We start from the raw sequence: 72,089 nt of genomic DNA on the forward strand, positions 1-72,089 counted from the left end.
TTGATCGATTTGTGGCCATTTGCTGCCCCAAGCTGAAGAGTAAATATTGCAGTGAGAAATCGGCGGCTGTGGTTCTGGGAACAGTGACGGTGCTGAGCTGTTTAAAGAACATCTTCTGGTATTTTATGTTATTAAATGGATATTGGCTGCTGAACGACCCCTGGTTTTGTGAGGTCACAATGGATGTTGTGGAATCTCCGGTCTGGACAACAATCGAGTTCCTCCACCACATTCTAACCCCGGCTGTCCCGTTCGTCCTGATTCTGCTGCTCAACGTTTTCACCGTCAGACACATTTTAATGAGCAGCAGAGCCCGCAGGAGACTCCGGGCTCACAGCAGTGGGGAGAATCCCAGAGACCCTGAGATGGAGAGTCGCAGGAAATCCATCATTTTACTGTTTGTTATCTCAGCCAATTTCATCCTCTTATGGTCGACATTAATGGTTTATTCTACATGGCGTCGGATGGATGATTTGGGCTATAAGTCGGTATGGTTAGATTACTATGTTCTGGAATTTGGTTTCATGTTGCAACTCACAAGTTGTTGTACAAACACTGCCATTTATGCTGTGACACAGACTCACTTCAGGCAGCAGCTAATAAATCTGCTGAAAGCTCCCCTTACTGCAATTCTTCAATTCATTAGACCCTGACAGGAAACTACAGCTACAAGACCCCTGACTCTTTCTAATGGACTTTCAAATATAAATAACGAGCAGCCTCACAGAGTCAGAGAGAGTGACAGATAAAGAGAGAGAGAGGGCAGTGAGAGCAAAACTGGGAGTGATAGAGAGACGGAGGTTGACAGAGAGAGGGAAGGGTACAAATACATGGAGCGTGACACAGTTTGAAAGAGTTTCTAACAGATACAGGGAGGAAACAGAGAGAGAGAAATAAAAAGGACAGAGACAGATAGGGACTCTCAGAGCGAGAAAAACAGAGATAGAGATTGGGGGAAATGGGGAGGGAGATGGACAGGGAATGAGAAAGGGAGACAGAGGGAGACAGATGGCAGAATGTAATGAGAGAGGGAGACTAAGACGGAAAGGGAGACAGAAAGAGAGGCAGAGAGAAACAGAGACAGAGACAGAGAGCGTCAGCGAATTTGAAACAGTGAGACTGAAGGAGTACAATGGACACAGCAAGAGCAAAAGACAGAGCGAGGTAGAGAGAGAGAGAAAGACAGAGAAAAAAGAAAAGGGCGACAGAGAAGGAGAGGGACAAGGAGAGTGAGACTGAGGGGGGAGGAGACACAGAGGAAGAGTGTAGAGAGCAGGTGAATGAGGGAGATGCAGAGAGACAGTAAGAGACACAGAGAAACATAGAACATAGAACAGTACAGCACAGAACAGGCCCTTCGGCCCACGATGTTGTGCCGAGCTTTATCTGAAACCAAGATCAAGCTATCCCACTCCCTATCATCCTGGTGTGCTCCATGTGCCTATCCAATAACCGCTTAAATGTTTCTAAAGTGTCTGACTCCACTATCACTGCAGGCAGTCCATTCCACACCCCAACCACTCTCTGCGTAAAGAACCTACCTCTGATATCCATCCTGTATCTCCCACCACGAACCCTATAGTTATGCCCCCTTGTAATAGCTCCATCCACCCGAGGAAATAGTCTTTGAACGTTCACTCTATCTATCCCCTTCATCATTTTATACACCTCTATTAAGTCTCCCCTCAGCCTCCTCCGCTCCAGAGAGAACAGCCCTAGCACCCTCAACCTTTCCTCACATGACCTACCCTCCAAACCAGGCAGCATCCTGGTAAATCTCCTCTGCACTCTTTCCAGCGCTTCCACATCCTTCTTATAGTGAGGTGACCAGAACTGCACACAAACAGGCAGAGATATATATATATATATATATATATATATATATATACACACAGAGAGAGAGAGAGAGAGATACAGAGAGGGATGCACAGAAAGACAGAAAGAGACAGAGAGAGAGACATACTTAATGACTTTAACGATAACCATCAGGTGGAGTTATTGGAATATGAGCTCCCTGATTGAGACAGTTAATGCTGTCCAATCCGGGAGCCCTGCAGACGTATATAATATGGTGTGTCTAGGTTACCGGAACTCAGGGTGTGTACACTCTGGGTGTGGATGTGATGGACTGGTGGTTTTATCACTACACTATTAATACAGAAACTCAGCTAAAGTTCTGTGCACCCGGGTTCGAATCCCGTCACAGCAGATGGTGGAATTTGAACAAATATATCTGGAATTCAGAATCAGCTGGTGACCATAAAACCAGTGTCGATTTTCGGAAAAACCCATCTGGTTCACCAATGTCCCAGGGAAGGAAATCTGTCGTCCTTATGTGGTCAGGACTAAATGTGACTCAAAGTGGTTGACACTTAATTGCCCTCTGAACATGGGCAACTAGGGATGGGCAATAAATGCTGGCCGGCCAGTGACACCCAAGTCCCAAGAGTGAACACAAATACTTTGTGCTGGGAAATTTTAAACAAACGGTAAACAGTTTCTCACAGCTGGATAAATACCCAATCCCTCTGATCGAGCACCTAAACTCAAAGCTGGCAGGAGGATTCTTGTTTCCATTTATGAACTTATTCACGTGCACTTATACTGACAGCTAGATGAGGTTTCCCAGCGATATTCAACAGTTCATACTCAGAGGAAGTTTAACATTTATAAAGTGTCAAATGTAGGCTTACATTAACACTGCAATGAAGTTAATGTGAAAATCGCCTAGTCGCCACTCACTGGTGCCTGTTCGGGTCACACTGAGGGAGAATTTAGCATGGACACTGCACCTACCCAGCACGTCTTTCAGACAGTGGGAGGAAACCAGAGAAACCAGAGTAAACCCACGCAGATACGGAGAGAATGTGCAGACTCCGCACAGACAATGACCCAAGCCAGGAATTGAACCCAGGTCTCTGGCGTTATGAGGCAGCAGCGCTAACCACTGTGACACCTCGTCTACGGTGATAGTTTGGGCAAAGAAATTCCAGAAGGACCTGCATGGCGGTGCAGCCCAGGAGGCCGAGTCGTTCAGGTCGGTGCCTTGAGTTGGCTGCGATTAACATACACTTGTCATATTCCCAATGGAAGAGACGGTAATCATGAACTTTCTCAAAACGCTCCCAGTGGCAGCCAATAAGATTCGGCTGTGGACGTAAGATTACCCATTCCTGAATGAATCGAAGCAGCGAGTGCTGATGGGGGAATCCACAAGGCCGTTACAGCCTGAATTACACCCATATTGGAATGGCAGAGAGCAGCTGACTGTGGAAGATGGCACACGCCTTTGGGGTTCAAGAGTGTCATCCTGAGCCAGGGTCACCATCCCATGGTGAACTTTACCATGGCCACCCAGGAGTGGCAAACTGAAGATCCTCCAAGTTGCCCTGTCTGGTGGCCAGGTATGGGGACGGATATTTGCCCATGGGTCAGTGTTGGCAATATCAACAAGGGCAGAAGTACCACCAATTACTACTCTTCACACGTGGGAATGGCCAGGACATCCGTAGACGTGGCTACACACGGAGAGTGCCGGTCCGTTCATGGGGTCTATGTTCCTGATAATGGTAGATGCTGATTCAAAATGGATGGCCGTACACAGGGTGAGTTACTCAAACACAAGGACAAGAGTGGAGAAACTTCACACCTCTTTCATGACACCAGGGATCCCGCAGGTGTTTGTTTCTGAAAATGGACCACCCTTCATCAGCCAGGAATTTGTGCATTCGATGAAGTTGGACAGAATCTGACACGTTAGGGCAGTGTCATATTACCCATCATCCAACGGCCTGGCAGAAAGAGCGGCCCAAACAGTAAAAGCTGGTTCAAAATACCATCCCTCAGTCTCTTTGGACACCAAACCATCCAGATTTCATCTTCAATTACAGAATGACACCCTCCAACCTCCCCCCGACCTCCCCTCTTCAACAACTGGAATAGCCCCAGCAGAGTTGTTGATGGGAAGTTCACTCCGCCCAATGTTAAGTCTGACCTTCTGAGGGTGGGAGCTAACACCCAGTGCCGTTCCCACCAGCCGGGAGAGGCACCTAAAGGCAGGTGATAGGTTATTAGTAAAGAATCATGGCAATGGATCCACGTGGTTATGAGGCACGGTCGAGTCTGGAACAGGGCCAGTTTCCTATCAAGTCCGCTTGGGAGATACCATCCTATGGGAATGCTTCAATCATCTACAAGCCATGAAGTCCCAGGCCGTGCAGGAAAAATCAATTCCCAGCAGACCGGGAACTTTGGAAAGAATTCCAGGCTCTCCGGCTCCTGTTCCCCATTTCCGCCAGTGGGAACCTCGGAGTCTGAAATGGACACAGTGGGTTTAGCCTCTCGATCACATTGTCACCCGATAAAGGGAACTCAGGCCACACGCTCATGGTGGAAGAGGCGAGCTCCGGTCTGCTGAACCCCACTCACTTCCGAGGCTGAGCAGCAGGAACCGGACCCAGCATTGAAACTCCAAAAAAGGCTTCCAAGGTGGTCAGCCCTCGGCAGTTACTCAGACCTCGAGGGGAGGGGGTGCAGTGACTTCAATCAGGTTCATGAGTTGGACACGGGCAAATATAAACTACCAAAACTGAGGCCTGTGAATTGTGCCCACTCAGGGAGCTCCACAGAGTGCAAGCTGCAGAGAGTGAAGCACTGAGAGCTGGGCTAAGTGTGGGAGTTTAGGGAAGTGGGTGGAGAGGTATTGCTGTGTCTTGTGTCCCTTACTGCCCGGTCCCTTCCGGCCAGGTCCAGGGCGGGGAGGTGTCCCCCAGACATTACTGTTCAGAAAGTGACGTGAGCAGATGTGTTTATTGAGACTTTCAGAAGGCTTTCGACAAGGTCTCACATCGCAGACTGCCATGTAAAGTGAAAGCACATGGGATTACAGGCAATGTTTTGAGACGGATAGAAAGCTGGTTCACTGATAGAAAGCAAAGAGTTGGCAATAAATGGGCCTTTTTCTGATTAGCAGTCAGTGTCTAGTGGGGTTCTGCAGGAATCTGTGCACGGACCCCAACTGCTCACATTATATATTAATTATTTTGAAAATGGAACTAGATGTATCATCTCCAAATTTGCAGATGATAAAAGGTGTGTGAGGGTGAGCTATGAGAAACATGCAGACATGCTTCAGTGTGATTTGAACAGGCTCAATGTGTGGGCATGTGCAAAGCAGTTGCAGTAAAATGTGGATAAATGTGAAGTTATCCAATTTAGCAGCAATAATAGGAAGACAGATTATTATGTGAATGGGTGTAAATTGAGAGAGGTGGATACTCAGCGAGGCCTTGGTGTCCGTATGCATCAGTAAGTGAAAGTCAGCGCGCATGTACAACCGGCAGTAAAGAAGACAACTGTAATGCTGCCCTTCATAGGGATAAGATTGGAGTACAGGAAGAGAGATGTGTCACTGCAGTTGTACAGGGCATTGCTGAGGCCACACTTCGAGTATTGTGTGCAGTTTTGGTGTCCTTATCTGAGGAAGGATATCCTCGCTATAGAGGGAGTACAGCGAATGTTTACCAGGCTGATTCCTGGGATGGCAAGTCTGTGATATGAAGAGAGACTAAGTCGGTTAGGGCTTTATTCATTGGAGTTCATTCGAGTGAAACATATAATATTGGACCATGTTTAGACAGGGTAGATTCAGAAAGAATGTTCCTGATGCTCAGGGAGTTGAGGACGAGGGTTCATGGTTTGAGGATAAGCATCAACCTTTTAGAACAGAGGTGAGGAGAAATTTCTCCACTCTGATGATCTATGGACTTCGCTACCACAGAAAGTAGCTGAGGCCAAAACCTTTCGTGATTTCAGGAAGAAATTATGTATCGCTCTTGGGGCTAAAGTGCTCACGGGATGTGGGAGCAAGGGATGGTCAGGATATTGAAGTTGATGATGATCCATAATCAAACTGAATGTCGGAGCTGGGTCGAAAGGCCGAATGGCCTGCTCCTGCTGTTCCTATATTTCAATGTTTCTATGATTGTGAAGCTGAGGTGAGTCTGTACACGGTGTGAATCTGAACATGATCCGAGTCCGAACCTTGTGTGAATCTGAACAGCGTCTCTGTCTGAACCTGGGTGGGTCTGAACCTGGTGCGGGGCCTCTCGACATGATTGCCAGTATTCCACTTGCCTTCCTAACTGCCGATTCAACCTGCAGGTTAACCTTTAGAGAATCTTGAACAAGGCCTCCCAAATTCCTTTGTGCATCTGATTTTCTAAGCATTTCCCCATTTAGAAAATAGTCTATGCCTCCATTCCTCCTTCCAAAGAGCATAACCTCACACTTTTCCTCATTGTATTCCATCTGCCCCCTCTTTATCCACTGTCCTAACCTGTCCAAGTCCTTCTGCAGCCCTCCTCCTCCCCCTCCCACTTCCGCAATACTACCTGCCCCTCTGCATATCATTGCATCATCACCAAACTTAGCAACAGTGCCTTCATTTCGTTTTTCCAAATTATTAATGTATGTTGTGAAAATCTGTGGTCCCAGCACCGACCCCTGAGGCACACCACTTGTCACCGGCTGCCATCCTGAAAGAAGATCCCTTCATCCCTACTCTCTGCATTCTGCCAGTCAGCCAATCCTCTATCCATGCCAGGATCTTACCCTCAACACCATTGGCACTTAACTTATATAACAGTCTCCTATGCTGCGCCTTATCAAAGAAAGATCACCACCAATGCCACCACAATTTCCTCAGCTATGTCTTTAAGAACCCTGGAGTGTACTCCATTCGGTCCAGGTGATTTATCCACCCACAGACCTTTCAGTTTCCCCAGAACCTTCTCCTGAGTGATGGCCACTACACCCACCTGTGTCCCCCGACTCTCCTGAAGCTCTGGCATCCCACTGGTGTCTTCAACCGTGAAGACTGATGCAAACTAATCAGTTCCTCTGCCATTTCTTTGTTTCCTATTATTCCTTCTCCAGCCTCATTTTTCAGTGATCCAATGGGTATTTTTGCCTCTCTCTTAACTTTTATATATTGGAAAACCTCCTCCTCTCCTCTTTTATAATACAAGTTTGCTTACACTTATATTTCATCTTCTCCCCTCTTATTGCCTTTTTTAAGTTGTCCTCTGCTCGCTTCCCAATCTTCTGCCTTCCCACTAATCCTTGCCACTAAGGATGCTTTCCCTTTTGTGTTTTTGCTGTCAGCCATGGATTCCTCGTCCTCCCTGTGGCATGTTTCCTCCTCCTTGGGATGAATTTCTGTTGTGCCTCCCAAATAACTCTCAAGAACTCCTGCCATTGCTGTTCCACTGTCTTCCCTGCTCGGCTCCCTTTCCAATCAACTCTGGCCAGCTCCTCCTTCATGTCCTTGTAGTTATCTTTATTTAATTCAAATACCTTTACATCTGATTCCAGGTTTTTCCTCTCAAACTGCAGGGTAAATTCTATCATATTGTGGTCACTCCTCCCTAAGGGTTCCTTCACCTTAAGTTCCCTAATCAAGTCTGCCTCATTACACATCGCCAAATCCAGAATTGCCTGTTCCGTAGTAGGCTCTGTCACAAGCTGCTCCAAAAACCATCTGTTAGACATTCCACAAATTCCTTTTCTTGGGATCCACGACCTACCTGATTTTCCCAGTCCACCTTAGAATCTTAGAAACCTACATATTGAAGTCCCCCATGATTATTGTAACGTTGCCTTTTCTATCTCCTGATGTATTTTCTGCCCCTCATTCTCTCACTATCCTCATCCCTACCCTCAGACTGTACTTTACCCTTTACCTCCGCCAATCAGACACGATGTTTACATTTGAAGGCCAGTTTCCAATGTTCAAAGTCTCTCTATTTTTCCCTTGCCTCCTTTTTCCCTTTTGCCTGTAATTCAGATTGATTCAATTATTTTGCTTGCTGTTCCTCCCTTTCCTTTTCTTTTCCCTGTAATTCAAATAGTTTTAATTATTTTTTATATTGAGTCAGTTTCATTTGTAACTGAATTTCCAACGATTCTGACTGAGCTTCTGACAATTCCAAATGTTGTGCTATTGCCACAATTATCTCTCCTTTCTGTACTCTGTCAGGCAATGTCAACTGGAATGTGTTTCCAATTCCAAAAGCTTTGCTTTAGTCACTATCTGTCAGGTAACTTGCGTGACTTCCTCCACCCGCAGAAACTTCTGAGCCTCTGAAAGAGACATTAATCCAAACCACACTCCCTATTTAAACTGGAATACAACACCTGAAAAGAAAACACAAATCTGCTCACCGCTCACTGTCTTTGAGTTCACTAATCCCAAATCAATCCAGAAATACAGGTTTCAATCCCGGAGCCCCCAGTTGTTCTCAGTCAGGTTGGATACTCCCAGGTGTTCCATGAAGCTCGAGTGACCTGTAACTCTTTAACTTGAATCTGGCTAGAAGGAGCACGAGAGGTTTCACTTCAGGTGTGAGTGAACTGACCCACGAAGAACTCTTATTCAAAGCAAAGTTTAATTGAGAATATTGTTGACATGTAGAGTAAGACAATTAGCAAGAACATTTAACAATTACAAACAAGAAACACAACAACCACGATAATGTCCAACTCTGAAGGAAATATCTCTGGTATGTTCCAACCAAAGCCAACATCCAATCCACAAAACCCTCCAAATCACCACAATACAGCAGAGGTTAATGCCGAATTATTACACGTGTCCAGCCTCCTGGGCTGAATGCTCAAAATCCCTTGAGAAACTCAGAAGAGGTTGCAGTCGAGTCTGTTTCACAAAACACAGCCTTTTCAAAAGAGAAGGACAGGGAGAGGGAGAGAGATTGCGTCTGAGCTTGCTGCTAAACTGCTTCCCAAAACTAAACTAAAATACCAAAAAAAACTACCACCTGACTGCCACAGCTTAGCTCCACCTCCATAGAAGCTGCACGATTGAAACAAAATTGCTGAAAGGTCCACTCACATGACAACATTAACACTCACGCTCTCAACTCAGCACTCCCCATTACCCCAACACTCTCTCTCTCTCACCAACACTATCCTGTCATGTCAACACACCCCCTCACCTCAACAGACTCCCGCTCACCTCAATACTCCCCTTCCCCTCTCTACACAATCTCTATCACAAAGACATTACACCCTTTCTCCTCAACACTAGCCGTCTCGCTTCTAAGTTCTCCCTCTCACATTTACATTGTCCCATAGAGGGTTAACATCAATTCCTCTCACCAGAACACGCGCTCTCAATTCAACACTCTCCCAATCAACAGAACTCTCCCCCTCTCACCTTAACATGTTCCCCCCTCACATCAATCCTCCCGCTCACCTCTACATTACCCCACGCACCACAACACTACCCATCTCATCTTGACGCTCCTCACCTCAAGATCCCCAAGATATGAATTTCCCGTCCCACACCGCATGGGAGTCGGAGCAGATGGGCACAGACCGTGTCAAGGTCCAATTACCTCTGGTGGGATTATCCGAATTTGGGGAGAGCGCGGGGCCAAATCCGACACTCTGTCTCACATCAACATTCTCCCTCTCTCATATCAGCTCCCTTCTCATCTCAGCACTCTGTCTCGCCTCAGCTCCCGCCATCTCATTTCAACTTTCCCCCTCACCTCAACAAACTCCCCCTCATCTCAATACACCGCCTCTCAACTCATCACTCTCCCCCTCACTTCCATAATAAACTTTCACTCCACACACAGCCCCCCACTCCACACAACTCAAACATCCGCCCGCTGTCCTTGCCCTGGGTGTGTTTGCTGGGGAAATTACAGATGGAGTTTTATCTTGTGTTTCCCCGATGCTACACCTGTCCCTGCAGATGCAGAAAGAACCTGATTCTTATTGGAACCAGGTATTTAGGAACAGCAGTGACCGCACTCTCCTTTCACAACCTGCACAGACACATTACTGAATTGCTCTGATTGTCAATACACATCCAGGTGCATGGCTAACCTCATCCCTACTGCCTTTACCTTCCAGGTGTATCACCGACTTCATTCTTATTACCAACTGACAAACAGATACATCACTGACCTCACTCTTATTGTCGCTACTGATTCCCTGCGACCCCCACGTTACAAAACGAAAAAAGGCAACACAGCAGCAGCGTCACACAAACTGTCTCAAAAACCTTCAGCTCCTTCAATCATTCTAATCCTGGGCTGATCTCAACAACATAAAGTTTGAATGCAGAATGTAAGTTTGTTCCTCCACGAATACACTTGGTTTAAATAATTGCGGAACAGAGCATCTATTTCAGGTCAAGCAGAGTGGCAGTGTGGGAGCATGGTGCTAAATATCAGAATTATCTGTATCAATATCTGACTGCCCAGAGACCGGAATTAAAATAAATATATTCACTGCATGTGAAACATGTATAAAATGATATGCATTAAAAAGTTACTGCTGGTGTTCAGTGACTGCAACTAATGTTATTCACCTTGAGATCTCTATAAATGTACCTCTTCTGTTCTGTACAGTCAGTTGGAGAAACGGATTTCGAAATGTTTTTCAATTAGATTGTATAAGATCTCCACATGCATTTTCACAAATTCCCTCAATAAATCCCCAGCTGAATTTAACAAGGCAGTCCCCACCAATTGAATTCTGGTTTTCACTCTGCGTGAGATGTCAGCACCTCCGGGAATGTCACCCCGCTTGGTTAACGCTGACACACAGACTCACTGTTACTGGGAGATATTGCAAAGTGTTCTTGTGTTGGATCGGGTCATCTCACTGTCCCAATACTGCAAACAATCACAATATGGAACGGGTTCTCACTTCTACACAGGACAATTATTCCCCATTTGGCATTGATTGCAATCAGTTGGTCAATCTGATTTACTTTACTGGGGCAGTTTTCACCTGGCCTTCATCAATCGAGGGATTGAGCTTAGGAGTCCGGGGACAATGATGCAGCTTTATAAGACCCTCGTCAGACCCCACTTGGAGTACTGTGCTCAGTTCTGGTTGCCTCATGACAGGAGGGACGTGGAAATTATTGAAAGGGTGCAGAGAAGATTTACAAGGATGTTGCCTGGATTGGTTGGCACGCCTTATGAGGATATGTTGAGAGAGCTCGGTCTTTTCTCCTTGGAGAGACGAAGGATGAGAGGTGACCTGATAGAGAGATATAAGATGTTGAGTGGTATAGATCGGGTGGACTCACAGAGGCTTTTTCCCAGGTCTGAAATGGCTGCTCCGAGTGGACACAGGTTTAAGGTGCTGGGGAGCAGGTACAGAGGAGATGTGAGGGGTAAGTTTTCCACTCAGAGGGTGGTGGGTGAGTGGAATCGGCTGTCGTCAGTGGTGGTGGAGGCAAACTCGATGGGGTCTTTTAAGAGACTTCTGGATGAGTACATGGGACTTAATAGGATTGAGGGTTCTAGGTAAGCCTATATATAAGCCTCGGTAGGGAGGGACATGACCGGCGCAACTTGTGGGCCGAAGGGCCTGTTTGTGCTGTAGTTTTCCTATGTTCTATACAACAGAAAATGTTTGCAATTAATTCATTCGAATTCCCAAATGTCTGAACTGTATTTAGGAAAGATCTGACGGAGTATTTCACAAACTATAACAACAAATTAACAGAAGACCGTTATTATAAAAGCACAAATGGAAAATATCAATATCAGTGAGGCTGCCCTGGGATTCCTTCATGGACAGTGATGGAAACGTGTTTGATTCAGAAGATACACGTCCCTTTTATCAGCCTGTTTGAATTGGCAGTGCAGCAAGACCATATACTTTACCCAGTGCTGTCCCTATCCTTGGAAATGTTCAATGGAAGCACAATTTACAGTAACCCAATGGCAAATACAGAAACATAGTTCAGAATGGGATTCGACACAGAGTAAACACCCTTTGCAGTGAACTATTCAATGGGACATTACAGAGTGAGCTTTGCTCTGTCTGCAATCCCGTGTGGAACTGTTCTGGGAGGGTTTCAGAGGGCAGTATCAAGAGGAGATGTATCTGTATTGAACTTTTCTTTACCCAAATCTGGGATAGATTCCCACGCAGACAGGGGAGAACGTGCACACTCCACACAGAGAGTGACCCGAGGCTGGAATCAAACCCGGGTCTTTGGCGCCATGAGGCAGCAGCGCCAACCCCAGTGTGTTACAGAACCTCACCCCCACCACAAAATTCCCCTCTCACCTCCACACTCCCACTGTCAACTCAACGCTCTCCCCCTCTCGCCTCGACGCTCTCCCCCTCTCGCCTCGACGCTCCCTCCCTCGCCTCGACGCTCTCCCCCTCTCGCCTCGACGCTCTCCCCCTCTCGCCTCAACGCTCTCCCCCCCCTCGCCTCAACGCTCTCCCCCCCTCGCCTCAACGCTCTCCCCCTCTCGCCTCAACGCTCTCCCCCTCTCGCCTCAACGCTCTCCCCCCCCTCGCCTCAACACTCTCCCCCTCTCGCCTCAACACTCTCCCCATCTCGCCTCAACACTCTCCCCCTCTCGCCTCAACACTCTAACCCTCTCGCCTCAACACTCTAACCCTCTCGCCTCAACACTCTCCCCCTCTCGCCTCAACACTCTCCCCCTCTCGCCTCAACACTCTCCCCCTCTCGCCTCAACACTCTCCCCCTCTCGCCTCAACACTCTCCCCCTCTCGCCTCAACACTCTCCCCCTCTCGCCTCAACACTCTCCCCCTCTCGCCTCAACACTCTCCCCCTCTCGCCTCAACACTCTCCCCCTCTCGCCTCAACACTCTCCACCTCTCGCCTCAACACTCTCCCCCTCTCGCCTCAACACTCTCCCCCTCTCGCCTCAACACTCTCCCCCTCTCGCCTCAACACTCTCCCCCTCTCGCCTCAACACTCTCCCCCTCTCGCCTCAACACTCTCCCCCTCTCGCCTCAACACTCTCCCCCTCTCGCCTCAACACTCTCCCCCTCTCGCCTCAACACTCTCCCCCTCTCGCCTCAACACTCTCCCCCTCTCGCCTCAACACTCTCCCCCTCTCGCCTCAACACTCTCCCCCTCTCGCCTCAACACTCTCCCCCTCTCGCCTCAACACTCTCCCCCTCTCGCCTCAACACTCTCCCCCTCTCGCCTCAACACTCTCCCCCTCTCGCCTCAACACTCTCCCCCTCTCGCCTCAACACTCTCCCCCTCTCGCCTCAACACTCTCCCCCTCTCGCCTCAACACTCTCCCCCTCTCGCCTCAACACTCTCCCCCTCTCGCCTCAACACTCTCCCCCTCTCGCCTCAACACTCTCCCCCTCTCGCCTCAACACTCTCCCCCTCTCGCCTCAACACTCTCCCCCTCTCGCCTCAACACTCTCCCCCTCTCGCCTCAACACTCTCCCCCTCTCGCCTCAACACTCTCCCCCTCTCGCCTCAACACTCTCCCCCTCTCGCCTCAACACTCTCCCCCTCTCGCCTCAACACTCTCCCCCTCTCGCCTCAACACTCTCCCCCTCTCACCTGTACACACTGTCTATCTCACCCTCTGCTATACCTGCACTGGGGATTCGTGGTTGGACAGTGTCGAGGGAGATAGTTTGTGTATCTGGGCCTGTGCTACATCTACAATGAGGGTATTTGATGGGAGTGTGTAGAGGCAGCTTATCCTTGTAAATGTCTGATGGGCGCAAGCTTACGGATATCGAGCCTGAAGGTTGCCTGACTAAGTTGAACCTTCACTTTAGCAGCCATGATAGAGCCTGGTCACACAGTTAAGATGGGGTGGGAGTGACACTGGACCTCTGTAGCTGACATTGGAGTGTTTGATGGGATGTTGCAGTTGATGTTTGCTCCGTGTTTAAGGGCTGTCACCGTTCCCTCCGCTCTCTGGCCGGCAGCGTGTGGGGACAGACTGACGTCGCACCTAATCCCTGCAGTAAATATCCTGGGAGTGTTTGTTGGATCAGTGTGTATTGATATAACACCATGTTGTTCCCCTCTCATCTGAAAGCTCCCTCCTCACATTAACACACTCCCTCTCACCTCAGTAACCGCCTCTCACCTCAACTCCCACCGTCCACAGCAACACCCCTCACCTCAACACTGACCCTCTCACCTCAAAATTCCCCTTCACCTCAACACTCTCTCTCTCTCACCCCACTCACATCAAAAATAGGATTGACCTTGTGAGTTCCTTCAATCTTTCTGATTCTAGGCTGCCATCAACAGCATAAAGTTTCACTGTGCACCGTCCGTCTGTTCCTCCAGGAATACCCGAGTGTTAAATAATTTCTGAATAGAGCATTTATTTCAGGTCAGGGAAAGGTAGCGGCGTTGAAGCATGATGCTAAATACCAGCATTAACTATACCAATGTCTGATTTCTCCATGTCCCGTGTTACATTGATTTGGGTGAGAATTTAGGAGGCATGGTTCGTAAGTTTGCAGATGACACCAACATTGGTGGCATAGTGGACAGTGAAAGTTATCTCCGATTGCAACGGGATCTTGATCAATTGGGCCAGTGGGCTGACAAATGAGAGATGAAGTTTAATTTAGATGAATGCGAGATTATGCATTTTGGTAGATGGAATCAGGGCAGGATTTACTGAGTTCATGGTTGGGCGTTGGGGAGAGTTACAGAACAAAGAAATCGAGAGCGGGGGTAAGGGAAATACAGACATTGACAGCACTCCAAGCTTGCCCCAATCGATTCCCAGTCTGTTAGAACTGAGAACCAGAGAACATTACAGCACAGAAACAGACCTTTTGGTCCTTCTTGCCTGTGCCGAACCATTTTTCTGCCTAGTCCCACTGACCTGCACCTGGACCATATCCCTCCACACGCCTCTCATCCATGTACCTGTCCAAGTCTTTCTTAAATGGTAAAAGTGAGCCCGCATTCACCACTTCATCTGACAGCTCATTCCACACTCCCACCACTCTCTGTGTGAAGAAGCCCCCCCTAATATTCCCTTCAAACTTTTCCCGCTTCACCCATAACCCACGCCCTCTAGTTTTTTTCTCCCCTCGCCTCAGTGGAAAAAGCCTGCTTCCGTTCACTCTATCTATGCCCATCATAATTTTATACACCTCTATCAAATGAACAAAGAACAAAGAACAATACAGCACAGGAACAGGCCCTTCGGCCCTCCAAGCCTGTGCCGCTCCCTGGTCCAAACGAGACCATTCTTTTGTATCCCTCCATTCCCACTCCGTTCATGTGGCTATCTAGATAAGTCTTAAACGTTCCCAGTGTGTCCGTCTCCACCACTTTGCCCGGCAGCGCATTCCAGGCCCCCACCACCCTCTGTGTAAAATACGTCCTTCTGATATCCGTGTTAAACCTCCCCCCCTTCACCTTGAACTTATGACCTCTCGTGAACGTCACCACCGACCTCGGGAAAAGCTTCCCACCGTTCACCCTATCTATGCCTTTCATAATTTTATACACCTCTATTAAGTCTCCCCTCATCCTCCGTCTTTCCAGGGAGAACAACCCCAGTTTACCCAATCTCTCCTCATAACTAAGCCCTTCCATACCAGGTAACAACCTGGTAAACCTCCTCTGCACTCTCTCTAAAGCCTTCACGTCCTTCTGGTAGTGTGGCGACCAGAACTGGGTGCAGTATTCCAAATGCGGCCGAACCAACGTTCTATACATCTGCAACATCAGACCCCAACTTTTATACTCTATGCCCCGTCCTATAAAGGCAAGCATGCCATATGCCTTCTTCACCACCTTCTCCACCTGTGACGTCACCTTCAAGGATCTGTGGACTTGCACACCCAGGTCCCTCTGCGTATCTACACCCTTTGTGGTTCTGCCATTTATCGTATAGCTCCTCCCTACATTATTTCTACCAAAAAGGATCACTTGGCATTTATCAGTATTGACCTCCATCTGCCATTTCTTTGCCCAAATTTCCAGCCTATCTGTATCCTTCTGTAGTTTCTGACAATGCTCCTCACTATCTGCAAGTCCTGCCAATTTTGTGTCGTCCGCAAACTTACTGATCACCCCAGTTACACCTTCTTCCAGATCGTTTATATAAATCACAAACAGCCGAGATCCCAATACAGAGCCCTGCGGAACACCACTAGTCACAGGCCTCCAGCCGGAAAAAGACCCTTCCACTACCACACTCTGTCTTCTGTGACCAAGCCAGTTCTCCACCCATCTAGCCACCTCCCTCTTTATCCCATGAGATCCAACCTTTTTCACCAGCCTACCATGAGGGACTTTGTCAAACGCTTTACTAAAGTCCATATAGACGACATCCACGGCCCTTCCCTCGTCAACCATTCTGGTCACTTGTTCAAAAAACTCCACCAGGTTAGTGAGGCATAACCGCCCTCTCACAAGACCATGCTGACTATCGTTAATGAGTTTATTCCTTTCTAAATGTGCATATTTCCTATCTCTAAGAATCTTCTCCAACAACTTCCCACTACGGACGTCAAGCTCACCGGCCTATAATTACCCGGGTTCTCCTTCCTACCCTTCTTAAATAACGGGACCACATTAGCTATCCTCCAATCCTCTGGGACCTCACCTGCGTCCAGTGACGAGACAAAGATTTGTGTCAGAGGCCCAACGATTTCATCTCTCGTCTCCCTGAGTAGCCTTGGATTGATTCCTTCAGGCCCTGGGGATTTGGCAGTCTTTATATTCTCTAACAAACCTAACACTTCCTCCCTTGTAATGGAGATTTTCTCCAACGGTTCAACACTCCCCTCCGAGACACTCCCAGTCAACACATCCCTCTCCTTTGTGAATACCGACGCACAGTATTCATTTAGGATCTCCCCTAATTCTTTGGGCTCCAAGAATAATTCCCCACTTTTGTCCCTGAGAGGTCCGATTTTTTCCCCGACAACTCTTTTGTTCCTAACGTATGAATAAAATGCCTTGGGATTCTCCTTAATCCTGTCTGCCCAGGACATTCCGTGACTCCTTTTTGCCCTTCTAATTCCCCGTTTGAGTTATTTCCTACTTTCTTTGTACTCCTCCAGAGCTCCCTCCGTTTTTAGCTGCCTGGACCTAACATACGCCTCTCTTTTCTTTTTGACCAGTCCCTCAATTTCCCTGGTTATCCACGGTTCTCAAATCCTACCCTTCCTATCCTTCTGTTTTATAGGCACATGCCTGTCCTGTCGCCCTAACAACTGTTCCTTAAAAGACTCCCACATGCCAGATGTGGATTTACCCTCAAACAGCCTCTCCCAATCAAGAGCTGCCAATTTCTGCCTGATCCCAATAAAGTTAGCCTTCCCCCAATCCAACACCTTACCCTTTGGACACCACTCATCCTTTTCCATCACTCTCCTAAAGCTAACAGAATTGTGGTCACTATTTGCCACATGTTCCCCGACCGAAACTTTGAAGACCTGACCGGGCTCATTCCCCAGTACTCGGTCCAGTATAGCCCCCTCTCTAGTCGGGCTATCTACATATTGTTCCAAAGAACCCTCCTGTACGCATTTTACAAATTCCTCCCCATTCAGAGTCCCAGCTCTCAGCGATTTCCAGTCTATACCAGGGAAATTGAAGTCTCCCACTGCAACAACCCTATTTTTCCTGCACCTATCCAGTATCTCCTGACATATCCGTTCTTCCACTTCCCTTGGGCTGTTGGGGGGCCTGTAGTATACCCCCAACATAGTGACTGCGCCCTTCCTGTTTCTGAGCTCCACCCAGAGTGACGCGTTACACGACCCCTCTGAATTGTCCTCCCTCTGCACCGCTGTAATATGCTCTCCAACTAATACTGCTACTCCCCCACCTCTTTTGGCCCCTCCTCTGTCTCGCCTAAAACACTTGTACCCCGTAATATCAGCTGCCCGTCCCGTCCCTCTTTCAACCAAATGTCTGTCACGGCAACCACATCCAAATTCCTCGTGAGCATTAAGGCCCTAAGTTCGTCTGTCTTACCTGCTACGCTCCTTGCATTGAAGTATAAGCACTCCAGACCTCCAGGCCCAGTGAGGTCATCCTCCCCCAGAGTGCTCTTCTTCTTTGCCAGCTTTGTCCCAGTCCCAAGCTCGTCCCCAGCCTCTACACTTGTAGAACTAATATTTTGATCCCCACCCCCCTGCCATACTAGTTTAAACCCCCCCGAACTGCACTAGCAAAACTCCCAGCCAGGATATTCGTGCCCTTCCAACTTAGTTGCGACCCGTCCTTCTTGTACAGGTGCCATCCTCTCCTGAAAACTTCCCATTGATCTAGGAAAATGAAGCCCTCCCTCCTGGACCAGTCCTTTAGCCAAGCATTCAATTGTACTAACTCCCTATTCTTAGCCTCACTGGCACGCGAGGCTAATCTCCCCTCATTTGTCTCTGCTCCAGGGAATAAAGTCCTAACCTATTCAACCTTTCTCTGTAACTCAGTTTCTCAAGTCCCGGCAACATCCTTGTAAACCTTCTCTGCACTCTTTCAACGGTATTAATATCCTTCCTGTAATTAGGTGACCAAAACTGCTCACAATACTCTAAATTCAGCCTCACCAATGTCTCATACAACCTCACCATAACATTCCAACTCTTATACTCAATACTTTGATTTATAAAGGCCAATGTACCAAAAGCACTCTTTACGGCCTTAACTCCCTGTGACGCCACTTTTATGTATTATGTATCTATATTCCCAGATCCCTCAGTTCTACTGCACTCTTCAGTGTCCTACCATTTACCTTGTATGTTCTACCTTGGTTTGTCCTTCCAAAGTGCAACACCTCACACTTGTCTGCATTAAACTCCATCTGCCATTTTGCAGCCCATTTTGCGAGCAAATCCCTCTGCAAGCTTTGAAAACCTTCCTCACTGTCCACGATACCTCCAATCTTTGTATCGTCAGCAAATTTGCTGATCCAATTTACCACATTATCTTCCAGATCATTGATATAGATGATAAACAACAATGGACCCAGCACTGATCCCTGTGGCACACCACTAGTCACAGGCCTCCACTCAGAGAAGCAATCCTCCACTACCACTCTCTGGCTTCTTCCATTGAGCCAATGTCTAAGCAAGTTTACGACCTCTCCATGTTTCCCTCGCAACTGAAACTTCCTAAGTAACCTCCCATGTGGGACTTTGTCAAAGGCCTTACTGAATTCCATGTAGACAACATCCACCGCCTTCCCTTCATCCACTTTCCTGGTAACCTCCTCGAAAAACTCTAATAGATTGGTCAAACATGACCTACCACGCACAAAGTCATGTTGACTCTCCCTAATAAGTCCCTGTCTATCCAATTATTTGTAGATCCTATCTCTTAGTACTCCTTCCATTAATTTACCTACTGCTGACGTCAAACTTACCGGCCAATAATTTCCCGCATTACGTTTTGAGCCTTTTTTAAACAACGGAACAACATGAGTTATCCTCCAATCATCCAGCAACTCACCCGTGGATACCGACATTTTAAATATATCTTCCAGGGCCCCTGCAATTTCAATTTCCCTCGGACCTTGACTCCTTCAAGGTCCGAGGGAATGCCCTGTCCGGTCCTGGGGATTTATCTACTCTGATTTGCCTCAAGACAACGAGCACCTCCTCCCCATTAATCTGTATAGGTTCCATGACCTTCCTACTTATTTGCCTTATTTCCATAGACTCCATGCCAGTTTCCTTAGAAAATACGGATGCAAAACACCTATTTAATATCTCCCCCATTTCTTTTGGTTCCGTACATAGCCGACCACGCTGATATTCAAGAGGACCAATTTTATCCCTTACTATCCTTTTGCTCTTAATACACCTGTAGAAGCTCTTCGGATTATCCTTCACCTTGTCTGCCAAAGCAACCTTATATCTTCTTTTCGCCCTCCTGATTTCTTTCTTAAGTCGTTTCTTGCACTTTTTATACTCCTCAAGCATCTTATTTGCTCCCTGTTGCCTATACATGTCATACATCTCTCTCTTCTTCTTCATCAGAGTTCCAATATCCCTCGAGAACCAAGGTTCCTTATTCTTATTCACTTTGCCTTTAATCCTGACAGGAACAGACAAACTCTGCACTCTCAAAATTTCTCCTTTGAAGGCCTCCCACTTACCAATCACATCCTTGCCAGAGAAGAGCCTGTCTCAATCCTCACTTTTTAGATCCTTTCTCATTTCTTCAAATTTGTCCGTTTTCCGGTTTAGAACCTCAACCCGAGGACCAGATCTATCTTTATCCATGATCAAGAACAAAAGAAAGAACAAAGAATGATACAGCACAGGAACAGGCCCTTCGGCCCTCCAAACCCGCGCCGCTCCCTGGTCCAAACTAGACCATTATTTTGTATCCCTCCATCCCCACTCCGTTCATATGGCTATCTAGATAAGTCTTAAACGTTCCCAGTGTGTCCGCCTCCACCACATTGCCCGGCAGCGCAGTCCAGGCCCCCACCACCCTATGTGTAAAATACGTCCTTCTGATATCCGTGTTAAACCTCCCCCCCTTCACCTTGAACCTATGACCCCTTGTAAACGTCACCACCGATCTGGGAAAAAGCTTCCCACCGTTCACCCTATCTATGCCTTTCATAATTTTATACACCTCTATCAGTTCACCCCTCATCCTCCATCTTTCCAGTGAGAACAACCCCAGTTTACCCAATCTCTCCTCATAACTAAGCCCCTCCATACCAGGCAACATTCTGGTAAACCTCCTCTGCACTCTCTCTAAAGCCTCCACGTCCTTCTGGTAGTGTGGCGACCAGAACTGGACACAGTATTCCAAATGCAGCTGAACCAACGTTCTGTACAACTGCAACATCAGGCCCCAACTTTTATACTCTATGCCCCGTCCTATTAAGGCAAGCATGCCGTATGCCTTCTTCACTACCTTCTCCACCTGTGACATCACCTTCACGGATCTGTGGACTTGCACACCCAGGTCCCACTGCGTATCTACACCCTTTATGGTTCCGCCATTTATCGTATAGCTCCTCCCTACGTTAGTTCCACCAAAATGCATCACTTGTCATTTATCAGTATTGAACTCCATCTGCCATTTCTTTGCCCAAATTTCCAGCCGATCTATATCCTTCTGTAGCCTCTGACAATGTTCCTCACTATCTGCATGTCCAGCCATTTTTGTGTCGTCCGCAAACTTACTGATCACCCCAGTTACACCTTCTTCCAGATCGTTCATATAAATCACAAACAGCAGAGGTCCCAATACAGAGCCCTGCGGAACACCACTAGTCACAGGCCTCCAGCCAGAAAAAGACCCTTCCACGACCACCCTCTGTCTTCTGTGACCCAGCCAGTTCTCCACCCATCTAGCCACCTCCCCCTTTATCCCATGAAATCCAATCTTTTGCACCAACCTGCCATGAGAGACTTTTTCAAACGCTTTACTAAAGTCCATATAGACGACATCCACGGCCCTTCCCTCGTCAACCATTCTAGTCACTTCTTCAAAAAACTCCACCAGGTTAGTGAGGCATATCCTCCCTCTCACAAAACCATGCTGACTATCGTGAATGAGTTTATTCCTTTCTAAATGCGCATACATCCTATCTCTAAGAATCTTCTCCAACAAGTTCCCTACCACGGACGTGAAGCTCACCGGCCTATAATTTCCCGGGTTATCCTTCCTACCCTTCTTAAATAACGGGACCACATTAGCTATCCTCCAATCCTCTGGGACCTCACCTGTGTCCAGTGACGAGACAAAGATTTGCGTCAGAGGCCCAGCGATTTCATCTCTCGTCTCCCTGAGCAGCCTTGGATAGATTCCATCAGGCCCTGGGGAAGTGTCAGTCTTTATATTCCCTAAAAAAACCTAACACTTCCTCCCTTGTAATGGAGATTCTCTCCAACGGGTCAACAGTCGCCTCCGAGACACTCCCAATCAACACATCCCTCTCCTTTGTGAATACCGACGCAAAGTATTCATTTAGGATCTCAAGTTGAAACTAATGGCGTTATGATCACTGGAAACAAAGTGTTCCCCTGCACACACTTCCGTCACTTGTCCTAACTCGTTTCCTAAAAGGAAATCTAATTTTGCATCCTCTCTGATTGGTACCTCTATATTTTGATTTTGAAAATTTTCCTGAACACATTTTACAAGCTCGAACCCGTCTAGACCTTTAACAGTATGGGAGTCCCAATCTATATGTGGAAAATTAAAATCCTCTCCGATCACAACTTTATGTTTCCTGCAGTTGTCTGCTATCTCTCTGCAGATTTGCTCCTCCAATTCTCGCTGACTATTGGGTGGTCTATAATACACCCCCATGAATGTGGTCATACCACCCATATGGCCTCGGTCGACAAACCCTCTAATCTGTCCTGCCTGAGCACCGCTGTAACATTTTCCCTGACTAGCAATACCACCCCCCCACCCTTCATCCCTCTGCCTCTATCACGTCTGAAACATCGGAACCCTGGAACATTGAGCTGCCAGTCCTGCCCCTCCTGCAGCCAAGTTTCACTGATGGCTATAATGTCATAATTCCATGTGTCAATCCACGCCCTCAGCTCGTCTGCCTTCCCCACAATACTCCTGGCATTGAAATAGACACACCTCAGAAGATTATTACCACCACACACAACCCTTCTATTTGTGATATTTCATGAACTATTAACATCATTTACTTTCACCCCTGCTCCACTATCTGCTCTGGCACTCTGGATCCCATCCCCCTGCAAATCTAGTTTAAACCCTCCCCAATAACACTGGCAAACCACCCTGCAAGTATATTGGTTCCCTTGTAGTTCAGGTGTAACCCGTCTCTCTTGTACAGGTTCCACCTGCCCCAGAAGAGGTCCCAATGACCTAGAAATCTGAAACCCTGCCCCCTACACCAGTTCCTCAGCCACGTGTTCATCCGCCCGAGCATCCTACTCTTACCCTCACTGGCACGTGGCACAGGTAGCAATCATGTGGCTCTGTCCATGTGGCTATCTAGATAAGTCTTAAATGATCCTAGCGTGTCTGCCTCAACCAACTTGCTTGGTAGAACATTCCAGGCCCCCACCACCCTCTGTGTAAAATACATCCCCCGCATATCTGTCTTGAACCTTGCTCCCCTTACCTGAACTTGTGACCCCTTGTGTTTGTCATTTCTGACCTGGGAAAATGTTTCCAACTGTTCACCCTATCTGTGCCCTTCATAATTTTGAAAACTTCTATTAGGTCGCCCCTCAACCTCCGTCTTTCCAGGGAGAACAACCCCTGTTTACTCAATCTCTCCTCATAGCTAATACCCTCCATCCCAGGCAACATCCTGGTAAACCTCCTCTGTACTCTGTCCAAAGCCTCCACGTCCTTCTGGTAGTGTGGCGACCAGAACTGGACGCAAAAATCCAAATGCGGCCGAACCAACGTTCCATAGAACCGCAACATCAGACCCCAACTTTTATACTCGATGCTCCGTCCAATAAAGGCAAGCATGCCATATGCCGTATTCACTACCTTCTCCACCTGTGACGTCACCTTTAAGGACCTGTGGAGTTATGGACTCAGTGCCCAGCTCCCTGTCTCTGGAGAACAGTCTCAGTCACAGCCCTCTGGGATTCCTGATTTACAGAATTAAACAACTAAATAAACAAATAAATAAATGTTGGGAGGCTGATTTTAAAAAGTCTCCAAGGAATGGACACAGCTTGTTCCCAGTTTAAAGAGAGGAGTTTATCTCTTTCTGTGACTGAGATGTTGCCTATTCAGACTCGGAATATACGTGGCGTTCAGTGTCTGGGTGGGAGGATTACACCAGGCATGAAGCTGGGAGAATTACATTTCTCCCCTTTGTCCCATCCGGATATCGTCAAATTATTGCCCCGTGATCTGGCTGTGCATCAATAACCAGCTGCCTTTCCCGAACTCCAACTTGTAAACACGCAAATTTAAAATGGAACTGGCTCAGTGACTGTAAAACACTTGGGAAGGAGGAGGGAGGGATGAAATTAAAATTCCCCGGCCTTGGAAATGGCTTGTTCCCAATTCCAGAGTCCGGATTGTGTTTTTAGATGGGGTGGTGTGAATTGGAGAATGGCCAGGGGCAGGGGGTCGGGACAGGGGTTTAATATCACTGCCTCTGTCACTCCAGCTTTCAGGATTGTTGTGTTTCACTGGAGTGGAACGATTCCTGCTCTTTGCACCAAGGTTTAATGCAGCCTCTGTGACTAGGCCTCAATTCAAGCCCTAATCTCACAGGGCCCTCAGGAAGCCTCCTCCATTTGCTTCATCCCCAAACAGTGTCTGTGCTAAATTGGATGGGATGAATGATTCAATAAAAACTGTAGCAGCCTCTTTAATTCTTCTTTTGGGATGTTATTGAGGGTTTTACTCGCTCTCTCGCTCTCTCTGCGTCCCTTTATGTATCTTTGTGATTGAAGGAAATGAAGGAAAGGTGACAGAGAGAGACATTGTGAAAACAGTGGTGGAAATGTGGTTTCTTCACAGATTCCAACATGACAACAAATGCAGCAGAAACAGGTGGAGAGAGAGAGAGAGGGAGAGGAGAAACGAGGGGGGTGTGGAAACAGCTGGATGTGGTGGGTTAAACTGAGGCAGTTAGTGGGAGGGGGCTTCAATGAGGGACACACCCTCCATTTTAATTCTGAGGGTCGTGTTGGGATCGTGTCTCAGTCTCTTTTTCCCACGCTCTCTCAGACTGATTCTCTGTCAGTCTCAATCTCTCTCTCTCAGTCTGATTCTCTGTCAGTCTCAATCTCTCTCTCAGTCTGATTCTCTGTCAGTCTCAGTCTCTCTCTCAGTCTGATTCTATCTCTGTTTGTCGCATTCTCTTTCTCTCTGCCTCATTCTCTCTGCCTGTCGATGTCTGTAAACATTGACTCAAAAATAAAATATTTCCAATTTATATGCCTGCTGTCATTTTCGACATGAGAGCAATCCTGCAGAAACTGAGAGAGAGAAAGATCCACTGTGAGAAAGCTGAATTTTAAAAATCCCACTATTTTGGTGATCTTTGTGTACGCAGGGTGATTGCAGAATTCCAAAATTACAATACTGAGGTTACATTATACGCTGCACCCGGAGGAAACCCCTGCAGACACGGGGAGAACGTGAAAACTCCACACAGACAGTGACCAAAGCCGAGAATCGAACGCAATTCACTGGCGCTGTGAGGCAGCAGTGTTAACCCACTGTGTCACCGTGTCACTGTGAGGCAGCAGTGTTAACCCACTGTGCCACTGTGTCACTGTGAGACGGCAGTGTTAACCCACTGTGTAACCGTGTCACTGTGAGGCAGCAGTGTTAACCCACTGTGCCACCGTGTCACTGTGAGGCAGCAGTGTTAACCCACTGTGTCACCGTGTCGCTGTGAGACAGCAGTGTTAACCCACTGTGTCACCGTGTCGCTGTGAGGCAGCAGTGTTAACCCACTGTGTCACCGTGTCACTGTGAGGCAGCAGTGTTAACCCACTGTGTCACCGTGTCACTGTGAGGCAGCAGTGATAACCCACTGTGGCACCGTGTCACTGTGAGGCAGCAGTGTTAACCCACTGTGTCACCATGTCATGATGAGGGAGCAGTGTTAACCCACTGTGCCACCATGTCACTGTGAGGCAGCAGTGTTAACCCACTGTGTCACCGTGAGGCAGCAGTGTTAACCCACTGTGTCACCGTGTCGCTGTGAGGCAGCAGTGTTAACCCACTGTGCCACCGTGTCACTGTGAGGCAGCACTGGTAACCCACTGTGTCACCGTGTCATGATGAGGGAGCAGTGTTAACCCACTGTGCCACCGTGTCACTGTGAGGCAGCAGTGTTAACCCACTGTGCTACCGTGTCACTGTGAGGCAGCAGTGTTAACCCACTGTGTCACCGTGTCACTGTGAGACAGCAGTGTTAACCCACTGTGTCACCGTGAGACAGCAGTGTTAACCCACTGTGCTACCGTGTCACTGTGAGGCAGCAGTGCTAACCCACTGTGTCACCGTGAGACAGCAGTGTTAACCACTGTGTCACCGTGTCACTGTGAGACAGCAGTGTTAACCCACTGTGCTACCGTGTCACTGTGAGGCAGCAGTGTTAACCACTGTGTCACCGTGTCACTGTGAGACAGCAGTGTTAACCCACTGTGTCACTGTGAGGGAGCAGTGTTAACCCACTGTGCCACCGTGTCACTGTGAGACAGCAGTGTTAACCCACTGTGTCACCGTGTCACTGAGAGGCAGCAGTGTTAACCCACTGTGTCACCGTGTCACTGGGAGACAGCAGTGTTAACCCACTGTGTCACCGTGTCACTGTGAGGGAGCAGTGTTAACCCACTGTGTCACCGTGTCACTGTGAGACAGCAGTGTTAACCCACTGTGTCACTGTGAGGCAGCAGTGTTAACCCACTGTGTCACCGTGTCACTGTGAGGCAGCAGTGTTGACCCACTGTGTCACCGTGTCACTGTGAGACAGCAGTGTTAACCCACTGTGTCATCGTGTCACTGTGTGGCAGCAGTGTTAACCCACTGTGTCACCGTGTCACTGTGAGGCAGCAGCGTTAACCCACTGTGTCACCGTGAGGCAGCAGTGTTAACCCACTGTGTCACTGTGAGGCAGCAGTGTTAACCCACTGTGTCACCGTGTCACTGTGAGGCAGCAGTGTTAACCCACTGTGTCATCGTGACACTGTGAGGCAGCAGTGTTAACCCACTGTGTCACCGTGTCACTGTGAGGCAGCAGTGTTAACCCACTGTTTCACCGTGTCACTGTGAGACAGCAGTGTCAACCCACTGTGTCACCGTGTCACTGTGAGGCAGCAGTGTTAACCCACTGTGTCAGCGTGTCACTGTGAGGCAGCAGTGTTAACCCACTGTGTCACCGTGTCACTGTGAGACAGCAGTTTTAACCCACTGTGTCACCGTCTCACTGTGAGGCAGCAGTGTTAACCCACTGTGTCACCGTGTCGCTGTGAGACAGCAGTGTTAACCCACTGTGTCACCGTGTCGCTGTGAGGCAGCAGTGTTAACCCACTGTGTCACCGTGTCGCTGTGAGGCAGCAGTGTTAACCCACTGTGTCACCGTGTCACTGTGAGGCAGCAGTGTTAACCCACTGTGTCATCGTGACACTGTGAGGCAGCAGTGTTAACCCACTGTGTCACCGTGTCACTGTGAGGCAGCAGTGTCAACCCACTGTGTCACCGTGTCACTGTGAGGCAGCAGTGTTAACCCACTGTGTCAGCGTGTCACTGTGAGGCAGCAGTGTTAACCCACTGTGTCACCGTGTCACTGTGAGACAGCAGTGTTAACCCACTGTGTCACCGTCTCACTGTGAGGCAGCAGTGTTAACCCACTGTGTCACCGTGTCGCTGTGAGACAGCAGTGTTAACCCACTGTGTCACCGTGTCGCTGTGAGGCAGCAGTGTTAACCCACTGTGTCACCGTCTCACTGTGAGGCAGCAGTGTTAACCCACTTGTCACCGTGTCAACCCACTGTGTCACCGTGTCACTGTGAGACAGCAGTGTTAACCCACTGTGTCACCGTGTCACTGTGACACAGCAGTGTTAACCCACTGTGTCACCGTGTCACTGTGAGGCAGCTGTGTTAACCCACTGTGTCACTGTGAGGGAGCAGTGTTAACCCACTGTTTCACCGTGTCGCTGTGAGGCAGCAGTGTTAACCCACTGTGTCACCGTGTCACTGTGAGGCAGCGGTGTTAACCCACTGTGTCACGGTGAGGGAGCAGTGTTAACCCACTGTGCCACCGTGTCACTGTGAGACAGCAGTGTTAACCCACTGTGTCACCGTGTCACTGTGAGAGAGCAGTGTTAACCCACTGTGCCACCGTGTCACTGTGAGACAGCAGTGTAAACCCGCTGTGTCACCGTTTAACTGTGAGGCAGCAGTGTTAACCCAATGTGCCACCGTGTCACTGTGAGGCAGCAGTGTTAACCACTGTGTCACCGTGTCACTGTGAGGCGGCAGTGTTAACCCACTGTGTCACCGTGTCGCTGTGAGACAGCAGTGTTAACCCACTGTGTCACCGTGTCACTGTGAGACAGCAGTGTTAACCCACTGTGTCACCGTGTCACTGTGAGGCAGCAGTGTTAACCCACTGTGTTACCGTGTCACTGTGAGGCAGCAGTGTTAACCCACTGTGTCACCGTGTCACTGTGAGGCAGCAGTGTTAACCCACTGTGTCACCGTGTCACTGTGAGGCAGCAGTGTTAACCCACTGTGTCACCGTGTCACTGTGAGGCAGCAGTGTTAACCCACTGTGTCACCGTGTCACTGTGAGGCAGCAGTGTTAACCCACTGTGTCACCGTGTCACTGTGAGGCAGCAGTGTTAACCCACTGTGTCACCATGTCACTGTGAGGCAGCAGTGTTAACCCACTGTGTCATCGTGACACTGTGAGGCAGCAGTGTTAACCCACTGTGTCACCGTGTCACTGTGAGGCAGCAGTGTTAACCCACTGTTTCACCGTGTCACTGTGAGACAGCAGTGTCAACCCACTGTGTCACCGTGTCACTGTGAGACAGCAGTGTTAACCCACTGTGTCACCGTGTCACTGTGACACAGCAATGTTAACCCACTGTGTCACCGTGTCACTGTGAGGCAGCAGTGTTAACCCACTGTGTCACCGTGTCACTGTGAGGCAGCAGTGTTAACCCACTGTGTCATCGTGACACTGTGAGGCAGCAGTGTTAACCCACTGTGTCACCGTGTCACTGTGAGGCAGCAGTGTTAACCCACTGTTTCACCGTGTCACTGTGAGACAGCAGTGTCAACCCACTGTGTCACCGTGTCACTGTGAGGCAGCAGTGTTAACCCACTGTGTCAGCGTGTCACTGTGAGGCAGCAGTGTTAACCCACTGTGTCACCGTGTCACTGTGAGACAGCAGTGTTAACCCACTGTGTCACCGTCTCACTGTGAGGCAGCAGTGTTAACCCACTGTGTCACCGTGTCGCTGTGAGACAGCAGTGTTAACCCACTGTGTCACCGTGTCGCTGTGAGGCAGCAGTGTTAACCCACTGTGTCACCGTCTCACTGTGAGGCAGCAGTGTTAACCCACTGTGTCACCGTGTCAACCCACTGTGTCACCGTGTCACTGTGAGACAGCAGTGTTAACCCACTGTGTCACCGTGTCACTGTGACACAGCAGTGTTAACCCACTGTGTCACCGTGTCACTGTGAGGCAGCTGTGTTAACCCACTGTGTCACTGTGAGGGAGCAGTGTTAACCCACTGTTTCACCGTGTCGCTGTGAGGCAGCAGTGTTAACCCACTGTGTCACCGTGTCACTGTGAGGCAGCGGTGTTAACCCACTGTGTCACGGTGAGGGAGCAGTGTTAACCCACTGTGCCACCGTGTCACTGTGAGACAGCAGTGTTAACCCACTGTGTCACCGTGTCACTGTGAGAGAGCAGTGTTAACCCACTGTGCCACCGTGTCACTGTGAGACAGCAGTGTAAACCCGCTGTGTCACCGTTTAACTGTGAGGCAGCAGTGTTAACCCAATGTGCCACCGTGTCACTGTGAGGCAGCAGTGTTAACCACTGTGTCACCGTGTCACTGTGAGGCGGCAGTGTTAACCCACTGTGTCACCGTGTCGCTGTGAGACAGCAGTGTTAACCCACTGTGTCACCGTGTCACTGTGAGACAGCAGTGTTAACCCACTGTGTCACCGTGTCACTGTGAGGCAGCAGTGTTAACCCACTGTGTCACCGTGTCACTGTGAGGCAGCAGTGTTAACCCACTGTGGCACCGTGTCACTGTGAGGCAGCAGTGTTAACCCACTGTGTCACCGTGTCACTGTGAGGCAGCAGTGTTAACCCACTGTGTCACCGTGTCACTGTGAGGCAGCAGTGTTAACCCACTGTGTCACCGTGTCACTGTGAGGCAGCAGTGTTAACCCACTGTGTCACCGTGTCACTGTGAGGCAGCAGTGTTAACCCACTGTGTCACCATGTCACTGTGAGGCAGCAGTGTTAACCCACTGTGTCATCGTGACACTGTGAGGCAGCAGTGTTAACCCACTGTGTCACCGTGTCACTGTGAGGAGGCAGTGTTAACCCACTGTTTCACCGTGTCACTGTGAGACAGCAGTGTCAACCCACTGTGTCACCGTGTCACTGTGAGGCAGCAGTGTTAACCCACTGTGTCAGCGTGTCACTGTGAGGCAGCAGTGTTAACCCACTGTGTCACCGTGTCACTGTGAGACAGCAGTGTTAACCCACTGTGTCACCGTGTCGCTGTGAGACAGCAGTGTTAACCCACTGTGTCACCGTGTCGCTGTGAGGCAGCAGTGTTAACCCACTGTGTCACCGTCTCACTGTGAGGCAGCTGTGTTAACCCACTGTGTCACCGTGTCAACCCACTGTGTCACCGTGTCACTGTGAGACAGCAGTGTTAACCCACTGTATCACCGTGTCACTGTGACACAGCAATGTTAACCCACTGTGTCACCGTGTCACTGTGAGGCAGCAGTGTTAACCCACTGTGTCACCGTGTCACTGTGAGGCAGCAGTGTTAACCCACTGTGTCATCGTGACACTGTGAGGCAGCAGTGTTAACCCACTGTGTCACCGTGTCACTGTGAGGCAGCAGTGTTAACCCACTGTTTCACCGTGTCACTGTGAGACAGCAGTGTCAACCCACTGTGTCACCGTGTCACTGTGAGGCAGCAGTGTTAACCCACTGTGTCAGCGTGTCACTGTGAGGCAGCAGTGTTAACCCACTGTGTCACCGTGTCACTGTGAGACAGCAGTGTTAACCCACTGTGTCACCGTCTCACTGTGAGGCAGCAGTGTTAACCCACTGTGTCACCGTGTCGCTGTGAGACAGCAGTGTTAACCCACTGTGTCACCGTGTCGCTGTGAGGCAGCAGTGTTAACCCACTGTGTCACCGTCTCACTGTGAGGCAGCAGTGTTAACCCACTGTGTCACCGTGTCAACCCACTGTGTCACCGTGTCACTGTGAGACAGCAGTGTTAACCCACTGTGTCACCGTGTCACTGTGACACAGCAGTGTTAACCCACTGTGTCACCGTGTCACTGTGAGGCAGCTGTGTTAACCCACTGTGTCACTGTGAGGGAGCAGTGTTAACCCACTGTTTCACCGTGTCGCTGTGAGGCAGCAGTGTTAACCCACTGTGTCACCGTGTCACTGTGAGGCAGCGGTGTTAACCCACTGTGTCACGGTGAGGGAGCAGTGTTAACCCACTGTGCCACCGTGTCACTGTGAGACAGCAGTCTTAACCCACTGTGTCACCGTGTCACTGTGAGAGAGCAGTGTTAACCCACTGTGCCACCGTGTCACTGTGAGACAGCAGTGTAAACCCACTGTGTCACCGTTTAACTGTGAGGCAGCAGTGTTAACCCACTGTGCCACCGTGTCACTGTGAGGCAGCAGTGTTAACCACTGTGTCACCGTGTCACTGTGAGGCGGCAGTGTTAACCCACTGTGTCACCGTGTCGCTGTGAGACAGCAGTGTTAACCCACTGTGTCACCGTGTCACTGTGAGACAGCAGTGTTAACCCACTGTGTCACCGTGTCACTGTGAGGCAGCAGTGTTAACCCACTGTGTCACCGTGTCACTGTGAGGCAGCAGTGTTAACCCACTGTGTCACCGTGTCACTGTGAGGCAGCAGTGTTAACCCACTGTGTCACCGTGTCACTGTGAGGCAGCAGTGTTAACCCACTGTGTCACCGTGTCACTGTGAGGCAGCAGTGTTAACCCACTGTGTCACCGTGTCACTGTGAGGCAGCAGTGTTAACCCACTGTGTCACCGTGTCACTGTGAGGCAGCAGTGTTAACCCACTGTGTCACCGTGTCACTGTGAGGCAGCAGTGTTAACCCACTGTGTCAGCGTGTCACTGTGAGGCAGCAGTGTTAACCCACTGTGTCAGCGTGTCACTGTGAGGCAGCAGTGTTAACCCACTGTGTCACCGTGTCGCTGTGAGGCAGCAGTGTTAACCCACTGTGTCACCGTGTCACTGTGAGGCAGCAGTTTTAACCCACTGTGTCACCGTGTCAACCCACTGTGTCACCGTGTCACTGTGAGACAGCAGTGTTAACCCACTTTGTCACCGTGTCACTGTGAGAAAGCAGTGTTAACCCACTGTGTCACCGTGTCACTGTGAGGCAGCTGTGTTAACCAACTGTGTCACTGTGAGGGAGCAGTGTTAACCCACTGTGTCACCGTGTCGCTGTGAGGCAGCAGTGTTAACCCACTGTGTCACCGTGTCACTGTGAGGCAGCAGTGTTAACCCACTGTGTCACTGTGAGGGAGCAGTGTTAACCCACTGTGTCACCGTGTCGCTGTGAGGCAGCAGTGTTAACCACTGTGTCACCGTGTCGCTGTGAGGCAGCAGTGTTAACCCACTGTGTCACCGTGTCACTGTGAGACAGCAGTGTTAACCCACTGTGTCACCGTGTCGCTGTGAGGCAGCAGTGTTAACCCACTGTGTCACCGTGTCACTGTGAGGCAGCAGTGTTAACCCACTGTGTCGCTGTGAGACAGCAGTGTTAACCCACTGTGTCACCGTGTCACTGTGAGGCAGCAGTGTTAACCATTGTGTCACCGTGTCACCGTGAGGCAGCAGTGTTAACCCACTGTGTCACCGTGTCACTGTGAGGCAGCAGTGTTAACCCACTGTGTCACCGTGTCACTGTGAGGCAGCAGTGTTAACCCACTGGGTCACCGTGACACTGTGAGGCAGCAGTGTTAACCCACTGTGTCACCGTGTCACTGTGAGGCAGCAGTGTTAACCCACTGTGTCACCCGTGTCACTGTGAGGCAGCAGTGTTAACCCACTGTGCCCTTGAACAAAATGGCTTGCTATGCAATTTGGGAGGACAGTTAAGAGTCAGACATGTTGCTGTGGCTCTGGAATGGCATGTAGACCAGACCAGGTAAGGACGGCAGATTTCCGTCTCTGAAGGGCATGAGTGAAGCAGGGGGAGGATGAAGGTGTGGAGAGAGAAATTGAGAGTGCGTGGGAGTGATGGTGAAGAGAGTGATGGGGACAGGAAAGAGTGCGAGGGAACACAAGAAATTGATTGAAAGCAAAGCAAAGCAAGGGGGGGGGGGGGGGGGGCGGTGCAGTGAAAAAAGACACAGAGTCTCCAGTGTGAGCTCAGTTCTCAGCTCCCACTCTTTGGAAAAAAGCCTCAGCCACAACCCACTGGGATTCCTGAATCATAGAAATAAACAAATGAATGGTGGGAGGCTGATTTCCAGACCAGACCACAGCCTGGTAAATCTTTTCTATTCCCTCTCCAAAGCCTCCACATCCTTCTGGTAGTGTGGCGACCAGAATTGAACACTATATTCCAAGTGCGGTCTAACTAAGCTTCTATGAAGCTGCAACACGACTTGCCAATTTTTAAACTCAATGCCCCGGCCGATGAAGGCAAGCATGCCGTATGCCTTCTTGACTACCTTCTCCCCCTGCATTGCCACTTTCAGTGACCTGTGTACCTGTACACCCAGATCCCTCTGCCTATCAATACTCTGAAGGGTTCTGCCATTTACTGTAAGTTTCCTATCTGTGTTAGACCTTCCAAAATGCATGACTTCACATTTGTCCGGACGAAACTCCATCTGCCACCTCTCTGCCCAAGTCTTGGACTGATCGATATCCTGCTGTATCCTCTGATGGTCCTCATCGCTATCCACAAATCCACCAACCTTTGTGTCATCAGCAAACTTACCTTCCCCCACCACCCCTCATCCCTTGCCCCCCGCAACCCCTCACCCCCTCCCCACAACCTCTCACACCCTTCAACCCCCCACAACCCCGCATCCCCTCCCCACAACCTCTCGCACCCTTCAACCCCTCCCCCTTGCCCCACTTCCCCCCACAACTCGCCCCCTCAATACCAATTGAGTCCAATCAATGTACTTGGACTATCAGCGACGATACCTTGTGTATTGATGTGTTTGTCCAGAAGCTTCTTCAATCAGAGAGTCCCTGCCTCCAGCAGCCACTCAGGCAGCGAGTTCCAGATTTGCAACACAGTCTGCTCAACATTCTGTCATGATGTGGAGATGCCGGCGTTGGACTGGGGAAAACACAGTCAGAAGTTTAACAACACCAGGTTAAAGTCCAACAGGTTTATTTGGTAGCAAAAGCCACACAAGCCTTCGGAGCTGCAAGCCCCTTCTTCAGCCCCCCTCAACATTGTCCCCACATCCCCTCTGAAACACTCTCACCTTTAACCTCTGCCCTTTGGTCAAACCCAGACCAAGATGGCACTGGGCATGCGCTCTCCTGACATTGCCCCTCACAAACATGGCACTGGGCATACGCTCACTTCACATTGCCCCTCACAAAGATGGCGGCAGCACAGGCGCACAGCCCCGCTGGAAACATGGCGGCGGTGAACTCGGGGCAGAAACGGGGAACAATACTGGGCTCCCGCTGGGTCCAAACGGGGAACCGGCGATTTCATTCTCTGAGTTTCCGCTGTACACAAACCTGGTTATGAATCCTCTCCGCCCACCCGCCGGATCCATCGCTCCCCCCGAGCCGCCATTCCACTCACTGACATCAAATCACCCATCGCTATCCCGCACACTGCGCATGCTCCACTCCCAGCCCCGCCTCTCATTCACTCCGATTGGTTGGAGGACCAGCCCCTCCTTCCTCATTACAGGAAGGATGTGGAAAAGATTGAAAGGGTGCAGAGGAGATTTACAAGGATGTTGCCTGGATTGAGTGGCATGCCTTATGAGGATAGGCTGAGGGAGCTCGGTCTTTTCTCCTTGGAGAGACGTAGGATGAGAGGAGACCTAATAGAGGTATATAAGGTGTTGAGAGGCATAGATCGGGTGGACTCTCAGAGGCTTTTTCCCAGGGTGGAAATGGTTGCTACGAGAGGACACAGGTTTAAGGTGCTGCGGGGGTAGGTACAGGAGAAATATTAGGGGGAAGTTTTTCACACAGAGGGTGGTGGGTGAGTGGAATCGGCTGCCATCAGTGGTAGTGGAGGCAAACTCAATAGGGTCTTTTAAGAGACTCCTGGATGAGTACATGGGACTTAATAGGATGGAGGGTTATAGGTAGCCTAAAAGGTAGGGATATGTTCGGCACAACTTGTGGGGCCGAAGGGCCTGTTTTGTGCTGTAGTTTTCTATGTTTCTATGTTTCTAAGCATGAACAGTGCTAAATTTGAGGCTGTCACGTATAGTACTATACACATTTGGGTACTATCCTGTATGTAGAAATATAGGTTGTGTTTGAAGAGCATTTTTGAATTTACTAGCACAAAGTGATATCTCAATTACAGAGGGAATGATTTAATAGCCCCAGAGCAGAGAGGGTTGTTTTTATTCTTCTTTCCCCACCTCACCCAAATGTTACTCAGTTGCCCAATTTACAAAGTAATACCAGGTGAAAGGCTGTTTTCCAAAGACACGTACTATTACGCCTCAATAAAAACAAATCTGCAGCCCCCACAAGGAGAACTGTAGATTGACTGTAGATTAAATGAGATGTGTTTGCACACTCTTGTCACGTTAATTCTCAATGCTTTATTTTCTTATGAACATTTATTTTTCTTGTTCGACAGATTTGATTATCTGCTGCAACAGACCGAGCTTTTTGCCCACTTTATCCAACCTACTGCACAGAAAACTCCAACGTCTCCTTTAAAGATGAAACCCGGGCGCCCACGATTAAAGAAAGATGAGAAACTACGCTTCTGTCGGTTGGACAGTAAGATATATTCCAGGCAATGTATTTTTGGATTCATGATGCAAATTCTGAGAGATTTCAACTTGGAAAGTGTTCCTGGTGTTTGAAGGCCAAAGAGGCGTTAATGTTGGGATCAAAGTAGAATGGTGGAAGTAAAGCTTTCATTCCTCCTTGAGGTTTTGGGGCCTCGGCTTTCAGTGATTTGGATATAACTCTTTACTGCTTCATCCAGATTTGCAGACTAGGTTAGGAGCAACCACAAATTGGGATCATATGATGGAGTTGCAAAGAGGGCATAGCCCAATGAGTGGGCAAAGCTGTGGCAAATGTAGTTCAGTGTGGAGAAGTGTGAGGCCACCCACTTTGGAACTGAGAAAGACAAATCTAAGTGTTTTCGACAAGAGAGATTATTGTGGAGGAGCAAAAGAGATTTGAGTTTCCATATATACAAATAACACGATATTACTGCACTGTTACAAAAGATAATGGAATATGCTAAGAGGAAGATGGCATTTATCTCAAAATAGTTTGGGATGAAAAAATGAGGAAGTTGTACAGAGCCTTGGTCAAACCTCAGCTGGAGAACTGCCTTTGGTTCTGGGCAACGAACCTCAGGAAAGTAATATTGGTCTGGCAGCGGGATGCTATCTGGTCTTAGTGTCAGGTTATGAGAACATAACATGTTCCGTAAATTTGGCTTTCATTCCGTTAAGCTTAGTGTATTAAAGAGTGACCAAATTGAGGTGTTTAAAATGATTAGGGGATTTGATAGGGTAGATACAGAGACTAATTTCTTTTGAGGGAAATCTGGTTCAAGGGGGCACATCTTAATATTAGAACGAGGTTCGTTAGGATTGAAAGTGAGGGCTATTTCGTTCCACTTGGTGGAAAGGTCTGCCCCAAATGGCTGTGGGTGTTAAATTTTCTGAATGGATTTTTTTCTTTGTTGGCTGCACTATCAAGTGATATGAAGCAACAGCAGGCATGATTTAATTGAATAAACAGATGTCTGAGGTTGCATGGCCTACACCTTTTCTCTGCCTTTTTAAAGTTGAAACAGCATCTTAGTCACCAAGTGTTCAAATATCCTGCATCCGTATAACAGGTGTGGAATTCCTGTCAACCTTGCATTCAAAACACTGATGTTATGAAATGTGTCACATGTATGATTAAAGAGTCTGTTGACAACCATTGGCACACAAGATTATACATGTGTAATTACCTAATTAAATGAAAAAGTACTAATATGTTGTGTAATCTACCAGGGTCTTGGGAGAGTATTTACATAACAGTAGATTTCAAAGTTTATGTTTGGAATCAACTTTAAATTAAAACAATGGCCACCTGCATGAATTGCAATTTTGAATCTTACTTCAATAACATGCTGTACGTAGGGCATGGTGGCACAGTAGTTAGGGTGGCAGTGTGGCAGTGGTTAGCACTGCTGCCCCACAGCGCCAGGGACCCAGGTTCGAGTCCCGGCTTGGGTCACTGTCTGTATAGTGTTTGCACATTCTCCCCGTGTCTGCGTGGGTTTCCTCCGGGTGCTCCGGTTTCATCCCGCAGTCCAAAGATTAGGGTTAGGTGAATTGGCCATGCTAAATTGCCCCTTAGTGTCAGGGGAACTAGCGAGGGTACATGCATGGCATTATGGGGATAGGGTCTGGGTGGGATTGAGGCCGGTGCAGACTCCATGGGCCAAATGGCCTCTTTCTGCACTTTAGGATTCTATGTCCTAATCTTCACCACAAAAGTGATGCACAATCTCCAAAATAATTTGTATGGTGCTGTTTATTCTGAAGTGATTGTGGATTTGAAATTGACTGCAGTAACAGCTCTTTTAAAATGGTTTGGAAAGTAATAGTAACCCCTCGCACAAAACTATTCACTTTTAATTCTCAGCTATCGGCATCGTCGTACGGAACAGGAAGAGGATGAAGAGCTACTGTCAGAAAACAGCAAGACAACCAATGTCTGCACAAGGTTTGAAGAATCCACATCATGTGTGTAAAGCCATTTTATTCATTATTTCATACATGAGCTCAGTTTTCACTCCCTTTTCCCAATTGCTTTCACATTTTCAGTCACCATTCATCGATGTGCAGTGTTCAATTTTGTCAAAATTAGACTTGTGGGACATTTGAGACTGATGGAATTAAATCTCCAAAAACAACACCTCCCGTTCTCCTGGTTTAATTGGCTGTGTTTATTTGCATAAGGGGTCTTTTTAATGGAACAATCTACTAATGTTGACAGACACCACGGACTCACTCCAGCCTAACTTGTAATCTGACATCATATTTTCTGACTGGATATTGTCGATATTGAGTATTTTGAGGTCAGATTCAGCATGAATAAAATGCAGGGTAAAGCTGAAAGATCTCCCTCATGCCAGTATGACATGTGTTTCATATATCAGCCTTTCACCTTGCTCTTTGTTTTGTTCAGCTTTGCCCTCTCAAAAAGTGCTCCCAAGGAACTGAGTTGAAACTGCTCCAACTTATTTTTCATGGGGTCCTAGCAGCCATTTTAACATGTTAGTGTGCGCCACATGAAAAGGAACCATCTGCTTTCATGAGGAATAATTGGATTATCATACAGATTGCATACATGTAACATGCTGTCCTTTTGGTGTTGAGAATCATGTATAATCAGTTCCTTACCCTATGAAATGGTGAGCTGAATGATCTGTTCTCCCAAATGGCATTTCCCCAATCAAAGAACAAAGAAAAGTCCAGCACAAGACAGGCCCTCCAGCCCTCCCAGCCTGTGCCAATCATGATGCCCTTACTAAAATAAAGAAAAACCCTTCTGTCCTTATTTGGGTCTGTATCCCTCTATTCCCTCCCTATTCATTTACCCGCTGAGATGCCTCTTAAATGTTGCCAATGTGCCTGCTTCCACCACCTCCCCTGGGAGTGCATTCCAGGCACCCACCACTCTGTGAAAAACTTCCCCCACACATCTCCCTTAAATTTTATCCCTCTCACCTTGAACCTGCGCCCCCTTGTAATTAACACTTCCACCCTTGGAAAAAAGCTTCTGACTATCCACCCTGCCTATGCCTCTCATCATTGTGTCCACCTCTATCAGGTCTGTCCTCAGCCTCTGTCTTTCCAATGAAAACAGTCCTAGTTTATTCAACCTCTCCTCATAGCCAACACTCTTGAGACCAGGCAACATCTTGGTGAACCTTCTTTGCACTCTCTCCAAAGCTTCCACGTCCTTCTGGTAGTTTGATGACCAGAACGGCACGCAATGCTCCAAATACTCATAACATATTCAAAATCCCAGTAATGTCCATGCAATGATTTCTCACAAAGCAGTCAAAGCCCAGGAACCTGGTTCCTCACCATCATTCCTTCTCTCTGCCCTCCCAATCTTGCTCATACTTGCCTTAGTGAAGTTTAGGTGCTCTGTTTAACAGTTTATGTTTCTTTATATACTTTGGCCTTGTTTTATTGGTCAATTTAGTTGCTATAGAATGGTAGTAGTCGTGGTGAAAATCACCACCTTCGTTTTGGAGCCTGCGTCTGAACGCTGACATTCTTTATGCAAACATTGAGACCCTAATACCAAATGGATTGTGCTGCTTGCTTTTTGTTGTCTCAAGCTATCATGTTGCTTTCAGTTCAATGGTTCCTGAAACAGTAATACTTTTCCTTTTGGTCATGGCACTGATTTCATTTCCCCTTGAGCTGTATTCTGTACAGACTCTTGCAACGGTTGAAGGCTCTAAATATTTGGGGTCTCTTCCACAGATGTAAAAGGAGGGAAACTCCGCCACTATCAGATCCGTGGACTGAATTGGCTGATTTCTTTATCTGAGAATGGCATTAATGGTATCCTGGCAGATGAAACGGTATGAATACACATTGATTGTAGACATAACAAATGTTTGGTGTAGGCATGTGAGATGTTTAGTTTAAAGGATTTAATAAGATAAATGTCTCTGTAATGCACTGGTTATCACGTTCGCCTCACGTGAAAGGTTCCCGGTTCAAAACGGGGTGAAGCATTCATTATATGTATTCAAGAGGCGGCTCGGTAAAGCACTTGGGGTGAATGGGATCAAAGGTTATTGGAGGGGAGGGGGGAAGCAGGATGAGGCTATTGAGTTGGATGATCCGCCATGATCGTAATGAATGGCGGAGCAGGCTCGAAGGGCCAAATGGCCTCCTCCTGCTCCTCTCTTCGATGTTTCTCAATAGGGAACAAGTATCTTCTCCCCGATGTTCGAGGGTGTACCATTCAAAGATTAGCGGAAACCTGGAACGTTTGTTTTCTCCTACTTCCTGCCAAAACCTAGCTTTTTATTTTATGGAAAACTTGAGGTATGGTTAGTCTGGACATGTCAAAACTGAGACGAAGGTTTTTGTTAGATTAGTGTGAAGGGAAATGGAACCAAGGCAGATAAATGGAGTTACGATGTAGATAAGCTATGATCGAATTAAATTGCAGAACAAACTTGATGGGCCGAATGGTTTCTTCCAGTACATTTCAGAAATGCTTCAGGACAACAATGATGAAAAAAGTCTTTGATTCTAAGAGAATTAATTGTTTTACTTTGTTTAACAGGGTCTCGGGAAGACTTTGCAAATTATTGCTCTTCTTGGGTACATGAAACACGATAGAAACATTCCTGGACCTCACATGGTTCTAGTCCCCAAGTCTACACTGCACAACTGGATGCTTGAGTTCAAAAGATGGATACCGACTCTTCGAGCTATTTGTTTAATTGGTGACAAGGATCAAAGGGTAAGAACTGTGTTTTATGTTTCCAAAAATACTGTTGGAAAATACAACTGATGCATGGAGTTTAGTTTGAAAATGCATTGCACGTTGTGGAAGTAATCCGTGCAGTGCTTGTTGGATCTCCTGCCACATGTTGGCCGACCCCAGTGGGAAAGTACAAAGGCCGAATGGCCTCTTCCTGCACTGTAGGGATTCTATGGTTTGGAGAGTTGCCAAGAGCCAATTGCCCTTTGGCCCCTCTCCACCTTTGCCCGTCATGCCCTTGACGCTGCTCACTGCTGGCGGGGCTGGAAAACCCCAACGTCAGTGTTTTATTCAGTTAAATTTGTCTGATTCATGCCTGTGATCAGATCTGTTTCTGCTGCATCCCAATTGTCTTCTAGAAAAATAAATTTCTGGTGTTTGGAAAACTGAAATGTAACCCACTTCTTACTTTATCAGGCAGCTTTCATCAGAGATGTCCTCCTTCCTGGAGAGTGGGACGTTTGTGTGACGTCGTATGAAATGCTCATCAGGGAGAAACCTGTTTTCAAAATATTTAATTGGCGATATGGTTATGGATGAAGCCGAAAGGATCAAAAATGGGAAACCCAAGGTAAGTGTGTTTTCCCTTCATTTTCTCTGCTCTCTTCCCCATCCCGTCCATTACCACCAGAGTTAATGGCTACCATTGTAGTGAATGCTACATTTTCTGCCTCATCTTCAGGTGAATTGGGGAGAAACGCAGGCTTGATTTGTAGCATGGGGGCATGAGGAGGGGGCGACATGGTAGCTCGGTGGTTCGCACTGCTGCCTCACAGCGCCAGTGACCCATGTTCGATTCCCAGCTTGGGTCATCGTCTGTGTGGAGTTTACACGTTCTCCCCGTGTTTGTGTGGGTTTCCTCCGAGTGCTCCGGTTTCCTACCACGGTCCAAAAAAATTGCTGGTTACGTACGTTGGCCGTGTTAAATTCTCAGTGGACCGAAGTGTGGCGACTAGGGGATTTTCAGAGTAACTTCATTGCAGTGTATTTTTGAGCAAGGTGCAGTTATGTGTGGGACCAGACAGAAAATGAGGCACAGAAGTTTGCTGCACACTGTTCCCCTGGAGAGGGGAATGCAAAGACGGGGTAAGACGGAGTGGCAAAGAACAGTAAAAAATAATTCAGTGTGGATGGAAGTGACTGTTCTCTGGTGAATGAGATAACGAAGGACAGGAAGATTGGAACAAAAGTTTGGAGGGAAATCCAGGAATAGAGATTTTGAAATGAAGGAAAATGATACATTTTGAGTACTAATGGTTAATATAATTGTTATTTGCTGCTTTCACTGTTCCTTCACACTTCCGTCAAAGCTTTAAGAGCTAAATTAAAAGGGTTATTTATTGTCACAGATGGAATGCGAATCTTGAGGAAAAGAGCGCTTTAATCTCACAATCCAATGCAGACAATCATTTTTAAAGTTTAAGTTTATCAGTGTCACAAGTAGGCTTACATTAACACTGTAATGAAGCTACTGTGAAAATCCCCGGGTCGCCACACTCTGGCGCCTGTTCGGGTACACTGAGAGAGAATTTAGCACAGCCAATGCACCCTAACCAGCATGTCTTTCGGACTGTGTGAGGAAACCGGAGCACCCGGAGGAAACCCACACAGACATGGCGAGAACATGCGGACTCCACACAGTTACCCAAGCCGGAAATCAAACACTGGTCCCTGTTGCTGTGAGGCAGCAGTGCGCACCGCTGTGCCACATTCAACCAAATTACTCCAGGGGTTCAGAAACTTCTGGGAAAGTTATTGCACCATCAATTATTGAGGCTCGATAGTTAATCTCTGGGTTTTAACACTGGTGGAAGAGTGGAGTGGAAATATTTGAATTGAAAATCAAAGATCAGATCTGCTTATTCAGACCGCAGTGTGCTCTTGTTTTAAAAGCTTTTTAACCAGCTGCCCCTTCCACAACCATTGCTTTTTAACCAGCTGCTCCTTCCACAACCATTGCTTTTTAACCAGCTGCTCCTGCCACAACCATTGCTTTTTAACCAGCTGCTCCTTCCACAACCATTGCTTCGATTTGAAAGAAATACCATTCAATTGTGGACGACTCTGGAAGTTTCCATATTCCCGTCTTGCAAGTTATAGATAACCGTTTGTAATCTTGATGTACTATTACTACACTTGCTTTTTGCTTCCTAATGCAAAGCATTTGGTGCCACTATATCTGAATTCATTGGAGAAATGACAGACACGAATACACACCTAAAAGATCAGCGAACTTTTAACTGCAGTCTGAATCTACAGTTGTGCCAGTCGTATAATTCGAACTTGTACCCAGTTTGTCCAGTCATGCTTTTAAATCTGCTAAATTTACAGCTCTCTGAAATAGTGAGAGAATTTAAAACAACAAATGGATTATTGCTCACGGGTTCACCACTTCAGAACAACCTGCACGAACTCTGGGCTCTGCTCAACTTCCTCCTCCTGGATGTCTTCAATTCGTCTGCAGTAAGTAATGAGAAAAGCAGCTTGACAGTGACTGTACCGTTTGTCTAAGGTTCAATGACAGTGTTTCAACCTATTTCTTTTTGGAAGGCATGAGAGAAAGCTGCAAAGTTGTGTCTTTTTCATTTTTGAAGCTAGTGTCCGGGGAAGCTGTCCAACTTGCTGGAGGGTGTTGTGTGACACCATTGTTCCTTGCATTGGGAGCAGCCAGGTCGCTAAATGGCCGCAGTCTGTGTATTAATTTGTCCACCTGCCCACATTTTGTGAGCACTATATTCACCAGATGTGTGCCGATGCAGAGTCCAATTGGTGATGTCTGCTCCTCTAACCCTTCAAACTGCTATTGACCATTCCTGATGCTCAGTGTCACATCTGCCTTACACTGCGAAGCGGATTTAACATGCTTGATGTTTCCTTCAGCAAAACTGTCACCTTGTGTCACAATTCTAAACTTACATTAAAAGCTTGCTGGGGTGAGAGCTTTTTCCATATCTATCTCAATCCACAAATTAGCTATCAGAAGTATTTTAGTATTTATTTTTGTTAAAGTAAGAAAAGCTATGTTTCGAACTGAATGCCTAACTGCCCATTCTTCCTGTGTGGGTGTCCTGTAGCTTGTTACAGAGATGGGAGTAGGTGGTCCAAGGGAAAAAAATGATTTTTTTCCATGTTAAGTTGCTCACATGCCGACCAGCTGAAACTGATTTGCAATTGTTATGAGCAGCTGTGCATCTGTTTTCTGATATCATTTGTGAACGATCTAATTTGGATGCTACCTTTTTTAAATTGCCATTCTTGTTCTTCTAGTGATAAACAATGTAATAATAGAAACCATTGGATGTGGCGTTGATGGAAGTAACACAATATGCTAAAACGTTTGGGGTTGGCATGAGTCGAGCCGCTTGTTGTTCTTTGCAGGTCTTTGATTCTTGGTTTGACACAAACAACTGCTTCGGGGACCAGATGCTGGTTGAGCGATTGCACATGGTAAGCTTCTTATCTTATCTGTATTCTGATGCTGGGACGTCATTAAAATGCAAAGTTATTTCGAGCCCATCGCCCTCAGAAATATTATTCACAAAGTTGTATATTTGTGTGATGAAGTGATGTGCCTTGAGAGTGTTTGGGGCTAATTTGAAGAAACAGCAAGGTTTCTTTTCTTCATTTACTGGGTGTGGATGTCGTTGACTAGACCAGCATTTATTGGCCATCCCGAGTTGCCCTTCAGAAGGTGGTGGTGAGCTGCCTTCTTGAACCACTGCAGTCCCTGAAGTTCCAGGTACATCCACAGTGCTGTTAGGGGAGGAGTTCCAGGCTTTTTGACCCAATGACGGTGAACAAGCAGCGATATGTTTCCAAAGTCAGGATGATGAGTGACTTGGAGGGAAACCTCCAGGTGGTGGTGTCCCCAGGTACCTGCTGCTCTTGCCCTTCTAGGTGGCAGTGGCTGAGAGTTTGGAAGGTGCTGCCTAAGGAACCCTGATGAATTCCTGCAGTGCATCTTGTAGATGGTACACACGGCTGTCACTGTTCATCGGTGGTGGAGGGAGTGAATGTTTGTGGAAGGGGCAGCAATCAAGTGGGCTGCTTTGTCCTGGATGGTGTTGAACTTCATGACTGTTGTTGGAGCTGCACTCATCCAGGCAAATGGAGAGTATCCATCACACCCTTGACTTATGCTTTGTATCTGGCGGAGAAGCTTTGGGGAGTAAGGAGGCGAGTTACTCACCGCAGGATTCCTGGCCTTTCACTTGCCCTGGTAGATTTAGAACTGTCAATTTATAGATTAAAAATGTGATGGCAAAAACTGAGGATCTATGTTCTACTAAATGTTTATCCGAGCAGTGTTAAATTTTGAGTTACTGCGTGTGAATTACAAATTAATTTGACTTTTATGAAGTGATAAAGAACATAAGAACATCAGAAATAGGAGCAGGAGTAGGCCATCTAGCCCCTCGAGCCTGCCCCGCCATTCAATAAGATCATGGCTGATCTGAAGCGAATCAGTTCCACTTACCCGCCTGATCCCTATAACCCCTAATTCCCTTACCGATCAGGAATCCAGCTATCCGTGATTTAAACATATTCAATGAGGTAGCCTCCACCACTTCAGTGGGCAGAGAATTCCAGAGATTCACCACCCTCTGAGAGAAGAAGTTCCTCCTCAACTCTGTCCGAAACTGACCCCCTTTGTTTTGAGGCTGTGCTGTCTAGCTTTCTTTCGAAGTGGAAAGAATCTCTCCACCTCTACCCTATCCAGCCCCTTCATTATCTTATAGGTCTCTATAACATCCCCCCTCAGCCTTCTAAATTCCAACGAGTACAAACCCAATCTGCTCAATCTCTCCTCATAATCAACACCCCTCATCTTTGCTATCAACCTGGTGAACCTTCTCTGCACTCCCTGCAAGGCCAATATATCCTTCCACAATTAAGGGGACCAATACTGCACACAGTATTCCAGCTGCGGCCTCACCAATGTCCTGTACAGATGCAGCAAGACACCTCTGCTTTTATATTCTATCCCCCTCGCAATATAGGCCAACATCCCATTTGCCTTCTTGATCACCTGTTGCACCTGCAGACTGGGTTTTTGCGTCTCATGCACAACAAGGACCCCCAGGTCCCTTTGCGCAGTAGCATGTTGTAAATTTTTCCATTTAGATAATAATCCAATTTGCTATTATTTCCTCCAAAGTGAATAACCTCGCATTTGTCAACGTTATACTGCATCTGCCAGATCCTCGCCCACTCACTCAGCCTGTCCAAATCTCTCCGCAGAACTTCTATGCCCTCCACACGATACGCTTTTCCACTTATCTTTGTGTCGTCAGCAAACTTTGTTCCCCTACACTCAGTCCCCTCCTCCAGATCGTCTATATAAATGCTAAACAGTTGAGGCCCCAGTACCGATCCCTGCGGCACGCCACTAGTTACCATCTGCCAACCAGAAAAGCACCCATTTATTCCGACTCTCTGCTTCCTGTCGGATAACCAATCCCCAATCCACGCAAACACCCTCCCCCCAACTCCGTGTGACACAATCTTCTTCAGCAAACTATTGTGAGGCACCTTAACAAACACCTTTTGGAAATCCAAAAACACCGCATCCACCGGTTCCCCTCCGTCAACCGCACTAGTCACATCTTCATAAAACTCCAACAAGTTCGTCAAGCACGACTTTCCCCTCATGAATCCATGCTGCGTCTGCTTAATCGAACTATTCTTATCCAGATGGCCTGCTATTTCTTCTTTAATGATGGATTCCAGCATTTTCTAGTTGGCACCGCTTCTTGCAGACATGACTTACCTGCGATCCACTGGAATTAAGTGGTGGCTCTATTCGTGTAACGAGAATGGTTTCTGAACAGTCCAGCTGCATCCCACTTAGAATGGATTAGAAATGTTAAAGGGCACAAAGCTCAATGAACATTTACCAGGTGTTCTTGCATTCAGTAAACAGTGCTTGAAGTAAACATGGCATTTAAGGTGCTGGAATAGGCAACTTAGAAATTGATGACACGAATAGATAATTATTGCCTTTCACTCGATGTAGGCAACTACCACAGGTGTTTTTAATTAGGGTGGACATTTTACCCAGATCTGAATAATTTGAATCACTTCAGATATTACATAATATGGTGAAGGGGGAGAGATTTCTTTCGCTTCATTTACTCTCAATTATTTTTTCTGTGGTCATATATTGAACTCCTCAGTTGACCTTGGTAACAAGGCCCATTCAGCATCCCCACGGCCTGTTCCAATTGCTGATACCGACCTTGATAAGAGCATTTCAATTGATGCTGGATCTCGAGTAGAACTGCTTCCTGATCAGGAAGACTTGCTAAATTAAAGTGTTTTTATCACATTTTGGGAGGTGCAGGGTAAGGGAAATAGAATATTTTTTGTTTGCTTCAATGTCTATCCCCTATTTGAGAAGCTGAAATGGGTTGGGGAAGAGGAGGAATGGTAGGTTACAATTACTCGGATTTATCTCCTCTTCTGTTCACACTACAAGCTCCATTTCCTAACCATTCACTCCAAACCTCTGTCTGGTTCCTGTCTGTCTGAGGCTTCACCAAACTCTTTGCAATTGTGATATCCTAATTGAGCCTGAACTACATTTCCAACCCCATATTCTCAATATTACCAATACCAGGACCATAATATCGCCCGCCCTTGTTCAATCCCTTAATTAGCACGAGGTTTTCCTAAACAGCCTCCCACCTTGCACCACGTGGAAGATTCGATTCATCAGAACTGCTGCTGACATGAACCAAGTTCTGTCCACTGCTCCATTTGTGCATCGCTGTTGGTCAACCTTCAGCTGTTTAGCCAAAGCACTGGAATTCTTTCCCTAAATCTCTCTGCCTCTCGAGCTCATCCTTATTGGACGGCACGGTAGCACAGTGGTTAGCACTGCTGCTTCACAGCTCCAGGGTCCTGGTTTCGATTCCCGGCTCGGGTCACTGTCTGTGTGGAGTTTACACATTCTCCTCGTGTCTGCGTGGGTTTCCTCCGGGTGCTCCGGTTTCCTCCCACAGTCCAAAGATGTGCGGGTTAGGTTGATTGGCCAGGTTAAATATTGCCCCTTAGAGTCCTGGGATGTGTAGGTTAGAGGGATTAGCGGGTAAATATGTGGGGGTAGGTCCTGGGTGGGATTGTGGTCGGTGTAGACTCGATGGGCCGAATGGCCTCCTTCTGCACTGTAGGGTTTCTATGATGATGATTTAAGAAACTGCTTTAAAAACTCCTTGGTCACCTCTCAATGGGTTTTTTGGTAGCTCGGTGTGAAATTTGTCTGATAATTGCCCCTGTGATGATCCTGTAGACATCTTATTATCATAGAATCCCGACAGTGCAGAAGGAGGCCATTTGGCCCATCAAGTCTGCACCAACCCCACATATTTACCCCGCCAATCCCACTGACACCAAAGGTTTATTTAGCATAGCCAATCAACCGAACCGCACATCTTTGGAATGTGGGAGGAAACCGGAGCAGACACGGGGAGAATGCACAAACTCCACACAGAGAGTGACCCGAGGCCAGAATTGAACCTGGGTTCCTGGCGCTGTGAGACAGGAGTGCCAACCACTGTGCCACCATGCCACCTATGTTAAAGGTGTTGTAGAAATGTACATTGTTGAGGAATGAGGAAAGTGAATTTAAGGTTACTGCATTTCTTTCTCATAAAGGGTTGGATTCCAAGGTCTGATCTGTTCTGTTGCAGAATAAAGCTGTTGACAATCTAATCTGAAGTTGTAGGTGTTTTCATCAAGTGAACATTCAGCCCACACCTGTAGATGTGCTTCAACCCATGGCTTGTTCAGCTGTTTTTGTTGAACCTGTGCTTCAGTCCACAGAACTGTTCAGTGCAGCTTTTGTAACATTGCATTATTTTGCTTGAACTTCTTGGGCATCATCAGTGTGTAAAAAGCATGTATTCTCACCTGAATTAGGTATTGAGACCCTTCCTCCTCCCACATATTAAAGCTGAGGTAGAAAAGAGCCTGCAGCCAAAAAAGGAAGTCAAAATGTATGTGGGCCTGAGCAAAATGCAACGGGAATGGTGAGTGCACAACTTGTGAATCTTAATGTGTTGCATTGTGAAGTACGGCATCATCTTGCAACAACTCATTGAAATTGTGCTGCACTTCAATCAACAATTAGAGCATTTGTAGAACTAAGGGAATAGATTCACCAGTGTAAGCGAGTGTGATTTTACCCAATGCACCAATAATAGGCTGACTCCCTACTATTGACCATCTTGCTTCCGTCTGATCTGTAAGATTTTTGTGTTTGGAATTCTAACTTCCCTCAATCATTTCCATTATTTTTTTCCCGAAACAGAAGATCATCATTGAATTCAGACTGGACGATTGCCATTCAAGTGTGATTATTACAGTGCTTTCAAACTACTTTGCTCTCAGCTTTGGGCTTTCTTCTTTCAAACCCCAATGCAGCCCATTATTGATACCCACCTGATCAGGTACTAGTGAGGTGTCCCCTCCAAACCTATTCACCATGTCGATCTAGTTGGTCAAGGAGAACGCTGCAAAGCCCTTCAAAATGAATCTGTACCCGATGCAACACAATGTCATTGCCTCACGGTGATGCCAGGATCGCTGCCATAAATATAAAATAGTCACTCATAAATCAAACAGGAATTTAGGAGAAGATTCAAAAAAGAAAGTGGCAGAGTGGTTCCTGTGGAACTCAATACCACAAGGAAAGGCATGACATTGATGCATTTTAGGGAAGTTTGTTAAACATAGAATGGAAAAAGAAATCGAAGGTGTGAGGAGACTCTTATCATGAACACTGATCTGGAATTGTTGATCGAAACGGCCTGTTTCTGCGTTACAAATACTTAATCCCAGAGTACTTCATATTACTCGCATCCAAATGACATGAAAAGGAATATTCCCATCCCTTCAAACCCTGGCCACCTGGAATGAATTGTACTTTATATCAAAGAACAAAATGTTGAGTGTGTATTAGTCGTAAGATATGGGTTTCTATCTCTGTGAGGCTTAGATGGAGCACCCTGTTCCCTGGTAGGTGAGAGTGGTTGGAATGTGGATCCTAGACTTTGTCCGAGGCACCTAGAGAACAAAGCATTCATTTTAGGTTGTAATTGCTTTCTGTTGAGCTCCATTAAAAAAATGAATTTATCTCCAATTTGTTGTGATGAGATTTAATTCTGGCCTTGCTGACAGGTACACCAGGATATTAATGAAGGATATTGACATCCTGAACTCCTCAGGGAAAATGGACAAAATGCGTCTATTGAATATCCTGATGCAACTGCGCAAGTGCTGCAACCACCCCTATCTGTTTGACGGAGCTGAACCTGGCCCACCTTACACCACTGACACTCACCTGGTAGTTAACAGTGGCAAAATGGTGGTACTGGACAAACTGCTGCGGAAAGTGAAGGAGCAAGGTCAGCCGCAGGCCTGGTCAAGGCTTTTGTTTCCCTTTCTGTCTTTCAATCTTTCTATAGGAAGGAGACATGGAGTGATTTGATAGTTTCGTGGATACTTGAGTAGCTCGGACGGGGTGGGGTGTGGCCAACATAAGGCATAAGGCCCAAATTAAGGATTGCCAGGCCGTAAAGGGAAATTAATTGAAAATATTCCAAAATGTGTTATAAATTAATATGCAATAAACTCTGGAATCAGCAATGGTTTTAGTTATAGTAGGACAGGCAAAGAAGCTTACTGAGATATCCTTGAGGAGAGAACCAAACTAAAACACAATGCAAATTAGGTTTTTAGAATATGTTCAACAAATCTGTGATTAGAGAGTAAATATAGTAATAAAGTTCACGCTTTGTGAAATAGATGACATTGTCTCAATGGATTAAGAATTAGCTTAATGTTAAAGTTCCTATTTTGGGAGGATGTCGGTTTGGATTCTGATTCGATTGGAAATTCAAAGAGCATGCCAGTCACTCGAACTCGAATCCATGACCAAATTAGTTGAGACTCTGGAGACCAGGAGGAATTGAACAAAAACTACTGTGCAGTCCGATCCATATAGAAGGAAATCGGGTGGAGTGGAAAATCAAACATCCTGGTGTATAGATTGGCTGTAAACAACCGCCTGCATGGTTATTTGTGCATTTCCGAGTCCGATGTCAGACTTTGTCATGCTCTGGAGGACTCCTGTACCTGTGCTGCAGACTGATCAAAAATAGAACAGGATTTTTAGTAAATGAAAGGGGTTTGTGATGTTTAGCCTTCGTAAGCATGCAAGGATTTCCACGACGATGTCTGCAAAAGAATTTGAAAATGATGACTGATGACACCATGACAGCATTTGACCTGTGCAGCAAGGTACAGCAGATTGCATGCTGTGATGTTTTGGGTTACAAATCAGCACAGGTTTTAATGAGTTAAAAACAGCTGAAAATACTCAACTAATCTGGTAGCATCAGCGAAGGGTCAACTATGACTCTTCAGAACTCCCCTCTCCACAGATGCTGCCTGACCTGCTGAGTATTTCCAGAACTTTGCTTCCATCTATATAGCTTTTATTTCACAAGTTTTAGTGACTGTTTAAAACAATAGAGTGTCTTGATCTGAAATAGCATCCCGTTTTAGTTGTTCTGGCCTGCCACACGCCATCCACTGGGGCTGGGGGCTCCCAAAAACTGGCCGATTTACCATCAACTATTCTTCATGAGGAGAGTTGGATCACAGGCCTCTGCAATGCGTGATGGGCCCCATCCTCCTTCCGGGGGAATAGTTACAGGAGCCACATATTCTGAAAATTGGGGGCTAACGTGTTGGGAGAAGGTGAATGGAATAATTACATGGTTTGGGATTGCAGCTATTTTTTGATTAGGGTTTAGGTTTTGCTGCCCAAACTGCAGCACCGTCTGGAATCCAGCTGGAATATAAACCCTTTGAAATCATTCCCATCAATCAAGGCAGCTGGGTCACATGGACAGTTCACATTGTATGAATTATAAAATTGGAGTTGGTTGTGTGTGTTCATTTATGCCTCCTGTACTATCACTAGTTTACTAGATGACTCTACATCCTGCAAGTTACCAGTGAAATTTGGTTTCCATTATCCACATCAGTCGATGTAGATTTTTGAAGCATTTGTGTATCTGCGCTGTGTTCTTGGCTACCGATCAACCGATCACCCTGTTGAATGATCTTCTTTTCCACAGGTTCTCGGGTGTTGATCTTCAGCCAGATGACCAGGGTGCTGGATATCTGGGAAGATTATTATATGTGGAGAAACTACGAGGATTGTAGACTGGATGGACAGACACCGCATGAGGAGAGACAAGTATGTTTCTTGCCCTGTGCTTTCAAAACTGAGCTTGTTTGAGGAAAGTTCCAACCTCTTAAATTGATCTGAGGCTCTATTATCTAAGTAAGAATTCGAGACTTAAGGTTACAAAACTGACTCAAGGTTTTCAAACAAGAAATATGAATATTCAATTTGAATCTAGCATCTATTTGTATTTTTAAAAATGAAACTTTCCAACAATTAGTAAAAAGATTGGTCCCAATCGCTTGTTCAATTCTGGCTTAACTTTTCTTTCTCATCCCTCCAGGATTCTATTTCTGCTTTCAATAGTCCTGGGAGCTCAACGTTTATCTTCATGTTAAGCACACGCGCTGGGGGTCTTGGTATAAATCTAGCCACGGCAGATGTAGTAATCCTATAGGACTCAGACTGGAACCCTCAGGTAGACCTCCAAGCTGTGGTAAGTTACTGAGCGATTAGTTATTTGTGTTCTGAAAGCCACGTACAGTTGAATATATAACTATTGTAGCTGGTTTTAACATCCAAGTGCACTGATCAAGCGACATTTGGTATTTTACTGCCACTGATACCCCCTCAAATCTTCCGTGTGTTGCTCCCATGGTTTCTTTAAAACTCCACTCGACTGAACTGGTGGAAATATTTCAGCAAAGGCCTTCAGTTTGCTTCTCTTTATTTGGATGGAGCGTGCGGTTGTTTTCAGAATTGGCATGGTATGATTCCAGCTGACTGGGCATCTTGTTTCTCCTCACCAATTTACTTCCAAATCCAATTGAGAGTTTGGAAATGAAATCCATTTTAAGTTTCAGTAATGCTGAGGTGTCACTGTCAGGAACTGCCTTCCGTGATTCAGTTTCACACAAATCAACTGATGCACGGATTTTAATAAGTGCTTCGTGATTGCCTCGTGCACCAAGGGCTTATGAATTCAAATCTCACTCATTTGCGAAGTTTGAATTAAAGTTTATAGTGAGCAGCAAAAGGGAGCAGGGCTCCCCAGTTGTTCAGGTGCTTCACTAATATGCTTCAGGGAAGAGCATCTGTCAGTACTTGACTCCAATCCACAAACACAGCGGTGATTCTAATTCCCCTCCAGTGTGAAGTGGCAAGTTTCTCAATTGCTTCATTGATCCACCAGCCAGTTACCGGATTGCAATCAATGCATCTGAGAAATAATTAAATAGGTCCAGGTGCTTCCTTTGTTTTCTCGGCCCTCAGTGGGCAGAGAATTCCAGAGATTCACCACCCTCTGAGAGAAAAAGTTCCTCCTCAACTCTGTCCTAAACTGACCCCCCTTTATTTTGAGGCTGTGCTGTCTAGTTCTAGATTCCTTTCCAAGTGGAAAGAATCTCTCCACCTCTACCCTATCCAGACCCTTCATTATCTTATAGGTCTCTATAACATCCCCCCTCAGCCTTCTAAATTCTAACGAGTACAAACCCAATCTGCTCAGTCTCTCCTCATAATCAACACCCCTCATCTTTGCTATCAACCTGGTGAACCTTCTCTGCACTCCCTCCAAGGCCAATATATCCTTCCACAATTAAGGGGACCAATACTGCACACAGTATTCCATCTGCGGCCTCACCAATGTCCTGTACAGATGCAGCAAGGCATCTCTGCTTTTATATTCCATCCCCCTTGCGATATAGGCCAACATCCCAATTGCCTTCTTGATCACCTGTTGCACCTGCAGACTGGGTTTTTGCGTCTAATGCACAAGGACCCCCAGGTCCCTTTGCACAGTATCATGTTGCAATCTTTTTCCATTTGGATAATAATCCAATTTGCTATTATTTCCTCCAAAGTGAATAACCTTGCATTTGTCCACCTTCAGTCCCGTTAGTCTACCAAGCACTGCCTCCCTGGTAACATTAATTGTATTGATTACCTCGCCTCCTACCAACCCTCTATCGTTACTATTCGGTAAACTATTTGTGTCTTCCACCGTGAAGACCGACACAAAAAACTATTTAAAGTTTCAGCCATTTCCTCATTTCCCACTATTAAATCCCCCTTCTCGTCCTCCAAGGGTCCAACATTCACTCGAGCCACTCTATTCCTTTTTATACATTTGTAAATGCTTTTACTGTCATTTTTTTAATATTGAGAGCTAGCCTAGCTTCATAACCTATCTTTCCTTTCTTTATTGCTTTCTTAGTCGTTCTTTGTTGTTTCTTAAAGTTTTCCCAGTATATTTCCTCAGTGTATTTCGGTGCTTTGAGGTATTAACTTTAAATGGCAGCGTTGAACCTTTGGGGTCCCATGAGAAGTGTTAATCATTCCCAGCCTTCACTCCAGAATTTTATCTTGCATTCTTTTCTCTGACCGAGTTATGGCACGGATGTTAAAACTTTGTGTTGGGGATTGTGAATACATTGGATCCTCCCTCAGTAACCTGTTCTTTTTCAAATACCGCAGAACATTTTAAAATTAAACTTCAATATTTTCACAGCTAACTTCTCGAATCGTCAATGATTTTAAAATGAATTATCATTACAATAGATTGGGACCTACCACCTGGAACTGTGCAATCTGGCATATGTGTTCCGGACTTTTGGTGAAATAGTCCTAAAAAATGCAAAAATGAACAGGAAACCCTCTGCAATCTTCCACAGAGTGTGAACAGCCAGTTAAAGTACGCTGTGCAACAAAGTGGGCTCAATAGTTTCCACTATCGCCCTTGTGTGTCTATTTATTCACATGTGAACCCGTCTCTTGCATTACTAAAAGTTTAATGCCCTCCATACCAGGATGTTGCCTGGTATGGAGGGCATTAGCTATGAGGAGAGGTTGGAGAAACTTGGTTTGTTCTCACTGGAACGACGGAGGTTGAGGGGCGACCTGATAGAATTCTACAAGATTATGAGGGGCATGGACAGAAGGGATAGTCAGAAGCTTTTTCCCCAGGGTGGAAGAGTCAATTACTCGGGGGCATAGGTTTAAGGTGTGAGGGGCAAGGTTCAAAGGAGATGTATGAGGCAAGTGTTTTACACAGAGGGTGGTGGGTGCCTGGAACTCGCTGCCAGGGAAGTGATGCACGTCAATCGAACTCAAGACACAAGGCTTCGGTAACTGAAGGCTTTTATTGCCTAACAATGGAACTACTAGAACGTAGGTACACCACCCCAGACTGACGAGGTCCCGCCCGAGCAGGGGGTCTTATACCTCTCCCAGGAGGCGGAGCCCGACTGGGATGTGCCACAACAGTAACAACCACAGGTGTATTAATCCCACCCTAGCCCAACAACAACATTAGAACAATCCCACACTGTGAACACCCTAGCCCAACAATAACATTAGAACAACCCCACAGTGGGAACCAACGATGGTTCACCACGTTCACCCCTCCTTTGAGAACAAAGGCCGGCGGGGTGCGAAAACAGACTAAAAAAAAGTCAACAGATTATAAGTCCAGACGGTCTGGAGGACCGCACCATCGTTGTGACCTCCTCAATACCGGCGGTGACACCGGAGTAGGTGCTTGCGGTGGCGTTCTCTCCAAAACAGCGTCCGGCTGTCCTCTCGCGGACTCACAGGCCGGTTGACCCTGATGAAGCGGTAGTGCAGGGGATCCCGGTACATTCTCCGATGGCGCCGATCTCCGGGTCTCAGGCAAGCTGTACAGTGGAGTATAACTGTTATGCACTGGTCCCGGTGCTGACCGCGCCACGTCCGGGGAAGAAATAAGGGATAAGGGATTCGTCACTGGGGGTATGGGAGCGACAGGAGTTGCTACGTCCCCTGCGGGCGCCAGGTCTCGGATCGAGACTGTGTCCTCTCGCCCGTCAGGATATGCCACATAGGCATACTGAGGGTTGGCGTGGAGGAGGTGGACCTGTTCGACCAAGGGGTCGGACTTGCGGGCCCTTACATGTCGCCGCAGAAGGACGGGTCCTGGGTATGTCAACCAGGCTGGTAAAGATATCCCCGAGGACGACTTCCGAGGGAATGAGAACATCCTCTCGTGGGGAGTAGCATTGGTTGCCGTACACAGGAGGGAGCGAATGGAGTGAAGCGCATTTGGGAGGACCTCCTGCCAATGGGAGACTGGAAGGCCTTTGGACTTCAGCGCCAATAGGACAGCCTTCCAGTCTGTAGCATTCTCTCTTTCCACCTGTCCATTGCCCCTAGGGTTGTAACTCGTGGGCCTACTAGAGGCAATCCCGTATGAGAGCAGGAATTGCCTCAAGTCATTACTCATGAACGACGAGCCCCTGTCGCTATGTATATAGCTGGGGTACCCGAACAGGGTAAAAAGATCACGGAATGCCTTGTTCACCGTGGCAGTCGACGTGTCCGCGCAGGGGACAACAAACGGGAACCGGGAGTACTCGTCTATGATGTTAAGAAAGTACACGTTCCGATCTGTTGAGGGAAGGGGGCCCTTAAAATCCACACTCAGCCTCTCGAAGGGGCGAGTGGCCTTGACCAAATGTGCTCGGTCAGGTCGGTAAAAGTGCGGTTTGCATTCTGCGCAAATCCGACAACTCCTTGTCACTGACCTGACGTCCTCCACCGAGTAAAGCAGGTTGCGGGCTTTGATAAAGTGGTAGAGCCGAGTGACCCCAGGATGGCACAGGTCATTATGGAGGGTGTTCAAGCGATCCTCCTGCATAGTAGCGCATGTTCCGCGCGAGAGGGCATCCGAGGGCTCATTGAGTTTCCCTGGACGATACATGATATCGTAATTATAGGTGGAGAGCTCAATTCTCCACCGCAAGATCTTGTCATTCTTGATCTTGCCCCTCTGCGTGTTATTGAACATGAACGCCACGGACCGCTGGTCCGTGATCAGGGTGAACCGCTTCCCCGCCAGGTAATGGCGCCAGTGTCTGACGGCCTCCACAATGGCCTGGGCCTCCGTTTCCACCGCTGAATGCCGAATTTCGGGACCTTGGAGGGTGCGGGAAAAAAACGCGACGGGCCTGCCTGCCTGGTTTAGTGTGGCGGCCAGGGCGAAATCAGATGCATCGCTTTCCACCTGAAAAGGGATGGATTCGTCTACCGCGTGCATCGTGGCTTTCGCAATGTCGTGTTTCAATGCCTTGAAGGCCAATTGGGCCTCTGGCATGAGTGGAAAAGTCGTGGACTTAATAAGCGGACGGGCTTTGTCTGCGTAGTTGGGGACCCACTGCGCATAATAGGAGAAGAAGCCTAGGCATCTCCTCAGTGCTTTTGCGCTAGCGGGCAATGGAAGTTCAGCAAAGGGGCGCATACGGTCGGGATCAGGGCCAATGACCCCGTTTTCCACTACGTATCCCAGGATGGCTAACCGGCACGTACGGAATACACACTTCTCCCTGTTGTAGGTCAAATTCAGGCGAGATGCAGTGCGTAAAAAGTTCTGGAGATTTGTGTCATGGTCCTGCTGATCACGGCCGCAGATGGTGACATTATCCAGGTACGGGAACGTAGCCCGCAGCCCGTTCTGGTCCACCATTCGGTCCATAGCACGCTGGAAGACCGAGACCCCATTGGTGACACCAAATGGAACCCTAAGAAACTGATACAGACGACCATCCGCCTCAAAAGCCACGTAGTGTCGGTCCTCTGGGCGGATGGGGAGTTGGTGGTAGGCGGACTTAAGGTCTATGGTGGAGAACACCCGGTACTGCGCAATCTGATTGACCATATCAGATATGCGCGGGAGAGGATACGCATCCAGCTGCGTATATCGATTAATGGTCTGACTGTAATCAATGACCATCCGGGGTTTGTTCCCGCTCTTAACCACCACGACCTGTGCTCTCCACGGACTAACACTGGGCTGTATGATCCCTTCTTTGAGGAGCCGGTGAACCTCAGATCTGATTAAGGTCCGATCTTCAGTGCTGTAACGCCTACTTTTAGTAGCGATGGGCTTGCAGCCTGGTACCAGATTCTTGAATAAAGAGGGTGTGGTGATCTTTAATGTAGAAAGATTGCATGCGGGGCACTTTGGACAATTTGGAGACTGCAGCTGGTCCCCTACAGTCAGCGAAGGGAGTGGCCCACCGTACTGTAGGATCACACTCTTCATGTGGACCATAAAGTTTAGTCCGAGGAGAATTGGTGCGCAAAGATGCGGCAACACAAGGAGCCTGAATCGCTCGTAAATTGTGCCCTGCACTTTCAGAGTTACCACACAACGCCCTTGAACAGGGACAGACCGGGACCGTGATGCCATAGAGATTGTCTGTTTGGCAGGTTGAACCTGGAGTCCACACCTCTTTACAGTGTCAGGGTGAATAAAGCTCTCAGTGCTCCCGCTGTCAAACAGACAATAAATTGCACGACCATTTACCTTTCTGTCCATCATTGAACAGTCAAGCCTGTGGTGCTTCGCCTGGTTCAGGGTGATCGACGCCACCGTTGGCCCTTGAACATCACTGCAGGCAGCTGAGGTCGATGCTGAGGACCCCTGCTGGTCGCTCCTGGTCGTCGTCGACCAAAATGGCCGTCCGCATGAATCGCACATGGTTGAGGGCGCCAAGCGTAGCGACTCCTGGTGGTCATCCTCCTCCGACTCCGTCGACCACAATGGCGTCGTCCTGGACTCGCACGTGGACGAACCCCGTGGGTACTTCGACGTCGATGGTGATGATCCCCGTTCTGAAGGGTCACAGGCTGCACTGCCGTTCTTGGGCTAAGATCTGCACACCTTCACGTAGTGCCCCTTTTTACCGCATTGATTACAGACCACCGCTTTAGCAGGACACTTTTGTCGTGGATGCTTGGCGCCTCTGCAGAAGTAGCACCGCGGGCCGCATGGGGCTGCCGCCGTCGTCGGGTCTACATGGGAGCACGCCATAACACTGCACCTCGAGCCCGTGGGGCGAGGAGAGATTTGTGACTGCTCCTGCCACGTTGACTCCACGTGGTCCTCCGGATACAGGACCAAGCTCTTCGAAGCCGCCTCAAGCATTTCAGCCATCTCCATAGCTTGGGTCAGGTTGAGATTCCCCTTTTCCAGCAACTTGAGACGGATGTACGAAGACCCTACCCCTGCCACAAACGCATCTCGGGCGAGGTAATACATATACTGCTCAGCCGACACAGCTTTGCAGTCGCAGCCCCTGGGAAGCTGCAAGAGCTCATTGGCGTAATCCTCCATGGTTTCGCCCGACTGCCGACGTCGTGTAGCGAGGAGGTAACGAGCGTGGATCTCGTTGGGACGTCTCGTGTAGCGCTTTTTTAAAAGCTCGAGGGCCCTCGGGTCGGTGGTGGCCGCACGGATCGCGAGGTAGACAGTGTCGGTTACCCTCGCATGGAGGACCCGGAGTCTGTCGTCATCTGTGATGACCGCTGCAGAGGCTGCCAGGTAGTCCTCAAAACACTTCAGCCAGTGGTCGAAGGTGTTAGAGGCGCCCACCACACGTGGATCCAGCGTCAGACGCTCTGGCTTTAAGATTTGTTCCATACTCTCCTTTCCGTCGAGAGCTTAGTGTTAGGCAATAAAATTGATGCACGTCAATCGAACTCAAGACACAAGGCTTCGGTAACTGAAGGCTTTTATTGCCTAACAATGGAATTACTAGAACGTAAGTACACCACCCCAGACTGACGAGGTCCCGCCCGAGCAGGGGGTCTTATACCTCTCCCAGGAGGCGGAGCCCGACTGGGATGTGCCACAACAGTAACAACCACAGGTGTATTAATCCCACCCTAGCCCAACAACAACATTAGAACAATCCCACAGTGTGAACACCCTAGCCCAACAATAACATTAGAACAACCCCACAGTGGGAACCAACGATGGTTCACCACAGGAAGGTAGTGGAAGCAGATATGGTAGTGAGTTTTAAGGGGCGTCCAGACAAATCCATGAATAGGTTGGGAATAGAGGGATCTGGTCCCCGGATGGGTAGGGGGTTTAGTTCAGTCGGGGCAGCATGGTCAGGCAGGCTTGGAGGGGCCGAAGGGCCTGTTCCTGTGCTGTAATTTTCTTTGTTCTTTACAATTTCTTAACATCGAGACTGAATTCTTTCAGGAAGGTTAGTCGATCAGAATCTCAATAAGCTGGGGAAAGATGAAATGCTGCAGATGATTCGTCACGGTGCTACCCACGTATTTGCTTCTAAAGAGAGCGACATTACAGACGAAGATATTGATGCGATATTAGTCAGGGGTGAAAGAAAGGTAAAACGAACATCAGGAACGGGAGTGCCCCTTGCTCTGCGATTCCAATCCTGCAACTTCATGGCTCACCTGTTCAATACTCTTCTTACAATGCTGCTGCAACATTTTCATCGGCACAATAAGTCTCACTTAATCTGCATCTCAGAAAGTTCTGCAAACTGACTATCAAAAGCTCATTGCATTAAATGCATTGTCCTGTTATGGTTTTGTTCAGTCTCTTTTACTTCATACCATTGTCATTGTGCCAAGAGGAGATGATGAAACAATTGGATTCAACCCTTAATTTCAGCTTTGGAATTGTTTGTGTTTACAGCAAAATGTTTTTTTTTAAAGCCTTTATTGTGGGTTTTGACAAAACGATTGAACTGAGTTCATCTGTCTTGGTGAAGTTAATGCCATTGAATCAATCTTGCTATGCTAATGTGAAGTGTTTAGCTGGCAGCTAATACCCAAGTACAAATGTATATTCTGAAATGGTTGTCATCGGCTTCACACATCAATATCTTTGTTGCTAAACAAATAATTTTGGTGTTTATATCCATTGCATCACTGGAACTAGTTTTCTATGTAATAGGAATTACACTATCTAAAAGCAAAACTAAAGTCCCATTATTTGAAATCTCCTTGGTTTTAAATACGATGCTATTGCAGCTTCTGAAGGCCTGTGTAATATTAACAATTATTTAGAGTCATAGAGGTTTACAGCATGGCAACAGGCCCTTCGGCCCAACTTGTCCATGCCGCCCTTTCTTTTTTAAAACCTCTAAGCTAAGCCCAATTGCCCACATTTGGCCCATATCCCTCTGAACCCATCGTACCCATGGAACTATCTCGTACTTGTGTGGAACACAAGTCGAGACAAAACTTTGTCATAGAAGCATGGAAGGTAAGACAGGAGGAGTCAATTTGGCCCTTCGAGCCTGCTCCGCCATTCATTGTGATCATGGCTGATTGTCCAACTCCAAAGCCCAATCCTGCTTTCTCCCCATAACCTTTTCATCCCATTCGTCCCAAGTGCTAGATCGAGTCACCTCTTGAATGCATTCAATGTTTTGGCATCAACACCTTCCCGTGGTAATGAATTCCACAGGGCTCACCATTCTTTGGGTGAAGAAATGTCTCCTGGTTTCATCCTAAATGGTCTGCCCCGAATCCTCAGACTGTGACCCCTAGTTCTGGACACTCCCACCATCAGGAACATCCTCCCTGCATCCGCCCTGTCTCGTCCTGTTAGAATTTTATAAGTCTCTGAGATCTCCCCCACATTCATCTGACCTCCAGTGAAAACAATCCTAACCTGGTCAATCTCTCCTCATACGTCAGTCCATTTTACCCACTGCACTAAGCTTTGATCTCAGTGAGAAGTCCCACAACACCAGGTTAAAGTCCAACAGGTTTATTTGGTATCACGAGCTTTCGGAGCGCTGCTCCTTCCTCAGGTGAGTCACCTGATTAAGGAGCATGATAGCCATGATGTGGATATGCCGGCATTGGACCGGGGCGGGAATGGTAAGAAGTCTCACAACGTCAGGTTAATGTTAATCAGGTGATGAAGGAGCAGCGCTCCGAAAGCTCATGATTCCAAATAAACCTGTTGGACTTTAAACTGGTGCTGTGAGACTTTTTACTGGATAGTATAGTGTCATCTCTTAAAGAAATCAGTTGCCGTTTTAGTTGAATTTATAGTTGCCAAAGTGGCACTAGGTGTGTGGCCCCAGAAAGTTCAGTTCTAAAATATAACCTGCCACCGCACGGTGGCACTGTGGTTAGCACTGCTGCCTCACAGCGCCAGGGACCCAGGTTCGATTCCCGGCTTGGGTTACTGTCTGTACGGAGTCTCCCTGTGTCTGTGTGAGTTTCCTCCAGGTGCTCCGGTTTCCTCCCACAGTCTGAAAGACGTGCTGGTTAGGGTGCATTGGCCATGCTAAATTCTCCCTCAGTGTAACTCGAACAGGCGCCGGAGTGTGGGCGACTTGGGGATTTCCACAGTAACTTCATTGCAGTGTTAATGTGAGCCTACTGATGATACTAATAAATAAACTTTAAAACTTGACAAAAAGTGAACGCTAACGTTTTGCTCAAACTCTGATTAACTATTTTTTTTAAACTGCTGATTAATTTATTTCTTTCAAATGGGAGATCATGGCCAACTCTGAGTAATGCATTTTCTTCCAGTCAGCTGCAACATTCTTGCCTCTTGGTTCGATGATTATCATAGAAACTCGACAGTGCAGAAGGAGGCCATTCAGCCAATCGAGTCTGTACTGACAACAATCCCACCCCAGGCCCTATCCCACAACCCCACACATTTACCCCGCTAATCCTTCGACCCTACACATCCCTGGACACTTTGGGCAATTTAGCATAGCCCATCAACCTGACCCCCACATCTTTGGAGTGTGGGAGGAAACCGGAGAACCCGGAGGAAACCCATGCAGATACGGGGAGAACGTGCAAATTCCACACAGACGGCCACCCAAGCCGGGAATCAAACCCGGATCACTGGAAGTGTGAGACAGCATTGCTAACCACTGTGCCACCGTTCTGCTCCTATAGACTCAATTCCAAAGTCATACAAAAGGATAATATATAAGCAAGTTTTCTTTTATTTTAAACTTATATGTACAAGAGGAGGGATGTTAGTACTTGGGAAATAAGCTGGGCAGTTGTTGCTGTGTCCAGAACTTCCTTTTCAATATTATAATAAGGCATATGTACAGCAAAGCTCTCTCCAAATTGCCTTAAATTAATATCATCCTTCCATTCTCATCCCATGTTCAGTGTTGTGATTAGTTTCCACTTTCAAATAATCTATTATTGTGGACTTCCCAAATAAGATTACAATTTGATGAATGCATTTAGAGACAGTATTCTTGGTGTCGCGCCCATTGAAAGTTGATTGGAAACTCAATCAGTTAATTTAGGATTCTCAACGCCCATCAACGGTGATAGATTTTCATCCCATAATCTGGGCTTCAGAAATTAAAGGTCAATGTATTAACAAATGGGATCGCACAATCTCCTTTCCTCTCTAACTGCACCCATTCCCAAACCAGAGCAGTATCTGATGAGAGAATGAAATCTTGAGCTGAAATATCAAAGAGCATTTTCAACAACTTACTTCTAGATGATGAAAAATTGAAGGTATATGTTCAGGACCATGAATATGAGTTCCAGGCTCTCCGATAACAAATTCTATTCCAGGACCATAACTCACAGCACAGGGAGAGGCCATTCGTCCAATTGTAGCCATGCTACCTCTTTGCTAAAGCTAATTCCACTTCCCCTGCATTCTCCATTAAGCCTGCACCTTCCTCTGCTTCACATATTTATCTCATTTTCCTTCAAACAATGCAGCGATCTCTACCTGAACGGTTCTGTGCATCAAAACATTCCAAAAACGTTGAGCATCACGGTGGCGCAGTGGTTAGCGCTGCTGCCTGATAGCGCAAGGGACCTCGGTTCAATTCCGGCCTCGGGTCACTGTCTGTGTGGAGTTTGCGCATTCTCCCCGTGTCTGCATGGGTTTCCTCCGGGCGCTTGTCCAAAAATGTGTGTGTTGGGTTGATTGGCTGTGCTAAGTTGTCCCTCAGTGTCAGGGGGATTAGGACTGTAAATACGTGGGGTTACGGGCCCTGGGTGGGATTGTTATCGGTGCAGGTTCAATGGGCCGAATGGCCTCTTTCTGTACTGTAGATTCATTGGGTGGAATTTTACCTGCACAATGTTCATACGATCCTGCCCGAGGCCAACAGAGAATGCCGTTCTCCAGCGGCGCCCGCCCCCGAATTGGGACGGGCGTGCCGGTGAAACTCCGGCCAATGTATCTGAGTAAAGATATTTTTTCTCACCACCGCCCCCTCTCTCTTTTCACAATCATGCAAACTTTCAATTGAAGACCTCCTTATCAGTCACTCCTCAATGAGAGGAAACAGATCATGCCTATATCAAACATCAGAATAAAAACAATGACTGAAGCAAACATAATTTACCTAACTTCCTTCCTCCGATCACCTGGGCCATTGTCTTTGATCCCATTTACACTGAGGCCTAATAAGAGTCACACTGCTGCATCTCTTCCTTGTTTCTATTTTCACTTTCTCTACATCATCATCACTATTCAGACCAATTGGAAAATTATCTACAGTATTATTTGTTATTTATCTCTATACAAAATACAAACAACCTTCTTTGTACTCTTTGATGTGGAAGAGCAAGTCAGTCGCAGAGCTCCCCCGACATTATTCCCAGATAAATTAACTAATAATTGGAACTGAGTAAAGAAAATAAATCAACGAAGAATAGAATCAACTGTTTAAAAGATTAAATTATCAGATAAATAAAGCAAATTGAGATGAAGAGAAAACTACTGTCAACATCACTTCCATTTTGTGGGATATATTTTAATAGACTTCACATTGGTGACGCCAGCAGAACAAATTGCAACCTTGGATAGATTTGCTTGCCTTCAACTTCAGGTAAACAAGGAGGCGAGGTGAAGAATTTAAAGTTTTTCAATTCGTGTCACAACTAAGCTTACATTAACACTGCAATGAAGTTACTGTGAAAATGCCCTCGCGGCCACACTCCAGCGCCTGATCGGGTACAATGAGGGAGAATTTAGCATGACCGATGCACCAAAGCAGCGTGTCTTTCAGACTGTGGGAAGAAACTGGAAGGAAACCCGCAGACATTGGGAGAATGCGCAGACTCCGCACAGACAGTCACCGAAGCCGGGAATCAAATCCAAGTCCTTGGCGCTGTGAGGCAGCACTACGAACCACTGTGTCACACCGTGCCACCCTAAAGCTATTGGACAGGGTGCATTAATGACCATGTACTGATAACACCTTTTCTTTGCCAGGGATGTGGGTAGCAGTGACAGGGCAGAATTTATGCCCCAGCATTGCGTGTCCCGAGCATTAGGTGTCAACTCCAACGCTTTGGATTCGGGACTGTGTAAGGGCATTGCTTCCTTACTCTGAAGGGCATTAGGTTGGGTTTTTACAGCAAAATGACAACTTTTCATGGTCATTATCTGATGCCAGCACCACACCTGATCGGATTATGCAGAAAATGTCATCGCCACTGACCTCGAGGAGGGCTGCCCGTCGCTCACTGTGGCGTGGATCGGCTCTCTGTGGCAGTGCTCCGAAAGCTGGTGATTCCAAATAAACCTGTTGGACTTTAACCTGGTGTTGTGAGACTTCTTACCGAGCAAAGGTATTGGACCTGGATGCAACAGGAGCCATACATACATCAACACTTTGGCCCACATGGGGATCGAACCTGCGACCTTGGTGTTATTAGTGCCACCCTCTCACCACCTGAGTTAACCGGACAGAAAGGAGCCAAACGTTTTTAGCTGTTTCGCAGCTAAAGTGTTTGAAGACCATTTCACACCTCATTAGACCGTACTCGGTGGACTGTCTGCAGTTGTTAATGTCAGTGAATAAGCAATTGATGAGGCAATTGAGCAACATTGGATCGAGCTGGGATTTTGACACCTTGTTAAATTTACTGCTCTGTGGAGGAGTTGACTGTTTTCCAGTGATACACCTGGTTATTGGTACTTCCATTCGACCTTAAAAAGAAATCAACTCGAGTATCTGTCTCTGCCCCCACGACTTGCCTGGGTTTGCAAAATCTCACTACTGTCCCAGCTGGAGAAAATTCACACCTCTTTAACCTTTGCTTAACCTTCTCTCCACTCACATTGTCTGCACCTGTAAAGACTTGATTACCTGTTAAGACTCGCATTCCAACTATTATCTTGTAACTGAGTTTGTGTCGATATGTGCCCTGTTTGTGAAACAAATCCTGCACTCACCTGATGAAGGGGCAGTGCTCCGAAAGCTCGTGCTACCAAATAAACCTGTTCGACATTAACCTGGTGTTGTGAGACAACTTACTGTGCCTACCCCAGTCCAACGCCGGCAACTCAACATCATCTCTGCCCCTTTTCACATTCAGTGTTACTTTCAGTCCTGTAGCTACTAGGTGCCAGGCCCAATGTGCATGGAGTGCCTGTCAAATGGGAATTCCATTAGGTACCAGTCCCAACATCCATCCCATAGGTGGCACCATATTTCAAATGTGTTTCCAACCTTTTGGCCAAATTTCTCTGGCTGTTCACGTCCCGCTCCCACTGCCAGTGAGAATGGGGAATTTGACACTCAGCCAAATTCTCCATTCACAGCAGCAGGACTGGAGAATCCGAGCCACGGTGGAGGTTGGAGAATCCAGACCTTTGGCTTTTGCCACATTCTCCGCACAGCCCACCATCAATCCTGCCACAGGCGACTTGGGAGAATTCCACCCTTGGTTTCAAAAATGGAGAATTCTGCCCCAGGTCCTCGCACTGACCCTTGAGGTGCATCACTCAGCATTTCTCCCCACCATGACATATCTCCTCTCACCATTACTCCTTGTTTCCTGGCCTTCAACCAGTTTCTTACCTATTTGCTGGGGTGCCCTTGAATCCTTGCAGTTTTGAGTTTAATCATAGAATCCCTAAAGTGCAGAAGAAGGCCGTTCGGCCCATCTAGTCTGCACCAACCACAATCCCACCCAGGCCCTGTTCCCATAACCCCATATATTCACTGTTAATCCCCTGGCACTAGGAGCAATTTAGCACGGCCAATCCACCTAACCCGTACATCTTTGGACTGTGGGAGGCAATCAGAGCACCTGGAGGAAACTCACACAGACACGGGGAGAATGTGCAAACTCCACAGAGACAGTGACCCAAGACTGGAATCAAACCCGGGTCCCTGGCGCTGTGAGGCAGCAGTGCTAACCACTGTGCCACCAAGCCGTCGTAATGACTAGGCTTCTATGTAGAACATTATCCAAAGATATTCCGCATCATAGGGCCTCCCAAATTTTACTGGGGTTGTTCCTTCCTCAGAGGCACTGAGGATCCTGGACCTTACGCTCTGGAATTCCCTCCCTAAGCTATTCCTGGAGAAGCCACATTTTTCCCCTTCAGTCAGATTGAGCCATTGCACACTGCATAAGGTGGTTGAACAGGTAAATGCTCTGCATCAGTGACAAATTTGGCGAATGTGAGGCATTGCATTGCAATTTCTGAAATACAACATTGTTAATGTTTTACAGGCATTTTCCAGCTTCCATTATCACAATGAAACCTCATGAGATACCTGTGTTCTCAACCAAGATCCTCAAAACCCTCCTGTCCCTCTACCTTTACACTCACCTGATGAAGGAACAGCGGTCCGAAAGCGCATGATTCCAAATAAACCTGTTGGCCTTCAACCTGGTGGGGTGAGACTTCTTACTGTATCTTTACACTGACCAAGCACACCCTCCGCTGGCCTTTACTGAAATAACAGCTACATAATGCTGTCGCAATCACAATGCCTGTTACAATGAGCTGCATTTACATAGCATCTGCAACATAGTCAAACATCTTAAAATGCTTCAAAGGAGGGTTAGCAAGGAAGACGTGACAGAGTCACCTAGTAGGACAGATGACCATAATCTTGATCAAATAAATAGGTTTTTTTGGCGTGACTTGAAGGAGACAGTTGGAGAGGCAGAGAAGTTTAAGGAGTGAACTCCAGGCCTTACACCACTCAGACGTTTGGTTGGGTATGGGAGTCTCTTTGAAAAGAAAAAGATTTGGACACCATTGTGGCATTTAAAGGGACCATCCTCCTGAAAAAAGAGTGTCTTGCACATATGGTTTCATGGACTGATCCAAAGGAGACTCATCAGGGCCCAGGATTTCTCTCCCAGATCCTGACCTTACGGCCGAGGTGGCCAAAGGGTCTCAGAACGCTGCCGTTTCATCAGCTGAGTCTCACCTGATGAAGGGGCAGCGCTCGCAAAGCTCAGTGATACCAAATAAACTTGTTGGACTTTAACCTGGTGTTGTGAGACTTCTTACTGCGCCCGGTCCAGTCCAATGCCGGCATCTCCATATCAGAGCCAAAGGTGTGGCAGAGAAATCAAAATCAGGAAAGCACAAAAGATACGGCACAGAAATATCAAAGGGTTGTCGAGGCTGAGGAGGTCACACAGATTGTGAGGGCTGAGACAATGGAGGAATTTGAACATTTCAAATTCAGGTCTGGTTGAATGTTGGCCAGTGGTGACAGACTTGGTGTGAACTATGATGATGTGAGAAGTATTGCAGCACTTTCTTTGGAATGTTGTATCAGTATTTTGGACCTCAGGTTTGCTGCTTCTGGCCTTCCGGATCTGTTGTCATTGGGGATTTTGTTGAAAGGCCTGGGACTGCGATTAAACAGAAACCTCACAGGAATCAAGGACTCTGGAATACTATGGATGGCATTCACCACTTGCCTACAGGAGTGGCTGAACGGTTCCACTGAAGTGGGTGGCACAGTGGTTTACACTGCTGCCCGGGTTTGATTCCGGCCTCGGGTGGCAGTCTGTGTGGAGTTTGCACGTTCTCCCATGGTCTGCCTGAGTTTCCTCCAGGTGCTCCGATTTCCTTCCACAGTCCAAAGATGTGCGGGTTAGATGGATTGGCCGTGCTAAATTGCCCCTTGGTGTCAGGGGGACGAGAAGGGTAAATACATGGGAACAAGGCCTGGCTGGGATTGTTGTTGGTTAAAGCTCAATTGGCCGATTGGCCCCCTTCCGCACTGTGGGGATTCTATGATTGTATCGAGTTAAAGAGGACTAATGTTGTTTTATGTGCAAAAAATGAGATGTGTCCCAAGATCTGTAGGATAGGGGGATTCGCAAGGTAAATGCTTGGGGCAACGGGGATAGGCCAGTTTCTGGGTCTGGGTAACATGCTCGGTTGGAGAGTCAGTGCAGACTCGATGGACCAAATGACCTCCTTCTGCACTGTAGGGATTGTATGCTGAGCAAAGTTGCCAATTGAAAAGCAAAAGGAAGAATCTTCTGGCTCTATCCTTGCCCCGTTCATGAGTGGAAATATCCCAGTTTGTCATGAATGGCACCAGATGATCTGTCACCCAGATCCACATCAAGGCAGGTGAGAGACCACCTACAGTGGGAAAGGCTGAGGTCGGGGACAAGTAAGGGAGAAAGGGAAAGAAGTGGAATGACAAAGGGGAGTGGATAGAGAGAAAGATACATTTTGACAGCAAAGGTGACCAAGGAATTAATAGAGAAAGGGAAACAATGATAGAAGATAGAGATTATGAAAAAAAGGCAGATGTACCGACAAGCAGGGACAAGCAGAAAGAGGGAGCAAGTCAGATCCACAGGAAAATACACAAACAGAGGCAGAGAGAAAGAGCGAGAGACCGTGCAAAAGGCAAAGGGACCAAATGACATTAAACCTTTTACGAAATGTGAGACAGAGTTGGGAAGAAAGAAAATATAATTAAAATGGAGGCAGTGAATTGTAAAACAAAAGATTTGATTTGTTTTGATTTATTATTGTCACATGTATTAACATGCAGTGAAAAGTATTTTTTCTTGCGCGCTATACAGACAAAACATACTGTCATAGAGAAGGAAAGGAGAGAGTGCAGAATGTAATGTTACAGTCACAGCTAGGGTGTGGCCAAATCTATGAGAAATTGCATGAGAGCGTTGTTAGAGAGTTTGAAAGAGTTAGAATGAAGTTTTAGAAGCACAGAACAAGAGTAAAATATAAAATTAGAAGCTGGGCACAGCTCACCTCACTCCGAAGAGAACAAGCATGGGCTTGTGAAAAGAAGGAATTAAACAACAACTGCATTTATATAACATCCTTAATGGAGTTGAAACAGGTGAAACAAAAACAAAGTCACAATTTCCCAATTCATGTGTTTTGGTGAAAATGAGGCAGTCGGCAAGGAGTTTGTGTGAGTCTGAGGGAGACCATGGCTCTGCATCACTGGAATACCAACTGTGTGCAACCTAACCAAGGGACAGAGATGGATATCACGATTGCATCAGGCATTTAGAACAGATGTTAATAATAACCTCATCACTTGTGTGCAGAACAGCTTTGAACAACAGAGATAAATATTACCCACATGACAATCGATGGCTGCATTACAAAATCCTGTACAATGTGACTTTCGTTGGTATGTTTTTGAATGCAAGAGTGAATCTGTCACACCTCCTCCAAACCCCAAAAATTCCCTATGTAATGATGTAGATGATAGCATTGCCCACTTCTGATCAAGTGGACCACATTATCCATTTCAAAGTGTCCCTTTTTCCAGAGTAGATGAATATGTCTGTGATAAATGCTTTGTGCACTTTTGCCATTCACCTCTGCTTCTCAATTAGGTCATAATGTGGAGATGCCGGCGTTGGACTGGGGTAAACACAGTAAGAAGTTTAACAACACCAGGTTAAAGTCCAACAGGTTTATTTGGTAGCAAAAGCCACGCAAGCTTTCGGAGCTCCAAGATCCTTCTTCAGGTGAGTGGGAATTCTGTTCACAAACAATTAGGTTGCACACCAGTCACGCAGCGAGTATTCCAGGGATGGAAAGTGACAGTCTCATACATACACAAGGTCCTTTTGTTGATCCTTTTATGGTGAATAAAACTATACATTTTCCATTCCTTCTTCTGTACACTCCCCATCGCGCGGTGAACCATGCTGCTGGCAAAAGCAATAAGATTTGTAGCACCAACAATCTCCATTAGAAAATTAACAAGCAGAGACGACAGCATGTCATAATATTTGGTGTTCTCCAGACAAGGTCTTTGCTGATCAGCTTTTACTTCAGTTGCGCACATAAATCAAGCTTGTGATGCCTTTGTATTCACTGGAGTTTCGACCTCCTGTGAATTGTAATAATTTCCGCAGCTAAGTTACTCGTTCAGTGCGTCCAAACCGCAAGTTGACCAAAACCAAGCACACATTTCGTTCCATGTGTTTCATTTATCAGATCAGGTTAATAGAAGGCAGAAAGAGAGACTTCTGCTGTTCCCAGTTGATAAAACCATAAGCACAGGCATTATGGAAACCAGGACTGTCCCATTGTATTTGCCACATGTGGAAATTACCAACTGACTCAAGAACAGCTTCTTCCCTGCTGCCATCAGACTTATGAATGGCCCCCCTCGCATCACACTGATCTTTCTCAACACCCTAGCTATGACTGTAACACTACATACTTCTCCTTTCCTTTTCTATGTACAATGTGCTTTGTCTGTATAGCGTGCAAGATGCAATACTTTTCACTGTACACTAATATATGTGACAAGAATAAATCAAATCAAATAAATTCCTCCTCCTACAGTTCCTATCAACTCCAAAGTTCGAACAACAAAAGAAACTGGTCATTTGTGATTTCAGAAAAAAGAGGGGCAATTTTACAATGTGGATGTTTTCCTTTAATTTCTTTGATCCTTTTAAAAAAATGAATTGTCCTTTCTTTCCATGCCCTCACTAAAATACTGGGTGGAACTTAATGCGTTTTCCCGTGGTAAGTTTGGAGCTGGTGGGGAAGGCATTTAATCAGGTGGGAGAGTGATTGATGCGGACCCTGCCACTTTCCTGCCTCATGAATGGCCTTCCTGCCTGCCAACAATTGAGGCCGTTAGGTGGGCATTTAATGATCACCTAAGGGCCTCATCCTGTCACTGCCGGTATTCACCCAATGGTGGATGGGGGAACTTGTCATGCGGGGAGCCTGAAAAGTAAGCATTGATCACTCTCACACTGTCAGGTTGCTTGTGGGTTCCTGGATGGGGAGGGGGGAGGGCGGAGGTGGCTTATTTAAAGGCTCTGAAGTGTTTTATCAAAGAACCAGACATTAGGAAAGGGGAGCCAACTGAGAGCCACCCATCTGTCCTTGCTGCCAAATCTACTCCTCTGCCCCACAATCCAATTCCCGCCATCACACACCTGGATGCCCAGGCCTCTGCTATGGCACTGCATTGGTTGTAATCTGCTAACATTCCCGAGGTTCATGACAGGCCCAAGTGGACTGGAAGCTGCAAAATGTAACAGCTCTACTCCATGAAGGAGGGAGTGAACCAGCAGGAAACTGTAGGCTGTGACTCCCTGGACGGAAATCTCCCACCCAGGTCTATGTCCCATGGTGAGAGGAGAGGAACTTGGTGTGTTTCCCGCTCTCGAGCTGGCGGGAAACCACACCATTTCTTCCAGCTCCCAACTCATTAATTATGCGCCCAGGGGTTTAACACCATATTCTATGGCAGGGCAAGTCTGATAGTGCAAAAACCACCATCATATCAGGGGACCATATTCTTTCTTCTGAGAAAGAAGATGAGAGTCGAGGAACACTCTGAGGCAGACAAATGGATTTCGTTGCTGACACTGAAGCTCATCTAATTTTCGTTTATTGCTCACTCTCCCTTTATTTGTTTCTTCCCGGTCTCCGACTCTTTCCATCTCACTCTCTTCCTTTCACCGACCTGTGTCCCCTCCAGTCCCCCGACCCAGTATCCTCACTATTTCCCCATCCCCTCTATTCTTTTGCTCTGCTCCGCACTGTGTCACCATTATTCACCCCTTCTGCA

The 72,089-nt window shown here is 47.2% G+C and overlaps 1 pseudogene; it reads left to right on the plus strand.

Moving 5' to 3' along the window:
* The first annotated feature begins 34,939 nt into the window (after positions 1 to 34,939).
* Positions 34,940 to 51,952, plus strand: LOC144487957 (SWI/SNF-related matrix-associated actin-dependent regulator of chromatin subfamily A member 5-like; annotated as a pseudogene).
* Positions 51,953 to 72,089: the final 20,137 nt, after the last annotated feature.

The sequence above is a fragment of the Mustelus asterias genome, unplaced genomic scaffold (genome assembly GCF_964213995.1).
Source record: "Mustelus asterias unplaced genomic scaffold, sMusAst1.hap1.1 HAP1_SCAFFOLD_1161, whole genome shotgun sequence".
NCBI lineage: Eukaryota > Metazoa > Chordata > Chondrichthyes > Carcharhiniformes > Triakidae > Mustelus > Mustelus asterias.